Raw genomic sequence first — 72,089 nt, 5'->3', positions numbered from 1 at the left:
GTCAGCTGAAGCCACATCTCTCTCAACTTCCCCACGGCATTTGTCATATAGTGCAGGCAGCGCAGACCTGCTGAAATAATACCGAGACGGCATCGCGTAACGCTTGTCCAACGTGTTGACAAGTTGCTTAAAGCCCTGGTTGCTAACAGTGCTAACTGGGCACATATCTTTAGCGATGTGAAATGTAATGGCACCTGTAATATCTCTGTGTCTCTGCGAGCTCGTCGCGTAGGCCGTTGCTCTGTACAATGCGTCCTGAATCGATGACTGTGATGATGTGGTGGATGAAGTCGAGCGGGCATCTGCTTTTTGTTGTATTATTGCCTGGTCGTATTGCACTTTGTGGTTGTATTTCAGACGATTAAAGAGATTGGTTGTGTTAGCGTGTGGTGCCAACACAACCTGGTAACAAATCCTGCACTGTACTTTGTTTTGCTCCACGTCGGACTCCTGAAAGCCAAAGTACTTCCAAATAGTGGAAATAGTTGTACCCTTCTTTTTAACGAGTTGCTGCTCTTGTTCTGACATCTTCGCTCGCGCTGAACACTCACAACACATGTCACTCCCACGTGGCCGAGTGGGCTTTTAGGGAGGGGCGAAAGCGCACCCAGCAAAAATAATCGTATTTTGTCAATTATGCTATTTTCATAATCGTCGCAAATCGTAATCGCGATTAAAATACGATTAATTGCACAGCCCTAATTCTAATCATATATTTGTACAATATATCTGTACATTAAATTCACCTTTAAGATTTTTGAAACTTACAAGGTTTTTCAGTTCCATAAATTCACCCATTTACCAGAAATACAGTTCATTTCTACATTATTCCTGATGCTTTGTTTCTCAAATATACATTTTAATCTCAAATCATTTGGACTTTTTCTCTCATTTAAACAACTTTCGGATACTTCTAGGCATTTCTTTCTGACTTACATGATGTGTGCTGTTTTAAAATATACAAATTAACTTAATTTTAGAGCTTTTAATTGAATAAACACTAGTTTAGGTGGTTCTTAATGAGTAGTATTGTTTACAATTATAGCTCTCGTTTCAAGTATGAAACTCTGATTTGTTTTATGTGCGTTTCCCCACGCAGTGTGCGACAGTGGTGGAAAAAATGTGCAACAAACCTTAACTTAAAGGTCATCTATCATGCTATTTTTAGGCAATAGCATGGGTCTCAGATATATCAAAAATATATAAAAAACATGTCTATGAAGTGTTTTGCTCAAAATACCAAACAGATCACCCATTCTAGCTATGCCTCATATCCCTCCATTTCACTTCCCGATTCAAAAGTCCTGATTTTGGGTATAAAGCTTAAAAAATCATAAAAATGGATAACAAATAAAAAAGGAGGGGGCTGAGCTCATGCGGGACCCGGCAGCTACTGTCTAAACTAAATACTGCCGTGATGAAACGCCATATTATGGATTATCAAGGAGTATTTCTGAAACAGTCTGGAGCTCAAAGGCTTTCTCTCTTGCCGGTTATACCACAAGGTGAGTTCCTTTTTATTTCCTGCTTCTTCACACACATGCTCTCCAGTACAGGTTAGCTCTGAGTGTTAGCGATGCTAATGTAAACACCGACCATATTACGTCCAAACAGTCAGGCATTGTTTCTGATAGCAACGTTTCTGATTGGGCCGTGGGTCCACATTTCAGATATTACGTCATATCGGACGCAAATCTGGATCAGCTCCGTTATAGCCCCGTTTTTAGAGATTTGGGTACGGAGGAAAAGAGAGAGGGTTTTATTTTCTGACGCTGCGTGAGTTCCCCGACACACCGGGGACACATATTTATGTATAAAAGACATCAAAAAGTGCATTTTGCATGAGAGGTCCCCTTTAACTAGAAGCAGAAATACCAAAGACTAAAAATTGAAAAGATTCAATTTATCAACAAAGTACTCACTTAAAAGTACAAAAGTCATCAAAATATGCTTAAAACATGAAAAGTGAAAGTACTTTTTATGCATCCTCTTTTTGCACATGCAGAACATTTAAATGTGTAATACATTTCAGACACTTAACTGCATATCATACTCAATCTAATAGTAGATTAATAGTATAATACTGCATCATGTCATATACTATCATACGTTTTAAATAATGTAAAGCCTTAATCACCAAAGTAACTACTGTGAGTGTCAATATTGTAGTGGAGTACAACAATATGATTTCCCTCTGATATGCAGTGGAATAGGAGTAGCATAAATAAAAAATATTCAAGTACTTTAAATGTACTTGACTCTGGCAGAATGAAGTGAATATAAACATATGTGAATATAAACTTTAAATGTACTTGACTCTGGCAGAATGAAGTTAATATAAACAAAGTAAACAAAAATGGGATTTAAATAAAGGTAAATATTATAATCAGAATCAGGATCGAGTACGAACAACAGGACGTCCTTATTTATCAACCAAATTGGTATGTGCGTCAAGGAGCATTACGGCTGTGGACACACATTAATGTAAGTAAATTACGGCAGCATGAATATGGATGATGTGGATGATTGCTGAATTGAATTTATGCCAGCAGTTAAATCAAAGTCAATGGGGACGTCGGAGATGTTTTTAGACTTTTTGATTAGCATTTAGGAAGTCAGGCTCCCGATATTCACTGTGAACGTTGATATTTTGATGCTTTTAAATCACAAGTCACACTCGACAGCTGTGATTACACCTTCAAAGTGTGGAGGAGTAGAGGACATGTAATTTGTTACAGGCAGAATGCAATGATTGAACAGGGGAAAGCTGTGAGCCAGTGGTCTCTGTGACACACAATAAAACTAATGTGACACTCAGGACACAAAAAATATATATTCAGCAGTGATGTCTGACACGGAGGTAAGCTGAATATAACGGTGGTGGGTTTGTTGCTTTATTCTGTTCAGTTGGCTCTCTTAATAAGATTAGCTCTATGTATGTGCTTCAACCTTTTTTTCTAAAGGTTGATTTTAATAACTCTCATACTCGAAGTCCAATAGTGACGCAAAGAAGCGGAGATGCTTAAATGTGTTTCCATTTGAAGGGCTAATGGCTGAAGTGCTTGTTACCGACAGAGTGGAGTAGCATGCTGGAAGATGGCTATTAAAGAAACAGAGAAACCTGGAGCACAGATGTGTACAGGCACAAACACGGACATGTCTCTGATGTTTACCTTGCTTACCTCCAATTTAACAGGCATTTGTTTGACAGTATGCATTCCCCTTCAACGAGCCTGTACATATACCGCCAATAAATTAACTTTAATTTACTGTATTGACATATTTACGCACAGTATGTGTGAATGTAGAGAGGGCATCACAATAAAAGCTACATGTACATGATTTAATAAATAAATCCTTCCCGTGTCAAGCTTAAAATGTCAAGTTTTGTGGTCGTTTTGGCATTTTAAGCTGAATTTACCGTGTTTTAACGGATTATTTCAAGGTGTTCGTGTTATTTTGTCGACATACTCTAAAAACAAACATATGACTTTTCAGCGGTTCAGATTCTTTCTGAGTGCTCTGTCTATACAATTACCCATATTCAGTTCTCATAACATCTGCAACTAGAGGCATATCAAATCCCAACCAGTTGGAGAAAGCATTTCCTTATAAAGGAAAAGTCTGCGAGGGATAGCTTGATATAGCTGTGCCTCCCTCACTAAGTAGAAACATCAAACATGGGTTTTCGGTCTTCTTATAATGAGCTGTCTTCAGCTGTCAAGTGGTGGCGGGTGGTTGTAACCGGCTTTCCATGCAGTGAAAAACTGACTGCTGTTTTTGCCTTCAGAAAAGCGGGCCATTTGTATAATATAGAGCAACAGTAAATAGCACTCAGCCTGCAGCCAAAAAGCACATTGTATCTCTACAGAATTAGCTACTGTACTTTGATGCGATCTATTGACAGCACATAGAGAAAAAATACCCATGAAATAAAAATAATGTATTGAATGTTCTGCTGCTGAGGCAAACAGCAAGTAATTCAATAGCACACCAGAAAATACACACAGCAACAGCAAAGCGTAAAACACAACCATTCCCTCCATATCAATCAGCTGCATGACATGCTGCCTTATGAGAGTGTCAACACATCCTGTTGGGGACTTGTTGGGCTGGAGAGAAAAACACAACAGGTGAGAGCAATTCAGCAGCTGTCAACAAAGTCCAGCATATAATCAGTCTATAAACGCAGGCCAACAAGGCTTCATAAATGAGCTTTTTCTTCTTTACAAGCCAACTTCACCCTGGCTCTACATGCTGCGTGATGCAGCATGTAGAGCCAGGAAGTGTGCAGTTTGTATTAGTCATGATATATGATTGAGACATTTTAAGGCAAATACGGAAGAATTCTGAGGGTGTTTCTGAGAAGCAGTTATTGAGAAACAGAATTGCGTCAGCCTGTTTTGCAACTACAAGACATCAATCTGCAAACAAAACAAGAATTTCAAACAACCAGTAGACAAAGACAAGAAACAACTAGGGGCGGGAACTAAATATTGTTTTATAATATCGTATATTGTGTTGATTCAATTAATCTATTAGTCTAAAGCAAGTCATAAAACAATGCAAACAGAAACACTTTATATGACTTTTTATTGTCCAACAAACAGTCCAAAACTCAAAGTTATTTAATTCAAAATCAAATTAAATGGGAATTGTATAAATGAATGTATCAATTGGAGGAAATAAATCTCAGACTTTTGATATATAAATGTAAATCATGTTAAACATAATCAAAAGTGTCAATAGTTCTCTGGTTATGTGAGTATGTTATAGTTATCTGAGTCCAATGTAATATTAAACCCAATATATTTGAGTATATATTTGGACTGTTGGTTGGAAAAAAACATAATTTCAAAAGTCTTGTAATTGTATTATTGTAAGGATAAAAATGGGAGAAATTAAGCGGCATTTTTGTTGATGATTTTAAAAAAATAGACTGATTAATAGTTGTAGTCATACATTTCTGCTTAACAAATGACATGATTCATCTATTACTAAAATCGTTGGGTGTCATCTCCTGTCAAATCAATGAATCGCCTAATAATTTAAGCCCTTGACAGTATTTAATCATTCCAGCAGCAGCATTGCATGGGTCTTCTACTCACTAACATGTATTTTACTTTTCAAAAAAAGGAGACCTGCTCTTCTGTAAACGCTGCCAATCCACACTGTCCTGCCATTTCCTGTTAGGCAGCTGATAGTTAAGCAAAGCGTAGATAATATAGGTCAGAGGACGGCAAGCCCCCAGCCAAGAGGTGACACTCCACATCAGTAACATACCAAACAGCCTGCTTTCCTCTCACTGACACTTCAGACACACGTGCATTAAGAGCATGTATGCACTCTGATTCCTACACTCAACGTCTTAATGTGTTACTAGAATTTTACCTCGGGTACGTCAATAAACGCTAATCCTGTCCAACTGCTTGTTTTATGATTGAGTGAAATTGCAAGGTGACACATTAACCGCTGAATGTTACTTTCTGTCTCCGTTCCTCAATCAATAATTCATGTTATTACTGCAGCAGTGGGATATCTCTAAAAAAAACATTACCGAGTGAATTTATTGCTATGACTGCACATAATGGACTGAAAGTGGGGAAAAAACTGAGTTCTGCTGTGAAACTGTAGATAACTGTTTCAGCAACCCATGACTCCAGCGATCTCATTGAAATTAAACCCGCTAAAATCCATATCATTCGATTTATATGGACGCAGCAGTGCACTGGTGGCAAAAACAGCACAAGGGACATTCCCAATTCTATATTTGGTGATCCAATTAGAGACAATGCACCTTGAAATATTCCATATCACCCTGAACAATTCCCTGAGAGAAATCCACACCGCTGTGCTGTAAACAGTGAGGGAGACATTCCTGACTGTCAGCGTTCTGCGGCGCAGCGTCTCATCGCTCGGACAGGACTTTCAGTTTGGGAGTCAAGGGGTGCACGCTCCTAGTGGGTGGGTGTCTTTCTATACTGTGAGTACACACACATATAGTGCTCCTGTCATGCTGGGAAGGTTTCAGCCTGCTGCCTCAGAGAGGTCAGCGCTGGAATTCCTAAGGCCAAAGGAGATTAGTAATTGAGTAATGGACATGGTGACATGGACAATGAGGAGACAGAGAGGGAGAAAGAAGGAGGGAGAGAGAACGAGGGAATGAAACACAATATGAGTTCATTATCTATCTCCCCTCCCCATGACTGACCTTGGCTTCAGTGTCCCAAAACAAACTTATCTAGGAATTAAATGAGAGCTCAGGGGAGTAGGACGGGGACAATTGAATTACAATCTGTTTTTGCCTCAAGACTGGAAAGAGTTCAAGGTAGAACATTTAAAAAAAGGTGAGAGTTATTGTACATAATGTTCCCACACTTAATGCATGCAGTTTGTTCATTTGCATACAAGTTGCTCTAATATCTGCAGGGGTGCTGGACTCATCTTTAATTCACCGCTTCCATTAAGAGATTGCTCTTACATGAGAACTTAGAATTCTTGCGCAGTTATAATGACAGAGAAAGATTGCAAGATAACAGGTGTTTTCAAAAGGCTGGTGAGGCATCCATCATGTAAGGGGACACCACAGAAAAGCAGCGTCAGCTCTCTTGAATCACATCCGCTTGGTATTTTAACAAATGCACAAACAAGACAACGTTGCATTATGATTCCGTATGCTCCATCTAAGAAACCACGAATGAGAAATATTGGCTGGAGTATTAGGCAAGAGCTTCTCATCTGTGGCTGTACTCTCCTCAAAGGTTATAATAACGATCCACTGTAGCTGGGGGCACTGGAGTCATGCATCAAGGCAAATGTTTGCCTGTTCAAGTGGTTAGTCAATGACAAAGTAGAAAAACTGCAGCTAAAGAGCACCAAAACTCTCTTGTGTGTTGACATACGGATCGCTGCTGTAACATATCATTACTTAGGCTGCAAAGACACTAAACAGTGTTGCCGAGAAGCATCAGAAGACTGTGAAGAATGACAACCAATGGGAAATGTAATTTTTTTATATTGCCTTTGAAGTCTGGGGTATTCAGTTTTAAAAGGTTTTAAATTACACTATCCTATAAAGCTGGTAATAATTTACATGCTATTTCTGCAACGGTGAGGAATTCACTGGAGGGCAGTGTTCAGAGTTAATGACTTGTTCTGCAGCAGGAGGAGGCACATGCGTGCACGCTGCACATGCACACTGCACATGCACGCTTAGAGCCCCCCCCCCTTTAAATTCCTGCCATTGTTGTGTGGATGGGGAGATTTGGTATAATGCACTGACTGGCGAAGACAAGGCAGCAGTATAGATGTTCTTAAAAGATCACTGTAAAAAAATAAAAAGCCTAATATCTCATTTACACTCGAGTCATTCAGCAGAACGACCTTATCCATCAAAAAGCTGGTCACATATAAGCCACTTACACTTAACTCAACTAGCATCCCAGATGCCTGAATTACCCATTCAGGGTTTTTCCCTTAGGAAAAATCAAAGAAGCAGCAAATGAATACAATCTAATTTCCCTACAAGCTGGCTTTCCAAGCACTGAAACACATGCATGGACTTCTGCCATGCACTGAAGAAATGGCTCTGGACGCATGCCAAAGTGTTTTCCACAGCAATCAATACTGGCCTACTGCTGCAGTCTCCAGCCTGTCAGTGTGTGTGTGTGTGTGTGTGTGTGTGTGTGTGTGTGTGTGTGTGTGTGTGTGTGTGTGTGTGTGTGTGTGTGTGTGTGTGTGTGTGTGTGTGTGTGTGTGTGTGTGTGTGTGTGTGTGTGTGTGTGTGTGTGTGTGTGTGTGTGTGTGTGTGTGTGTGTGTGTGTGTGCCAAAGCCTTGTCAGCTAGAGGGACGGAATAGAGGAGAAGAGAGGTCAGATGAAATCAGAGGTGATGATAATAGCACATTAATATAACATGATCCAGAAATATTCTCCGCGGTTGTGAATTCCCATTAAGAGCGCCTTGCTGTAGTTGCACTAAAGTGGGATATATAGTATAAGATAAGCATAAGCAATTAACCGCCTGAAGCAGAGTATACAATAAGTGGGTGTTGTGTGCGGTGAGCTGTTATCTTCAATAGCTCTCTCCTGAAATGACGAGTCCAGAAACAGAAAGTACCAAAGCGGCAGGCGGTACCAGCAGGAAAGACCGGCCGTTTGGAGCGAGATGAAATAATGTGTCACTCAATGAGTTTTAAAACACATGCGACTGCTTAGTCAGTGGCAGTTTGCAGGCAGACAAATAGAGCAGAGGCCCCAATAGAGGGTTTGTCATAATGGGTGAGCAACTCGACACAAAGCCTGTTTAAAGAGCAAGCAGGGCTCAACTGGTGGGGGTAAACACTGCCTGTCAGGCTGAGATGCAATGAAAAATGGAGCTTCCTCCACATATGGACTTCATTATTAACCCAGAATAAATAGATTGATACATTTTCCTCTAGATTTGTTCATCAACTATTCAGCAAACAGTCCCTGAGAGCTAGGTTTATTCAATGAATCATTATTTCTATTTCCAGCCAAAGCTGACTGGATTTAAAGCTGGCTGCGTTTAAAAAGGAATTGACCTCCAACCCTGTGACAGAAGAGAAACAAGCACAGTAGGTCATGGGTTGGTTCCTCTTGTCACTGCACAGCAAAACACACCAACACAGCACAGGGGAGGCTGAGAGCAAACAAATACCTGAGAAATAACCAGCAAATTACATCATACCTCTGCGCTTAGAACACAAGTGAATCAGTAATCCAATTCCAGTGAGCTAGTTCAATAAAAGGCTGTTCTGATGTCTTGAGAGAAAAAAAGGTTGTTGAGGATATTGTGCTTCAGGCTTATGATAATACCGTATGAGGCGTGATCTCACAGAGAAAAGGAGAAACACAGCAGCGGTTGTTTACATGTCAAATGTCGAACGCCGCTTCTGCTTTATGTTGTGTGAAAATATTCAAGAGTGAATGTAAGAATAAATGCCATAAGCCTGAAAGACACCAAGCTGGGGCTTTTACCTCTCTGTAAGCACTCAAACCTTGTGAAAATGGCACACTTCCTGAAAGCTGTATGTTATCATGGTCATATCTTTGTGAGTCACTAAGCTAATTTGAACTCCTGATTTCCAGCCTGTCAATTATAGATTCACAAAGTAACTCCAGGGCCATTAATCTGCCTTCATTCGCTTCCAGAGTCCCGAAGTTAAAATGACTAATGTGAGGTTTATAAACTCTACTTCCCAGTGTCGCTAAAAAATGAACTCCTCTGTTGACGTTTGAAAAACAAATAATCATTTTGTGCATGCATCATTCCAGTGCAGAATTTTAACAGCCGATGAGTTTTAATAACACGGCTCTTTGCGAGGCTGGTTTACTTTTCCTGTTTGTTTTTTGGATTAAAGGTTGCATCTGTAAGCACTCCTAGCTGACTCACACAGGGCAGATTAGTGTTATGGGGCAAAGTCAGCGAGAATGTGAATGGGCTCAGTGAAGGTCATAAACTGACTTGAAGTTGTCAGGGCAATTTCCACTGTGTAATATACAGTAAGTTTGATTCCCTGAGAGCAGAGGGTTTGACAAGCCCTTTAATTGAGGTCGACTGCAGACACCTGCACTGCACTTAAACACATCATCCTTAAATGATATTATTTCTAAGTCTGACTTATTCTATAAGCACACTGCAACTTCAAAGCAAGTGCATCTGTCTCTGGTGTTTGCAGGATTGTGTGCTATGATGCAAGTTGGTGCATAATTCATTCAGGGAAATAGCTTTAATTCAGCTTCTGCTTGTACTCTGTTATCACAAACACAAACGACAGCATGCTTTCCCTCCTGAATGATTCCCTGTTTCCTTGATTCTCTGAGATTTGCATTGGCATTGCAGCCCTTCAGGTAATTCATATAATATTTTCCAGATACACCCAAAGGACAGGAGTGTAAGCACTTTGCAATGCAAATAAGTATTTGGGTAAGGGGCGGAGCTGACATGTCGTTGCGCAAGTGTGGCCTCAAGATCCGCGATGCATGCACTCAAAGTAATTACTAAATAATTGCAGCGTCTTAAAGGCTAACGCGAGAGGGCTTCAGGAGATGATACCAGTTATAGAATAATTCTGCTACAAAGATGATAGCTTGTCTAAGCGGAAGACCATAAATAGCCACCTTTTCTCATGAAAGGGAAATATGATAGCCACTCTATTACTCAAGAGGAAAGAATGTAAGTAAACCATCAGCGGAAGAGTCGAGTACACACACGGCTTTGTCCTTCCTATAAACAATATAACAGCATCAGAGAATCATTTCCATCCAGCCGCAAGTGATCAAAAGCACAGAGGAGTAATTAAAGTGCTGTTGTCGGGAAAGGAATATCAGTGATCAACAACACAGCGTTTGTTTTACTGAGAAAAACTCTCGATATCAGAGTAATGCCATTCAGTGCAGCGATGTAACCGGATCACAAGCGCCACATATGGCCACAGTCAATCATAACTATTGCTTTCCTGTGCCAACAACAGCGTAATGTAACACAGAGGCGTTTTAAGTGCTGCCTCAAATGTGAGCTGACAATATCACATTGTTGGGCGATGGAAATGTCCATATGGAAAATTATGCAAAGCGTGGAGAGTAGTTCAAACGTGTCTGTGCCGCTTTATGAGTCGATCTGCCTCTTTCAACATCAGGCTGCATTACCAAATATCTAATAACTATCGTAGCGAAATATCTAAGGCAGGTTGACCCTATGCATTCATTAGTGTTTCGCAATTTCCGCCCCTATGTCAGTATTTGACACGCTTTACTAAGAAATGAAATGATAGAGACTAGGCGCAGGATTATTGCGGATTTTCCCCTTTATAACACAATTAACCCCATAGAGCGCAGCGGCAGTCTTATTGAGCGCAGCTGGACAAGTGCACAATCAGCATTTAACACCACAATAGACAAACAAGTAAAACCAGGGAACATTTACCGCTGTAGGTCAATCATTTAACGGCACATCAATGTCAGTATTGATGAATGTGTTAATGCATGTCTGCCACCGGAGACTAAACATTCACTGCCAACTCTTAATGCAGTAAAGATGTGGGTTAATACAAAAAATGCTCGAGAATAAACACCATGAAACAGCCAATATCGTAATTATTCATAAAGCGATTAATATACCTCTCCATGGGTGGCTGTGCGTCCCTGGGGAGTATCCTCGGGTAAAAAATAAAGTTTGGAGCTTGATAAAAGTTGCTTGCTTGTTCTTTCTTCCCAGAGCAGCTGAAGCTCCGCTATGCAAATAGGATCCTCCGGTTTACATCTGACGAAGAAAAAGTCTCCGAGAGACAGAATCCTCGGTTTACGGTCCTGGTGAAATTTAAAGGCTTTATAGAATATATATGGTCCATGTAAACCGCAAGACGAGCCCACCCACTGTAGAGGAAAAACACAAATGGAGAAATTAATGCATGGCTTATCAACTCATTTGGTAAACAAATCGAAGCTAAGTGGACAAAAACATCACAAACATCCCTGCGGAATTACGCATGGTTAGCAAATATCACAACAGGATATCAGCACACAATTAGTAACATGTAACTATTTTTAGATGTTCAACATATGTGGTCATACTAAATATAATGTGTCAAACTGTTGTGCATTAAGCACCTGAGAACAGTTTAGAGTCGGTGGCGATAAGCGCAATGCGAAAATAAAATAAATAGGTTGATAACAAACGTTACCTTCAGTGAGTTCGGCTCCATCTCGACGTTATGAATTGATTAAACTCAACACGCTCTCCAAACTTGCTGGCTTGAATGGATCGTCGAAGGTCCTGCAAGGGACATATTTCTGTAGAGTTTCAAACATCGTCTATTAGTCGATAAAGACGTGTACAAAAATAGGTTTGGGGGTAGATTCACTGCGTTAACCATTGGGTAAGTATACGTATTTATTTTTTGAGAAGTTGATCTCTAGTTGTGATTTTTGGAGAAGTTGTATTAAGCGTATGCATGTTTTTAGACAAAATATTAACGTGTAATGATACAAATATGTAATTTCCTAATCATCAGTTAATAGTAATCGTATTTCAACACATCAAATATCATTTTTGGACAATTATCTGTTATTAAAAGCTACATTTGTGTTAATATTCTGTGTTTTGGGGCTTTTTAAAGATCATGTATCTTCCAGGACTTCTGTGAAAGACGTTCACTATGAAAGCACATTTCTCACAGTAATGACACTGAGGCGCTTGCTGTGGATGCCTTCAAGAAACAATGTTACATGAAAGTTAATAGGGCTATCAAATGATTCCTCAAAAGGCAATGTGGGACCCGTGAGGTGCCGGCTTAGCTTTTAGCGGAACTCGCTGTGCTTTATGGCTCAGACGCGCAGGTTTGCGTTAAAGCCGGAAAATAATGTTTTTTATATATATTTTTTAGGTGAACATGAAAAGACAAAATTGGCCGACTTAGAAAGCGGGGCGTCATGAGACAGAATTCACGAGGCGGTCCATTATACAGACATAAATCATCTTAAAGTGACCTTGTGCAGACAGCAGGATATATTACACACGAGTTAACACATTTTCACGATCAAAGCCTTTAATATAATTATGTTGATTAATATTTATTACCAGAAACATCGTGGGATTTCAAAGCTATTCGGATATCATTATAAAACATTGAATTATTAATTATAGCTATGACGTGTGCACCAAGTTAAACTAACTCCACGGTTTAGATGTACATGTGGAGGACTCATTGTCCTTTCAGTCTGAATGTGTCAGCTGTATTTTATCTGCTGTCTGGAATTATTAATGTGTTGGAAAGTACCCTCTCTGTCCACACCGCGGCGCTGTTTCCTCACTGTCTTCCAGCCTTTGGCCTGCATGTATCCAGCACTCAGATCCCAGAGCATGCAACAGCGACATAGGCCTTCTTCTGACACCAGCTATTTCAAGTACACTATTACGCAATGCGTTTTTTTTATTCCTGAAATGAAGTGTAGAGCATACAGGCGCATTGATTCCCAGCCAGTAAAGTGTTTTCCTGTCTACCAAGCAGACATGTTTTCCTTCTGCTGTTATAAATGTCTGAGATCTTAAAGGCACATAGTGGCATCCAGGCTCAGAAAATAGTGACTTCTACAATCAAATCAAAGTTTATTTATATAGCCAAATATCACAAAACACCTTTGTCTCAGTGGGCTTGACAGATTCACAAACATGAAAACAGTACTAAAAGATAAATAAAATATCAATAAAATAATAAAAAGAGAAGATAGAATATAAAATTAGGTAAAATACAACAAAAAGACAATAAAAACAATAAAATACAATAAGGTGTAGGACTCAGGAGGACACGCAGGGTCATCTTAAAACAGCTTTAAGGGAAAACATCAATATAATCACTCTATTAAAGTCCTTCTACAGAACGTTTGGGAACTAGATCATAATTGTAGTCCTCTAAATTGCACCAGCAGAGCTTTTTTTTCTCCACCCTGCCCTCAATTGAAAGAAGCAGCAGAACATAATGTATTAAGACTAAAATAGCTGAGACAATGTTCTGTGACACTCTGATATTTTAAGTAGTGCATCAGTTGGCAGTAAAAGGTGCATTACACAGAGGCTCATTGTTTTAAATGCCGTTGCAGAAGTGCTGGGATTCTGCAGGGAATCTCATATAAACTGCAGCTCTTAGTGCTATTTTTCCTGATTTCTCTCCCAGCCATTTCATTGGCCGAATCAATGAGGTTGCATTGTTAATGGCACCCACTATAATGAAGTCCCTGGTTAATCAATGGCACCACTAGAGCTCTTATCTGGCAATTGCGAGTGTTTGCTGCAACGTTTTGATGCAGATATTGATGTGAGTTAGCATTAATGGAGCTTCAAGTTGATTAATCGCCATTGAATATAACAAAAATAGGACAAACGTGATGATGTGTGAAAATATTATAAAAATCTTAAAACTGAGTGGTTGCAAGGTGCTGCATAATACACATGTTTATAATATACAAGTCTCACCTGCTTCTCCTTATCTTAGCATGTCTTGCTGATTAGATAAGATTGAACAAAGGAAATCAATAAGATACATTTGCATGGTTTAACCTCGAGGGTGAGTGAACTTGAAACATGAAACGAATGAATGGGCATGAATGAGGCTCTCAAACATGTGTCCATAGTCATCTATAGACACATAAGTAGCCTGAGGAAAACACTGTAAGCCATGTTGAACAGTTTAACATTAACTTAAGGCACACCGGTAACAACTCAAATCCTGTTAAGTAAATCTGAAAGTTGCCCTCGTTTGTGGGTCGTGAATCTCTCGCAGGGGTTTTTCAAATTAGACTCAGTTTACATTCTCTAGCAGTTTTTTCCATGTTAGCAATCACTGCTCCCAGGTTTATTTATTGGGGCGTTTTGCTGAGTGGCTGAGTGAAATAAGATCACTCACTATAGGACTATTCTTTGTTTTGTTTGCAAAGCTCAGACATAAAACTTTTCTTACCGCTGTTAATGTGTTGTGGTGAGCGAAGAAGCCTGGTTAACAAATGAAAGGCACTTAAATGGCCTTATTATAGGAAATATCCACAAAAACGGGATACACTATTTCAGGCAGAAACATGCTCCTTTGTTTCCACTGGATAAGTGGTAAAGTCTAACATTTTCTCAGCACAGGTGTTCCACATTCTACTAAATGAGGCGGCCTCAGCAGGGAGCCACAAATGAGTTTGGAAACTCAAAACACAGAGCTGGGGTTACAGTTTCAACCACAGCAGAGCAATACAAAAGCCATTAAAATAGCATATTCCTACATCATTCTAACCATATGTCGACATGTCTTTATGATAAATATGAATGTTAGTTACCGCATAACAGTAATAATGATTATTTGACCACCACAGAGCTACAGGTCAACCCACAGAGAGCTGCAGAGATAACTTAAATTCATTTATGGTCAACAGGAATGTAAAATAAAAAAACATAAAAAGTACAAATGAATTATTTTCATTAATCAGTTTTTAAAATTAAAGGTGGGGTAGGTAAGTTTGAGAAACCGGCTCGAGATACACTTTTTGTTATATTCCATGGAATGCTCTTAACATCCCGATAGCAATGAATATCTTAAGTGTTTTGACAAAAAAATCCATAAAAAAATGTCATCTGTGGAAGCCGTAGTACTGTAAAAAGTACGACCAATCATCTGAGCTGGCCCGGCTAAAATAACTGGATGGCCTACCTGCCTGTCAGCCCTCCATCTGTGCACAAACTTATCTCGTGCCCTCATTGGTCATGTGCGCGTTCGTGTGTGTTGGAGGAGGGGCTCTGTAATGAAGTGGCAGATTTTTTTCCGGCTGTGTATTTTCAAATTCTAGCGCACTCGAGCTGGTTTCTCCAAAATGACCTAGCCTCAAAGTGTATACAATTATAATAACTATTTTTAATAATCTGCATTTTTTCCCCCACATTGATCAAACAATTAACTCAACTGATCAAATAATGATCAAATATATTTATTAAGTGTAACATGTTGTTATGGAGAAGAGAAATACACCCCACAAATTATCTTAAACATGAAATATATCAAAGATTAATAAACAAAAACAAAGTAATGTCTATAATGAAACGTAATTAAATTAAATTGGTTATTAATTGATTGCTTATAAATTATTTCATATATCTACTGATTTCTTGACACAGAAACAGCACCCAGCTGAGTTTTGGCCTTAGTTTGATCATGTGACCACTAACACAACTGTAAATAAATTATCATTTTGCCCCAAATCTGCTATGAAAATGGGCGCCATATTATTAACAAGTTTCATAACCATATTAACTGAAGAATTACGATTTGAACGTTTGGCTCATGCCGGCTTGTTTTACTGCCCAGTTTGAATTAAGCCGTTTTAAATGAATGTATGTTATTATTTTCAGTTTCTACAGTGGGATTATAAGGGTTTATACTCGACTAAAAAGTACCAAACAAATCTCTCTCACTCATTAATTCCTCTCAATGTGATATAAAGAACCACATTTGTAATGGCACTGCCAGGCATTATTAAAATCTACAGATGACTAAAGCAAGGAAAGCTTCTACGAAATTAGGCCAGTGCTCTGAGACTCCTTTTCTATTCCACATACACAATCACATTACCCAGTGCATATCCATCTATCATCAATGGAAAGCCCAGAGACATTAAAAATCCATGGAGTCAATTTGTCCTGAGGACCACAGTTCAATAGTAACGTTACACCTGAGTCTTTGTGCTGCTGTAATCATGACAATGGCCCCCGTCTGCAGCGTGACTTTAGGAAAAAGGTAACAGGAGATGTGAGTGACGATGCCATGCTAATTTTAGCCTCTTTAACTCATTATGACACGGTGTTGTATTTCTCTCCATTCAATCACATGCAAGTTAACCTACAGTGGACAGCACATGCTCAGGAAACCCAATGAGTTGAGTGAAAGTACCTCTTTTAATCAGTTTGATATGTTAACCTGGAGGCTATTTCAGATGATTTCTGTGTGTAATGTGTCAGCCAGTGCACTGTTGGCTGAATATTAACTGAGTCGGCTCATAAATATCTGTGATGCAGCGATACCTTCAGAACATCAAAGAGTGACTGCATGCAGTGAACTGTGTGCATCATTACTCTTCACAGCAGAATGTACCTCTTTTTTGTTTTTATCTGATATCCCGCTTGTTTATATGAGCCACCATACTTCATCATGTTTGGTGCATAATTTATACTGTAATCCATCTCAATTCAATGATGATGTTTGCCATTGAGGTCCGTCATTACCAACCAACCAATTATTGTATCCATTCACCGCTGCAGACTTTGATCATATCTAATATCCAATATTTAAATGTGTGTGGGGCTTAGTAATTCATAAGGAAAAGTCTGAAGGACTGCCATGACAATGAACTAATTGCCTTCAAAAACACAATTTCACATTCATGGGCATCTATTACAGTTGAATTGTTTGATAATGTCAAGTGAGTCATTTTATTAAGCGCCGCGCAAATGTAATCATGTGGGCAGGGCAACGTGAATTTGAGTGTATACAAGTGTTAACATCACTATGGGTTTTAAGTTATTACCGCCGCAGCAAATGTAAATTTGCCTCATTGATGGAGGGTGCTCAGCTGAATCAAAAATGTGCAAACCACCAACAAAATAGGCTGCTTCATTCCCCTGCCATCTGCACACACACACACACACACACACACACACACACACACACACACCACACACACACACACACACACACACACACACACACACACACACACACACACACACACACACACACACACACACACACACACACACACACACACACACACACACACACACACACACACACACACACACAGTCACATTTTATATCTCCCCATCTGAAACCGGGATTAGAACCTTGAATAATGTATTTATGTAAATGTATGATGGGTATAAAATATGAGATGAGAGTGATTGAAAAGGCATTTTGTTAGATTGAGTTACCGCCTGTGGGTTAGGGATGTTTTCAGTGCAGAGAGAGGCGAACACGGCTGAATCTTAAATATATATATTCTGTATTTCTGAAGCGAAGAGGTCACGGTGTCACCTCTACATCTGAGGAATACATTAATACAGAACATGATCTCAGCATTCACGGTTTGCTCTGTGCTTTTTCAAACATCAGTCAGATTATTGTACCCGGTGGTCAAACTATCATTGACTATAAAGCCACCGAGGACAGTGACCTCAGCTTTTACCATCTGTGTAATGCATCACCAACTGTCTTTTCTGTCAAACACTGAATTGTTATAAAACGGTTATAAATGTCAGCAGACATCTCTGATCAGATTACTCACTGGTGCGTGTCACCCTCCCATCTGGGCTGAGAGCACTGCATTATATGTCAAATAACAGTGTGTGTGTGTTTGTGTGTGTAGGCAATTACAGCCATTTTACACTGGTAGTTTTCAAGATTTGTCATAATGTATTCTTCGTCATGTATGCAATGCTGTTGTAATCTGTGTAATCCCTGTGATGTATCTGTGCAATCAGGACACAGAAAACAGCCCATTCAGGAATGGAGACAGCAGATACGTTTTAAAAGATATGACTGACAACTGCTGAATTATTCCATTACAGGCACAGGAGAGGAAATACAATATTTAGTTCAGAGCGCAGAGCCTGAGCACACACATTAAAGAGGAGAAGAAAAACTCCCTGCATTAATAATGTATCTCATTTTATAAGGCAGTTTAGCAGTCACTTGAAGTTGCTATGGTGACAGGGGGGTATTTTGAGACAACTAATGACCTATGTAAAACCCACTCACTGTAAACTTCACTCAGGCTAAATGAGATGGCTGTCTGTGCTGTGTGTGATACATGGCAGAGAACTTAATCCCCACGCTATGCTTGGCCTTTTTCTGCACAGGACAAATTAAGGTTCTTAATATCAATGTAAAACATCTGTGGGCTGTTTACTGTACGGAGAATACGAGCCAAGTAGCAACCGGGGGCCAACACGCCGCTGCATAATAGTCTTTTGTTTTGATTGCTAATGCAGAATTCATAACAGTTGTCAGGCTAAGGTCAGAGAAAAATCCAGCGATTGAAAGGAAAATGAATACTCATGACATGGTTTGAATGAAACTCAATATGTTTCACACTAAATCCCCTTCAATATCTCTTTATTTTTCGGCTTACGTCAAAGATTCCACATCGGAGAAGCTTTGAAGACTCGCTCTGTTCTGAGGCGAATCATATTTGTCCAATAACGGCTTGGCCTGTTGCAGCTGTCGGGGCTGAAACAGAATGAGTCATGTGTTACCCATTTAAGTCCAATTTCTCCCATGCAAATGCCTGACATGTGTGACTCTGCAGGGCCCCGAGTTGAAACAGTATTTTTGAAACTAGGAAAGAGAATCAAGGCCAAAGCTGTGTGACCATTTAGCCACCTGCTTCACCCGTGACCTGCACTGTTTAAATAAAGTTTATATTTGGGAAACAATCCACTCGTGTTGTTTGACATGGTTTTAAGGCAGGCGCAGCTGCCATGAAATTAAAAGAATAGACAAAAGAAGGAGGTACTGGATTCTGCGGGCTTTTTCCTTAAAAGGAGCTCTCTTCTGGAAAATATGAGTTATATCCACTAAGCTGTGCAAACCGTGTGAAACCATTTTCCTCTCTAAAAATAGATTGACATAAACAACATGAAACGACTTCACATCGAGCAATACAATTGCTAACAAAGCACTTATATACTAATAAAGGACTGGCTTATCTAAAGCCAGTTGAGTAGCACTTGAAATGTTTTTGGCTCTATGAAACCTAATGTACTTATATGATTCTGTTTTCTTCAAGTTTGTATCTTCTTGGTCGAATGCACTTATTGTAAGTCGCTTTGGATAAAAGCGTCAGCTAAATGCAATGTAATGTAATAATGTAAAAGCAATGGCTGCTAATTTTAATACCGCCTCTTCATTCTGTCCATTCCTTTTCTAAATGTGTGCTGAGCCTTTTGCCCATTAGCAATAATCCCAGGTTGGCTAATAAAACTCAGAGTTGTTTTGATTTGCTCCACCTGGAAGCTGTGGTGTTGAGTGCCACCTGTTGGGAAACAAGAGTAATGGCATGGTGACAGCTGTATGACAGGATTACAGAGAATCATTTCCTGTGAACACAATAGCCACGTTATTAATTAACCAGTCTTGAGAGAGGAGTAACTGTTGGTCACAAGCTCCTGGTAAAAACTGCACTGATGTTTCCTGTGTAATAAAATGCACTTTCAAGAGTGCAGTGGTGGGAAATACCCAAGTTAAAGTTTCTACGGCTGGGGAGGAAGTATAAGAAATAGAAGAGGAAGTAAATAAATTAAGTACATGTGCAAACTGTGTGGCGTTTAAATTCAATGTTTCTGCTATTTTTATATTTGAATCCACTGCATTACAGAGAGACCTACAGTGGGTTTTACCTCACTACAACTTTATATAGATGGCAGTTCAGGTTAATAATACAACATATAATTAAGACATCAAGTGTGAAGTACTTTTATAGTTTAAGATAAGACTTTATTATCTTAAACTATACAGATAATAGTCCACCCACCAGCATATGAGGCAATAAAAATGATCTTCACCTTTAGCAACGTTAAAGAGATTTACATGCAGCCATAACTATAATACAATAATATTATAAACATTATTCTGAAGTGGGCTATAATGTGTGTGTTTACTCTTGGCACTAGAGGAAGATTTTGAATGCAGGATGTAATTGTAACAGAGTTTTTCTATAAGGGGAAGGCTCTCATTTTGAATACAATCCTAAAATGTTTGCCTTTAATGTTCTGCTGGTCCCGAGCGTGCTTGTTATATTACTATTCGCTCTGAACCTCAGTGTTTTGTACTAGAGTTTCCCTCTTATCAGCGTGAAAAAAACCTTTTAACAGCTGTTGCGGCATGCAACACTTAAACTGTCAGCTGAAAACTAAACAAATAAAATCTCTGAGGGTTAGCAGATTTGTGATGCAGGACAACTCAACAACACACCCATTAATTATTGAACAGGAAACAGAAGGCCATAGTGGACTTTTAAAAAATGAGAGCAAAGATGTGTAAACACACTATAAGAGGACAACGATCCAAAGGGACATTCTTTTGTGTACCTTAAACCCTTGAAGTAGTGGAAATAATGCAAACACTGAACATAAGACGCATATGTGCATAGTGCTGCACAAATCCCTGCATGCTTCATTATTGATGCTAGTTTTTTGTATAGATCTAAAGACAAATATGCCCCAGAGAATGTCAGTTAATGAAAGCCATACAAATTCAAACATGTTGCACAACTTTTCTCTTTTGCGCAACACTTTATTAACCAATCATTTATGACTACCTTGCCTTAATCAGGAAACTACCTGAGGCTGTTTTCATCCGATGTCAACCCAAATGAATGTTTGGGAGAGAAACTTAGGGATTTTAACCGTTACAGACCATTTAGATGCACAAAAACCTATATAACACACTTTAGGAATATGAAAACACCATCAAACATAATAGGGCCCCTTTATTCAGCTCAGACACTAAGTTGATGGAGGTAAAATAGCTGAAAATATGCTGTGATTAAAGTGCAGTCTACTGAAAAAGAGTTGTATGCCTTGGATTGATTGTGTCTCAAAGTCAAAAGTACGGTGTTCAGTATGAATGCCAACAAAATCAACCAAAACTGCAGGAAACTGGGGTCATGCATCCCTTATTTAGAGCTACATGTTTTTTATTTGTGTGTAAACAAGTTCCACTGAACCAGTTTTGAATGTTTGCCTCCATGGGTGCCTTAATTAGATGTTCAGTTCTCTTTCAGGCGATTACAACCAGCCAAATATCTCAAACAAATGATCTCACATTTGATTCAGTGCTCCGCTATGGTCTATCTTATTCTGTTCTACGTTACAAAGATAATTTTTTTGTGCTGACACAGCAAACGGCGCAGCTTTACATGAGCTTTGTAGCGGTACCGACTGAAGCAGCGGCATAGAGGGAATCACTGTTCTCTGATCAGTAACCAGAGCCCTTTGGCCATCGCTGTCATTACCATCTCCACACAGCCAAGAGTCATGAACAGCATCCTCACACAGACTCTCTCCTAACACCCGGCCTGGGGTCTGACGCTGGATGGCCTTTCTGTGTCACTCAACAGAAGATGGTTTGTTTCCTTTAATGACTGAGTGACGCTCACTTTCTGACAGAGAAAGTTGCTGTTGTCACGATGGGAGCACTCGATTAAAATGCGTTTGATATTTGATACAGAGCCACTTTTTTGTTTATTCGAGACTTCAAACACTTCGTAAGCCAGGAAACAGCATAAACACCAGGGACATGTTTTCACAAATACACTAGTGGTTTCCTAAAAAACTCCACGCTCCATGTTTTTTGACTCAGGATACAACAGAACTGCTTATTTCCCCTCTGCAGCTACACTCTCTCCCCTGCTTGTTTCACTGACATTCTCATTGTGATTTTACGCGATGCAAACCGAGATGATGATAAACATCTTTCAACAAAGGCAGGAAAAGTCTGTCTCCTTTCCAAGGTCACAGGCCTTTCTACTGCTTCCTCCCTCCTGCACTGCCTTGCCAGATTGATTTGAATAGAAATCTACTCAGCATGCAGCCAAGTAGGGCAAATGACTCAAGAGAGAGTGTGTGTGTGTGTGTGTGTGTGTGTGTGTGTGTGTGTGTGTGTGTGTGTGTGTGTGTGTGTGTGTGTGTGTGTGTGTGTGTGTGTGTGTGTGTGTGTGTGTGTGTGTGTGTGTGTGTGTGTGTGTGTGTGTGTGTGTGTGTGTGTGTGTGTGTGTGTTTTAGCCAGGCTGAGGTGTTATTTTCTGGATGGGGAGATAATTAAATATGTGATTAGACTACATGATTGTGGCTTTATGTTGGATACATCCTAATGAAAACATTGGACACACTGACTAAATGTGTCTAAAGAAACCATTTTTGGGTATTTTTTAAATGTTGTATAGTCTGAGGTTTTTGTATGTCTATGTCTTCAATGTTCTGTTACATTTTTGCGTATTTGGTTAAGTTTTACAATGCTATGTAGGCTTTATAAAAAGAAAACGAAAAAAGAAAACGTATACACAATTTTCAGGCAATCAAAAGCTAAGTATTCAAATAAATATTCTCATACTTTCAAAATAAAGTCTTTATCCTTTTTGCATTGCTGGAGTGAAACTAAGTACAATTACTGAAGTACTGAAGTCAAGTACAAATGGAAGTAGTTGTATTAACATTTTCTTGTTGTGCAGCCTACTCTACTTCACGGACAGATGATGTGATGCTGCCCTCTCCTGTTCGTTCACAGAGCTTCTGAGGATCACCTGATTAAACCCATTAATCATTAAATATTTATGAATGAGCTCACTTAAAAACAGCTAGCTTTGGAAGTCATTCCTGCCTCAGACAATAACACTAAACAACAACTCACCGACTATATTTATATGTTTCTGTCTCTTTAGTAGATTATTAGAGAGAATTCTAATTTATTCTGTACATTTTATAGTGTGTAGATATTCTTCTGAATATATTTCTACTGAGAATATCAGAATCAGAAACAGGTTTATTGCCCAGTAGGTTTACACATACGAGGAATCTGCCCTGGTGTACTGGTGCATACATAAACATAGTTAACTATGAGAGGCCGTCTAGTTCACAACTCATACAAATATATCAGAATCTCACACATACACCATTAAACTCTTTTATACATATAGCTAAACACTTGTACACGCACAATCATACTCTCTTTCACACACTTTTGTCTGGGCCATAAATCAAACTTACTTACATACCAAACTGTACTTTCTTAGAAACACTATTATTCCCACTTACATACAACATCATACTACAATATAATACTCTAGTAGTGTATGCAAGATAGAAAACTTTGTGTGTGAGAAAGAATGATAGTGTATGTGAGAGGAATTGTGGTATAGGGTATAATAGTGTGTGTGAGAGAGAATGATAATGTATGTAAAAGATAATGCTTGTGTTTTTGAGAGCTTATGTGAGAGGACATTGTACTGGTTGTGAGAGAGTATACTTTAAAAGGAAGTCAGGTTGATCCAACAGGAAGCCAGTTTAAATATTAATTCCTTGACTGGTTTACAGCCTTGAAAACAAAGCCTGAAGCTGCTCAGAGCACTGCTAGCCACATTTGAGCTGCAATAAGAACTTTTGTTAACACTTTATATTAAGGTACACAAATTCACCATCAACTAGTTGTTAATTAACATGCTTATTAGCAGTATATTGGCTCTTTATTAGTCGTTATAAAACACTTATTAATGCCTTTTTCTACATGACCATATTCTACAAGTAATAAGCCATTAGTTGAGAGTTGTTCCTCAATAACCCTCTAATTAGTGCTTATTTATTGCAAGTAAGGAAGTTGTTGTACATGAGTTTTGGTCTTAATATGCTCTGCTCAATATGGGCCTAATAAGGCAGCAGTACCACAAGAATAGTAATTCTCCCATAATAACATTTAACAAATATGATCTATCCTTATGTAACAAGAAATGAAACTATAAGTGTTAATTAAGTCTAAATAACTCAAAATTAGGTATTTCTATCAAAGAATATGTTCCCTGTTTTAAAGTAAAGTCCTGTTCAGAACCAATAAGCTAGTAGTTTGACTCTAATTGACCTGAACAGGTTCCCCATTCTAAAGTGGCCTCCTCTTCACATTTTGTAAATACATTATAGCACGCAACTACTGAAATTAACCTCAACAGCACATGAACAAAGTAGGCACATGTTAAATTATCTGTTTTATTATGGAACCACTAAAGAGAGGTTCAGACACATGTACCAAAACATGTCAAGTTTCTCCAAGGCTGAGAACACATATGCAGCCTGTACTTTTTAATATAAACTGATTTTTAACAGAGTTAATGTATTTGTGATCATACTGTGTGACCTGCTTGTATGTACTTACACGATAAGTGTACTGTTCTCTCTATGTGTTGTACTGTCTCAGTGTGAACATAGATTAAACAGCCAGCCAAACTCTTTGAGAGCCAGGGAATGAGCAGCCATGCTCCTTTATTGAATTATTTTCAGTCCACTGACATTCAAACAGAGTGAAACTATAAAAAAGAAGATACAAGGCACTTAATGATCTCATACATGCAAGTGTAACATACACAGATTAACACATAGGACCGCTAAGTGTAAACAAGGTAAATATAGCTAATGCTAGCTGTATCATATCCCTCCGAAATATGGTTGTAGACTTTACTGATGATTTAGAATTTATTGAAACTCCAGAGTCAAGGTAAGAGCTATAAAGACACAAAAATAACAAATACATTTAGGCCCAATCCGTATTAGAATCACTTTAGCATACTACCAAAAATTAACTGTAAACAGACAGTAAAGCTACAAAACAGCTTATAAATGAATTAGGACACAACCTACTACCATTTTATATTATAGTAAATACCAACCTTGTGCCTCTTCGGGGGGTGCTAACATTTAAACATACACTTTATTCTTTACTTTCTCCGTCTTTATATGTAGAAGATATTTCTTTTCGAAGTCATGTTGTTTCCACAGCAACAACAACTTCCTGTCAACAGCGTAAACTCGCCTTCAAAATAAAAGCATCTAAATAAAACAGGCTAGCGCGGATGCTAACGCTAGCGCGAATGATAACGCATTTTCTCATTGAGTTTAAACATCTCCAAATGTCATCACATAAACACAATACATGTTACTAATCCTTACAGTGTAAGTGTAAGGCTCGCACCTACAGTCATTGCTTTCTGACGGACTTGACCCTTTTATTCTTCAGGTTGCATAGGGAAAATTAGTAATATTCTACTGCCTTTCTTGGGCGGTGTCCGTCAAATGAAAAACGTAGAGCCAATCAGGAACTGAGAATTTAGTCCAACTTCCTTTTCAATCCAATCCATTTTATTTATATAGCACATTTAAAAACAACAGAGTTGAACAAAGTGCTGTACATCAACAACTGTATAAAAACATAGCAAAAATACATAAAAACAGACAGGACATGAAACAAATGTAATACGAGACAATGAAACCAGATCAGAAGCCACCGACTGAAAAAACTCTCCTATATGACGTAAAAACAATACAAAACACTAGTAAGGTAAAAAATAAATAAATAAATAAATAAAAACCACATTTTACAGCACAAGTGTCACCTGGTCTGTACAGTAAAAGCCAAGGAAAATAAGTGGGTTTTTAAGCGAGATTTAAAAACAGGCAGAGTTGGAGCAAGTCTAACCTGGAGGGGTAATTTGTTCCATAACTTTGGAGCTGCAACAGCAAAGGCTCTGTCTCCCCGCTGCTTTAGCCTCGATTTTGGGACTACCAGAAGGAGTCTGTCAGCAGACCTCAGTGACCGTGTGGGTGTGTATGGTTTTAAAAGATCTGCCAGGTACGGTGGGGCTAAACCGTTCAGGGCCTTGTATGCGAACAGCAACATTTTAAACTGTATTCTAAAATTGACTGGTAGCCAGTGTAAAGAGGCGAGTACAGGCGTAATATGTTCACGCCTGCCTGTCCTTGTAAGGAGGCGTGCAGCAGCATTCTGGACCAGCTGTAGGCGTGGCAGGGAAGCCTTGGTCACTCCAATATAAAGAGCATTGCAGTAATCCAGTTTAGTGGATATAAAACAATGTATTATCTTCTCAAAGTCATTAAAAGAAAGGAAAGGCTTGACCTTTGCTAAAAGTCTTAGCTGAAAGAAGCTGGATTTGACCACAGAGTTAATCTGTTTGTCTAGTTTAAAATCACGATCAATCCGTACTCCCAGGTTTGTGACAATGGGTTTCACATATGGTACAAGAGAATCCAGCCCAGGCGGGGCATTGGGGACTGGGTCCAAATATTATGACCTCTGTCTTTTTTTCATTGAATTTTAAAAAGTTCAAGGCCATCCAGGCTCTGATGTCCTGCAGACAGTCAGACAGGTGTTGCTGAGGGTTTAGGTCATTTATTTTCAGGGGCATGTAGATTTGCGAGTCATCTGCATAAAAATGAAATGAGACACCATATTTCTTAATGATAGCGCCCAGGGGGAGCAGGTACAGGGAAAATAAAATCGGCGAGAGAATAGTTATTTATGTATGATAGTATGATAGTAAATGAAGGAAGGAATGACAGTACGTTAAAGACGGTATGATACTGTGTGTGAAAGAGTCTGGTGGTGTACATGTGAGATTCTGATATTGTTTGTATGACCAAGTATGAGTTGTGAGCTAGGTGGTATATAGTGTGTGTGTGTGTGTGTGTGTGTGTGTGTGTGTGTGTGTGTGTGTGTGTGTGTGTGTGTGTGTGTGTGTGTGTGTGTGTGTGTGTGTGTGTGTGTGTGTGTGTTTGTGTGTGTGTGTGTGTGTGTTTGTGTGTGCCAGGTGTGATTCACATGGGGGGATTGGGCACATAAGGGGGGGAACACATATATAGTGTGTGTGTGTGTGTGTGTTTTATCTTATCCGGATGGTTACTAATTCCTTTACTTTATGGCGGTCAATTTTGACCGGGTACACCATGGGTGTTACAAAGTTGACTAAATCATCCAAAATCCAATGAAAGTGGTGATCAGCAATTTTATATGTTCAAATGTCTACTGTGAAGGATATCATAAAGCCTTAATGCAATCGAATGTAAAACAAAAAAGTTATGATTGATGAAAGTAGTAAATCGGTCAGATTTGACCCGAAGACAACAGGAGGGTTAAAGAAGATAAAAAGTAGGATAACTACCACAAAATTCAATAAACAATTGAAACTATTATACGTTAAGATATAGAAAAATGATTTACACGTAATCTGGACATACAAAAAAGAAACTATGTGCAGTATACTATTGCCAAGTACTGAGAATAATAAAATAAACTCAAATAAAACAACAGTATTGTTGTGGAAAGTGGATGAGAGGTATTGTGTACAGATGTTCAAATATTTGGAGAGTTGTGCAGAACTGGATATACTTAAAGGGAAGAGGGGTGCAATAGGTCCTTCCTTCCTGCAGCATTCCTTGGAAGATCCCCCCCAACACATAGACTGGAATATAACACTTTGTGCAATATACATTTAAGTGCAAAATAACCTCCTGCCATTTCCCATTTATTTTGTATTTATCTTTTTTTCTCAGTTTACTAACAATTGGCCTACAGTGAGCTAGCTCATGATTCAATATGGTCACTTTTCTTAAAACAAATAAACTGCTATTTTTGTTTACCATCTTGTAAATATCTGCCATCTTGTTTTTTAGTTATTGTGTTATAAACAACGTGTGCATGCTTAGTCATTTTTTGTATCTACTGTTGTAATCATGTACATTTCCCCGTTGCGGAACAAATGAAGGATATCTGAAAAAATAACAATATACTGTTATGTATCTGTAATATATGTATAAAATGTTTTCAATTAGTAATACTTCTTTATATTTTATTCTATTTTTAGGGAATGTTGTAATTCTTGTACATTGACTCAAAATGCTGCCGTGAAAATCAATTTCCCAGCTTGGGATAAATAAAGTATGCAGTATAAAGTGCATTCAACACGATCCAGCCATGGCTACTGAGTGACAAGCTGCAGGCTATGAGGGTAAACGCGTCCACCATCTCCTGGATTACCAACTACCTCACTGAGAGACCACAGTACGTCCAGCTGGGCAGTGTGCTGTCTGATGTGGTGGTACTTAGTACAGGAGCCCCTCAGGGGACTGTGCTGTCTCCTTTCCTGTTCACCTTCTACACCACTGACTTTAAATTCAACTCTGAGTCATGCCATCTGTACAGAGCGCTGGTGGGTGATTTTGTGGAGTGGACTGGAAGAAGTCATCTGCTTCTGAATGTGGCCAAGACCAGAGAGATGGTCATTGATTTCAGGAGGAAGAGAACATCTCCACAGCCCCTGAGCATTCTGGGAGAGGATGTGGCTGTTGTGGAGGATTACAAGTACCTGGGAGTGCACTTAGACAATGGACTGAACTGGAGGATCAACACTGATGCTGTGTACAATAAGAGGATGAGCAGACTTTATTTTCTCAGGAAGCTGAGATCCTTCAACGTGTGCAGCAAGTTGCTGGAGATACCAGTCTGTTGTGGCCAGTCCACTCTTCTTTGCTGCTGTCTGCTGGGTGGGCAGCATCAGAGCCGGTGACACCAGCAGGATCAATACACTGATCAGGAGAGCTGGGTCTGTCATCGACATCAAGCTGGACCCCTTTGAAGCTGTGGTGGAGAGGAGGACACAGAACAGGCTGTTGTCCATCATGGATCACCCCACCCCCCTCTCCACCTGCAGCTGGACAGTCAACGGAGCTCCTTCTCCAACAGACTGCTGCAGCTCCGCTGTCACAAGCAACCCGGTATCACGGCAAGACGTGAACATGTGACGATTTACCATGCTGGGAGACGTGAAGATGTCACGGTTTCGTCCCCTTCAAACGTGACAGCTACACGGTATTGTTAACCCATGTTAACCAGTGGAGAAATAACCGGAAATACCAAGCAAATGCTACCCCGACGTAATGATTTATTTTTTAATAGTCACACTCGATTACAGCGATTTTCTTGTTGCCCCAGCTGGTCGACACCTCTTTTAGCATAAACAAAGGCTACATTAATGTATTAAATCGATGTTAATCCATGCGTGTGGATGTGGAATTAACGGACGTGACGTTGTGCGATTGAGTTGCCAAGCAACAGCTTCGGTTCATGTTAATTTACAAACTATTCAACTACAACCGTAGTTATATTTAAAAACATGTTAGAAGGCCTCACAAAATACTTTAATGCACATTAAAATGTAAATGTGAAGGAATGTGTGTATAACAAAATACATCGGTCATTAAACGAAACCGGAAACAGACGTAGGCAAGATCATCGATATATATAAACACTAGATGACTCACCCGCGCTGCTGGCCAATGGAGACCGACGTTGCCACTTGGCCGCCATCTTGCTACAGGCAGTTCTCTCATTCATAACATTATGGTTTACTATTTAAATAACCATAGCTTGCTCAATTTTCAACCAATTTTCAAACGGTTTGGTTTTTTATAAACATCAAAGATGTAGTTATGATACTGCATACTTATAATCATGGACTTTCATATGAAAATAACATTAATCAGATAAAGCAATAGCTATACAGACACACACACACACACACACACACACAAGGTATTTATATTAAATATTTGCCGGCGTATATATTTCCATACATTTTATTATATTGTTAATATTTAAAATAAATTATAAAATTAAAATACATTTATATTTTATATATAAAAATCGGTCTCATGTTACCACTCTGTAAGCCAAGAGTTGTTAATTTAGCAATGCCTTAGCTTTAAGAACAGGGACACAACTAATGACAATAGCATATGTTGGTATATTATTTAGATATTCACACCTTTATCAGAAGAACCAAACCAACATAAAATGTGCTCACAGACAGGCCAGTTCTGTCTAATTTATCACAATTATTTTTGACATGAGATCTTCATATTACTATACTAGTTTTGTATTTAGTTTCTAGATTTGTAAACAAATCCAGAACCTTTGAAATATGTTATTGAAAAAAGACCAAGAATAATATAAATTGTACCATGTGTCCTTTTGTGTCCTTCTGTAGTCCATTTGTGGTTTGTCTTGTCTCACCCCGGCTGATATATCACAAAATTCACTGTTTAAATTGTTCCCTATATTGCCCCTATGCCCCTGTAAGGTGTCCTTGGGTCCTTGGGAAAGGCGGCCCCCCAAAATAAATGTATTATTATTATTATTATTAAGAAGAACAACTTGGTGTGGTGTGGAGGGGATGTAGGAAGCAGGAGCAGGTGGGGAGAGATGGGGCTTCAAGGTTCAAGGTTATTTGTTTTAAATGTGTCTTGGAGATAAGGACCAGCTGCACACAATAAAATACAGTATAACACAAAACCAATAAGACACACGGTGACACATGGCACACCAACAATCAATCATCGTCCAGCCTCAGCTTTGGTATTCTTTCACAACCATGTTATGGGTTTATTAGACTGAGCAAACATAAACATATGTGGGGAACATAGTGCTGCGTCTCATGGAACATGAAGATTTAATAAATACATAGTAGGTGGCGATATATGCTCCTAGTGGTAGCGATTCGCCATTAGTCTGCCCTGTCCGGTCAAATTCCTCACTCCTGAAGTGCTCACTGCAGAGCAGTGTCCTGTCACAGGAAACAAAACCGTCTCTTCTTAGGGCGAGTTCCCACTGCCTTAAACCTTAAAAACATGAGAAAGGTAGCCAGATATATAAATTATTGTCAACATTTTCCTCCCTTCTTTCCTTTAACATTAAGGGTAAGGACAAAAATACACACCGAAATTATCATATTTTTGGTATGTATGCATGTATGTATAGCCTACTTTAAGAATAAGACAACCACACTAAGAGTAATACAAAAGGTGTCCAAAAGAAACATTAAATAATTGTGTAAAGAAATGGTAGCAACATATTCTAAAGAGGCTGGGTCAACAACAATCTTGCAATACTATTATCTCACATAGCCCCACTGATCCTGTGTAGCAGGACTTGTAATGTACATACATCCACTAAGTAATTAACGATTATCCTAATTTTAGTCATAATATTGTCATATCTTACATGTGAAAGGTGATCCCACAGGTTCTTGTTTGCAGACTGCGATGATTAGAGCAGCCGTAGGCTGCACAAAAGTCCGGCATAGTCAGGTACTTCTGTAAACACAAAGCCAGCAAATTCCTGTATCATAATGCAATATGTTTTTAACAAGCCAAACCACTTGGAAGAAATCATGTGTAACTTAAGTTATGTTGAAAAGAAAGAGCAGTTCTGCCTCTCCCACTGGTGTAAAGTTGCTGGGTCAACTTTGTAATATAGGTCTCACTCACAGCCTCTTGTTATTAGCCAGCTAATAAATACAACCACATATCAAGGGCGCCGGAAGCGGGGGGGCCAGGGGGCCATTGCCCCCCCCCCACTTTCAGCCCTGCCCCACATTTTGGCAGCAGCAGATTCTTTTTAATTTTTTTTTCAGTCTTTATTTCGAACAGATTAAAAAATAACAAATGTGAAAAACAGAATACCGTATTGTTATAATACAGTATTTATCCACATTCATGGTAATATTTGTATATTCAACAAAAAAAGTCTTCATATTAATAATAATAATAATAATAAATCATATGTGTCCGAAAGGGAGTAGGAGGAAGCAAATGCTTATTAATTCCCACCCCTTACTTGATCAATGATTGTCCTTTAAATCATTATGCAAGTTATTCCTACTTAGATTTACATTTATACATACATATATACAATAATTTCTCATCTTCAATCACCTTTCTTCCTTCTCATGTTTCCAAAAAAGTGTTTCTGTACATCCTTTTAAACTGAATTATGCTTGTGCTGCTCCAAACCATTCCATAAAATCACCCCACAGATTGTTATACTCATACTTCTCAGAGTTGTTCTGACCTTGAGTTGTTTAAAATGTAGATTTCCTCTCAAATTATACCCACCCTCTCTGTCTACGAACAATGTTTTTAATTTCCTAGGAAGTAGATTATGTCTGGCTCTGTACATGATTTGTGCCGTTTTAAATTTAACCAGATCAATGAATTTCAATATGTGTGACTTCAAAAATAATACATTAGTGTGTTCAAGATATCCAACATTATTGATAACTCTTATAGCCCTTTTTTGAATGTGCATAACGGCTGTAGGTTGGTTTTGTACGTGTTTCCCCAAATCTCCACACAGTAAATCAGATATGGCAATATTAGTGTGTTATATAGCGTATACAAGTTATAGTCCAGAATGTATCTGGCTTTTCCCAATATTGCGATAGTTTTAGCCAGTTTTGCTTTTACATGAGTGATATGAGGTTTCCAGCTGATTTTGTGGTCTAAAACCACACCAAGGAACTTAATTTCATATACTCTTTCTATGTGTATGTTATCTAGTATTAATTGTATCTGTGGATTTGTTTTATGTTTTCCAAATAACATAATCTTTGTTTTGCTTATATTTAATGATAATTTGTTTGTGTCAAACCAATGTTTTACTTTAATCATTTCTGCTGTTATCACTTCCATTAGCTCTTTCAAATTGTCACCGGAACAAAAAATATTTGTGTCATCTGCAAATAAAATAAATTTCAATATATTTGATACTCTGCAAATGTCGTTGATGTATATTATGAACAGCTTTGGACCCAACACGGACCCCTGAGGTACTCCACAAGTTATGTTCATGTATTCTGATTTATGTTCACCAATTTCAACAAATTGTTGTCTGTTGCTTAAATAATCTCTCACCCAGTTTAATCCCACCCCTCTGATGCCATACCGTTCCAGTTTTATCAGTAAAATATTGTGATCTATGGTGTCAAATGCTTTTTGTAAGTCTATAAATATTCCCACTGCTTGTTTTTTTATTGTCCATGCAGTTTGCTATTTCCTCACTTAATTCCATTAGTGCCATAGATGTTGATCTATCTTTCCTGAATCCATATTGACTGTCGTCCAAAAGCTGATGTGTTTCCATGAAACTGTGCCGCGGAAAACTGTACAAATCCTGTTTCAATAATTCCCCTCTACTCTAAAGTCGCATCTAAAACGTGATCTGATCTAGCTGTGTATATTTTGTTATTTTTGATTGTTATATTCAATCTCACTAGCTACAGGCATGTTTGAAGCTTGTAAAGGGAAGATGACAGCTCTCGCCACTCTGCTGTTCCTCAGCGCCGCCCCCCTCCCTCTCGCTGAAATTATGAATGTAAGGTGTATAGTAATCATAGATAACACGGCAGGGTCCGTTACAGTTTGTTTTTATCCGATTTCAAATAAGCAAAGTCTTGGCTTTCAGAATATTAAACTTGTTTCGGCAAATTCAGATGATAAATAGGCCTACAACTTTGAAGCTTGTGACGGCATAATTACAAGCGGAGAACGGAGTAATTTAACGTCACAGCAGGCATAACAACAGCCGGTGTTTCTCGTGAGTGTTTTCCCCAGGAAACAAACACAATATACACAAACGCAAAAATACACAAACACACACGTGGCGCGGAACACTGTACAAATCCCGTTTCAATAATTCCCTTCTACTCTAAAGTCGCATCTAAAACGCGATCTGATCTAGCTGTGTATATATATATATTTTTTATTGTTTAAGCTTGTAAAGGGAAGCTCGCCTCTCACTGGCCACTCTGCTCTTCCGCAGCGCCGCTCTCCCTCCCTCCGGCTGAAATTATGAATGTAAGGTGTGAAGTAAAGATAACACGGCAGGGTCCGTTACAGTTTGTTATCATCTGATTTCAAATAAACAAAGTCTTGGCTTTCAGAATATTAAACCTGTTTCGGCAAATTCAGATGATAAATACAGCTTTGAAGCTTCGGCATAATTACAAGCGGAGAACGGAGTAGTTTAACGTCACAGCAGGCATAACAACAGCCGGTGTTTCTCGTGAGTGCAGTAATCCAAACGAAAATATCTTCCCTCCGTAGTATTTTGATCATTTGCTCCGCTAATAATCAATCATGATGATTGATGATGAGAAATGATGGATTCCAGAGAAGAGAAAACTTTAAAGGCCTTTTTCTCAAAATGATGACTCTGTAACAGTCATTATATAATGTGACATATTTTGCTTAATATTTGGAGTACAAAAACAATCCTGATATTATTAGAAAGCTAGGAATCAAAATGTGTCTTCGGGTCAATGCGACTGATTTCGATGGAGCAGGTCACTTTGCATTAGGTAAAATAAAGCAGGCAGACATAACAGGAAGAATATGTACATTTTAACCCAATCAAATAGGACATTGTCACACCATTCAAATGTATCCATGTAAATTACAACCAATAAAAAAGCTTAGATTTGTTTATTTGTTACGTTGTTTACTTTATTTGTTACGTTGTTCTGTGTGTGTCAGCCGTTAACCTAGAAATAATATATACACTTGCAAACATGTCAGAAGAACCAGCGCAGAAGAAAACTAAATACAGTCAATCTAAACTTAAATTTAACAACTGGAAGGTCACATCCCTGACATCCACATCTCTGGAGCCTGGACCTTCTTCAAACATAGAAACAGCGAAGCCAGATGAACCCAAAAGCAGCACCTCTGCGGCCGCAGAAACTGTCAAAACCGCCGCCGCCGTTGAACCGAAACAGGCTGGTTCCGACTGCATGGAGGTTTGTTGTCGGGACATTGAGGCGGGTAAAGCTGTACAGCTAACTGTCGGAAAAAAGGAGACCGCTAGTAGATTATTTGAGCAAAGAGAAAGGTAGCCTACTTTAACGCAGAATGGTACAAAAACAGAGAGTGGTTAATTATTTGCAAAACCACTAAACGATAGTGATAAATTGCGATGTTAACAACCTCATGATAACCTCATAGGCTATGTTTTTAACTTAGGATCATACCTGTGTTTAGTCTAGAAAAAGGTAAATGTGTGCATTTTATTATAAAGTTGTGTAGGCTATATTTACAGACTATTGCAAAAACTAAGAAGCTTATAAACATCAGGTTTAAAACTAAAAGAGCTTTACAAAAAAGTAACACAATTAAAGATGTTTGGAGTTTTATTTGAGTTATATATACATTTTTTGTCAAAGAGATGCTGATTTGAAACCGTTGTTAGGCCTACATACAGTTACGGCATTTCCTGTTTCTGCCGGAGAGAGGGGAGTTTGTCCCAAAGCTTGCTGCTGTATTTACTCCCTCCATCCGACAGGAGGGAGCCTCATGTGTCACTCCACGGAGTTCACTCCATCACGGAGGGGGAGTGTGTAGGTATAGGGCGTGGTTTGGGATTGGGCCATACACACGCACTTTTTTTGGCCCCCCCACTTCTAAAATGAATCCGGCGCGCCTGCCACATATACAAAGAAAAGCTGCAATTTCAACATGTCCAAGCATCCTGTATCATAGCCATGCTAATAATGTTTATAATAAACCAAACCGTTTGTAAATCAGTCAAGATTTCAGCGAGTTAAGAGTATTTTTGTGCAGATCAATCACCTTACAACAGCTACCATAGCGCAAATCAGAGTAACTGTTGACTGTAGCAAGATGGCGGCCGGTCAGCTACGCTGGAAAATCTCCCATGAGCCATCTAGTGTTTATATATATCTATGGGCAAGATCCTCAGCTCGATGATTGGATGGTTATCCGCAATGCATGCTGGGATTTGGTGTTTATGTGATGTGAAATCTGAAAACGTTTTTTAAAAATACAATAATACTTTATTCCGAGTGTGCTTGCTTTACTCTTTGAAAGTCATCACATAACGGCATTGTAATACACGGTTCGGCTGCATTAAATATGACATATCTGCCGTATTTATAGAGCCCTGCTGAGAAGACTTCTGGACAAACAGGAAGAACTGCCGCCAACACTGAAAACGTGACGTGGATCATAAATATATAAGCAATTATACAACATCTTACATTTCTTTTCACACAATGCGTCTCCTTGCAGTATCAACACTAATTCGGCTGACTTTTATATTTGATCCAATTGGTAGATAGGCTGTATTTAAACCAGGGTTGCCAACTCTCACGCATCTGGCGTGTGACACACGCTTTCACTCTCAATCTCACGCTCTCACGCTGCCCAAACTATTCTCACGCCAAAAACAAGAATACCGAAGACTAGAAACGGGTTTGAAAACTTTTGTCACGTAGTGATCGTCTTCTCAATAGAACATCTTTGATAATGTCTTCTGGCCAATCAGAATCAAGATAACGGCGTGGTGTTGTTGCAGGAAGTCCCCACGGAGAATACTTTTGCTGTAGTACATCTCTATACGTCGATACAACATTACGTGTTGATAGAAATCAACACGTAATGAAATAAGACCCCACGGTTTGATGATTGATAGGTGTGTGGGCTGTCTTTCATTTTGACACACAGAACAATGGGGGCTATCCACCCTTATCCACAATGTAAAGTAATTCACAGCCTCTTCCCTCTTGTCTCTGTGAGGAGCAGCAGGTTCAGCTTTCAGAACAAAGTAACACAAAACTAAAATGGCATTCATTTTCTTTTAAATATGTCGTATAGTAATAGATTTATTTATTTTTCTTCTCAAGAGAGTACCAGAATGTGTATTTTATGTTAGTATTTCAAAAAATCCCCCAGACCCCCCTGCAGGGGTTGGGTTTTCAGCATGTCAACTCTTTCACCTGTGGAGAAATTGCAGGATTGGCTCCAGGTTGCCCTTTATATTTACTACAAGACAAATGTGCCTTTTTATTTCATACAGTTCAATTTGGATTGAGACAGGGAAATAATCTAAACCTCACGCGTGGCGTTTCACTCTCAAGGGGGGCGTGTATGTAATTACAATGCAAATACTGACTTCTCCCCACCACTGTACGGGTTAGCCCTACCATAGATTACCCAACAAAAATACTCTCTCGCAACTGTCAACCCGTATTGCGCATGCGCATATCTAAGAACCAGTAGAAATGATAAAAAAGTAGAAGTCTGCTGCTTATTGTTCTACTAGGCCAAAATAGAGTGTGTTAATTAATATGTTTGGCAGTTTGGAGTAAGTCTGTAGATTTGTTTGTGTGTGTGTTTCATGTATAGCTCTCACGATAATTAATTTTGTTGAATACATTTTCCAGGAAATTATTGCGATAAACGATAATATTGTCGGCACCGTTGTATGACCATTTTAGACCACTGACATAATGATAATATATAATAATAATTCAAGTACATCCTTTCAAACTGCTAGTCACATCCTCATGTAAATGGCAATTTATCGAGTTCATTTTTATGTATCGTACGATAAGTCAATTAATTGCTTATCGCGACAGGCACACAATAAAACAGTGGAAACAAACATGTGTTTGACTTTCATTAGTGAATGAAACGTTGTGCCCTTTATAGTCTGTGTCCAATGTGTATTTGTATATATTGTATATATATCCTATATCCTATATATATGCTAAGGTCCCGCTGCTGACACGATAGCAGTCGTTTAGTGCGCATATGTGTAATTAAACCCATGATATCAAAATCTCACTCCAGCCAGGTACCCAAAGTTGGCAACCCTGATTTAAACCATAACCGTGCACAGCTGATAGAAAGGGACACCTGGTGGTCAAAGCACATTATTGAATTTTATTATTTTATTATTAGATATTAATAGGATCTCTGTATAAAGTATATTCATTACTCGTTATTCTCTACTAATAGTTCATTAAAGACTGTATATAATGACTAGTTTGAACATCCCTTTCAAGATTTCAAGATTTTATAAGCTAAGGTTTATTGACATATCATATTATACACAACTACTGTGTAGTTATGCAATGAATGAACAACTTGGGTTGCAGGTTCCTCAACAGTGCATTGCAAGACATCTATCAATATGTGTGTATACTCCACCATTAAACTGTCATTCTGCACATTTCTTATACTATCTACATACATCTTATAAGAGTATAATACATATGTATAATATCAGTTTAATAATAAACAAATAATAAACAAATAAGAGCTTAAACATAGTTAACATTGCAGGAAAGCAATATATTAGACGTTAAGTACTTTGTCAGGCTTAATATTTATCTGTAGATACAAATGTCACTGTGTGTGCTGTGTGCTCTGCATGTGTGACCATTAAAGAATCAGAATCAGAATACCTTTATTAGTTCCACAGAGGGGAAATGTGCAGCGTTACAGCAGGAAAGAGCCACAGACAGCTTAGTGTTGCATATCTTACATGCGTTAAAAAAGTACTAAGTTAGAATAAAATAAACAATATGCTAAAAAAGTACTAAGTTATAATATAATAAACAATATGCTAAAAAAAAGATAAAAAGTTACATAATTTTCAAAAATACAGATCAAAAACAAAACGGCATATATATTGATTTAGTGGCCAGGTATAAATTACACAGTTATTAATGGCATAATATATATATTGCACATATAGCACATATTGCACAAAGTTGGTTTGTATTTAGCAGCAAGGGGTGTTAGGGCTGCACATAACCGCATGCGCACCTCCGCACCGGGTCATTTGAAATAAAGCGCATTTGCGTACCAACATTGAGAGGGAGAGAGAAAGAGAAAATAGAGGAGAGAGGAGAGAAGAGAGAGAGAAAGATATTTGCGAGTTGCATATGAACCATGATATGAACTGAGGGCCGGCCCGTAGCGCTGGCTAGATGTTAGAGAAAGATATTTGCGAGTTGCATATGAACCATGATATGAACTCAGGGCCGGCCCGTAGCGCTGGCTAGATGTTCGCATAGGGCGCCAGATCTGGGGAGGTGCTGCGCTGGCAGTTCTGGGAGGGAACTTTTTTTTTTGACCGTTGGGGCTCATCCTAATTTTCGGCCTTGATGTAACAATATTCACAATGAAGTAAATGTAACACCCTTTTCACCCCGGTTCCACCTTTCATTTGCCTTGTACGATGGGCGCTGTAAGTGATGAAAATGGGGGATGTTGGCTTATCTGGCGCCCGCAGCTCACAGACAAAATGCGAGTAAGCGAGGGAGAGAGGGAGGGTGGTACCAGCGCTGTTGTTATTATAATCTGGTGCCGTGCTAGCTGCTCTAACGGAGATAAGAAGAAGATGTTTCTACAATAATGTGGAGGGAGAGTCCTCTCCAGTCAGACTGAGAGGCTGATAAGTTAACTACAGCTCAGTGAGGTAAAGGACTCGTAGTCTAAGTTCAAACGGTTTGGTCACAATTTATGTAAACACATATTTCCAAGGCACTCCTTTATAATTATTGGGATAAACAGGTTTTAAATCATTCCAATGTATACTATAGGACAGTAACCAAAAATATCCTTTAAAACTGGAGAGATACAAAAAAAATGCATAAATAAATAAATGTTAAGGTAAAATAAGATTTGAATGAACAACACAAATAAAATAAGTTACATTAATTTGTTATTGGCTATGGTAGGCTATTGGTTATGTTCACATACTTATTTGATTACATCCACTTGTCTAAGATGACAACAGAGACTTTCGACCCAAAACCAGCTGTTGACTTGTGGATGCAAGCAGCTAATCGCAGACTCAACCAGAGAGAAAGTAGTAGGCCTACATCATCAGCTACCATGTCTGACAGAGAGGAAGACAGTGAGGAGAACAGTCAGGAGGGTAGTGATGACAGCTTGTAGGATTACTGGTTGAGCTAATGTTGTCTTGTGTTCACCTCTGCATGTGTGTTCTGTGTTCACCTCTGCACGTGTGTTCAGTGCCGTGTGTCTGGCAAATAAAGTCAAGACCCCCTCAAAAGTTACGGTTTATTTCATTTTAAGGATGAGCACCAAGCAACATCTCCAGGTGCTCCTTTGAGAACCAGGGCAAAAAAGTTATGTGCACCCCTGGTTATAGTCTGTGTTGTGGTGTGTGTAGGAGGGTCTACAAGGGGCAGTGCTGGTTGTAAAGTCTGACCGCTGCAGGAAGGAAGGACCTGCGGTTTCAAGAGGGTTTCATCCCTCCATATTCTTCTTAAAGCTTTTTTCTTATTCAAAAGAAGACCTTAACCTAAAGTACTCTTTAATGTTTAAATTAAGCCTTATTAGTTTGTCTGTTTTGCACATCCTCCTATTAATATCTAATAATAAAATAATACAATTCAATAACGTGCTTTGACCACCAGGTGTCCCTTTCTATCAGCTGTGCACGGTTATGGTGTAAATACAGCCTATCTACCAATTGGATCAAATATAAAAGTCAGCCGAATTAGTGTTGATACTGCAAGGAGACGTATTGTGTGAAAATAAATGTAAGATGTTGTTTAATTGCCTATATATTTATGATCCACGTCACATCTTCAGTTTTGGCGGCAGTTCTCCTGTTTGTCTAGAAGTCTTCTCAGCAGGGCTCTATAAATAGAGAATTACGGCAGATATGTCATATTTAATGCAGCCGAACCGTGTATTACAATGCCGTTATGTGATGACTTTCAAAGAGAAACGCAAGCACACTCGGAATAAAGTATTATTGTATTTTTAAAAAACGTTTTCAGATTTCACATCACATAAACACCAAATCCCAGAATGCATTGCGGATAACCATCCAATCATCGAGCTGAAGATCTTGCCTACGTCTGTTTCCGGTTTCGTTTAATGACCGATGTATTTTGTTATACACACATTCCTTCACATTTACATTTTAATGTGCATTAAAGTATTTCGTGAGGCCTTCTAACATATTTTTAAATATAACTACGGTTATAGTTGAATAGTTTGTAAATTAACATGAACCGAAGCTGTTGCTTGGCAACTCAATCGCACAACGTCACGTCCGTTAATTCCACATCCACACGCATGGATTAACATCGATTTAATACATTAATGTAGCCTTTGTTTATGCTAAAAGAGGTGTCGACCAGCTGGGGCAACAAGAAAATCGCTGTAATCGAGTGTGACTATTACAAAATAAATCATTACGTCGGGGTAGCATTTGCTTGGTATTTCCGGTTATTTCTCCACTGGTTAACATGGGTTAACAATACCGTGTAGCTGTCACGTTCAGGGTCGGCTCTAGAACAAATCGAATGGGGGGGCAATCATTTACCAAGGGGGGGGGGGGGCACACACTGCCGTCAACAACCAACACACAAACACCAACGCAACTTCAATTTCAAAAAACATGCTGTAAAGTCTATTGTCTTTCACACACATTGCAGGAGTGTATGTGCTATTTCCTAGCGCACCTATGACTTGTGCATACATGCACGGTTGTGGCACAACCACCAAAACAGAAACATATGGACATAGGCCACCATATAAAAGTGTGCAAATGTATTTTGTATCCTATCCATGTGAACATGTTTTAGGTGGGGGGTGGACCTAACCTCCTCTAGGAGGGTCTGGGGGCATGCTCCCCCGGGAAGATTATTTTTAAAATATTGAAGTTAAATGCATCAATCTGGTGCACTTTGAGAGCAAAATGAAGAGATCTATGGATAGCCTACATCTCTCAGCATCCATATGAAACAGAACTGTACACAGATTTACTTTTTCTTTATGGATATTTTACTAATCACTCCCCTTTTAAACTGTATTCTTGTGTTACTGTCCTATAGTATTTCATACCCGTTTTTCATTTATTCTCTTATTTTTTTAATAACTAGGCTATAGGCTAATGATCATATACATGTTCCTCGCAAATACTTGTTTACATAAATGGTGACCAAACCGTTTGAGACCCACTGAGATAAATTACACTAAAGTGAACTATCTAAACACTGAGAGAGTCCTTACCTCACTGAGCTGACGTTATAAGATCCTCTCAGTCTGACAGGAGAGGACTCTCCTCCACCTTGGTGTAGAAACAGCTCTTTATATCCGTTAGCATAGCTAGCTAACCAGATGCTAACAACATTCCACGTTACCGCTCGCGCACTCACAAAATGCGATCGTGCCACACACACACAGAGAGCCGAGCTTGAATGAAACACAGAGACCCAGAAGTAGACTACTTGTACTGTACTGTATATCATATTATTTTCGATGGCTTTACTGTATAATCAGTGTAACAGATGAACAGATTCGCCACTGGGCTTTCATCTAAAACACACAGCCACGTAATGATAACAAAACAAAAGTCGGGGGTCATTGGTCAAGCAACACACCAATCAGAGAGCAGCAGTGAGCACACCTCAGGCTGTGTTTTATATTTGTATTCTTTATTTCTGATGTATTTCACACAAAAAACCTTTAGTGGAAACGTTTTCACTTATATGATTAAAAAAAAAAAAAAAACGGCAAAGTGGCAAGGCTTGCCCACCCTGCGTTGGGGGGGGGGCACAGTGACTCATTTGGGGGGGAATGGCCCTCGAATGACCCCCCATGATGCCGACCCTGGTCACGTTTGAAGGGGACGAAACCGTGACATCTTCACGTCTCCCAGCATGGTCAATCGTCACATGTTCACGTCTTGCCGTGATACCGGGTTGGTCACAAGGACCGATACAGGAAAACATTCCTGCCCACTGCAATAACTCTATAGCTTATCACTGGACTTAAACTCCCACTGTACATTTTACATTTATATTCAATTTAATATTGAATAATCAATTTCTTGCACAATAATATCCTGCATTATATTTGTTACTGGAAATGTGTATTTCCACTGTCTATCTATCTATCTATCTATCTATCTATCTATCTATCTATCTATCTATCTATCTATCTATCTATCTATCTATCTGTCTGTCTATCTATCTGTCTATCTGTCTATCTATCTGTCTTGGCTACCAGACGAACTCAGCGCCTCCCCCTCTCTCCTCTATGATCCCGCCGCCTCCCTCCCTGCAGGTACAACTGGATGTGCGTGTCTTTCTAGGCGTGGCTTAAAGTTTGGGGACTCTTTTCAGAAGAACTAAACTCAACATCTGATCACCCTTGCTGCTGCTGAACCGACTCTCAGGAGGAGATTCATTTCAGGATTCTCTGCGACCTGCAACCTGCAGTCATGGGGCTCTTCAAGTCTATATGTGCGATTATAACCAGAGCCTTGTTTGTCCTGGTCTCTCTGATCGGCGTGTGGAGGGTGACATCGGAGAAGAAGGACAACACGTACTGGTTCCTAACTTTCCTCTTTCTGCCGCTTGTCGTGGAAATGATAGTAACGCTGAAGAGACAAAGTGGACGTGATTACAAATGGTAAGAAGTGGTGCATGCTCTAAGTGTTAGTTAATCAGCATGCTATGCTTTAGGGTTTCATTTAATGTAATGCATGTATTTGTGTGTAAAACTAATCTCAGAAATCTTGTTTGCAGATTTACATTATGGCTGTATGCATGAGTAATTTAAGCTTTTGTCATTTATCCCGTTTTTAACCCTTCCCCCACCGCCCCAAATAGACCCCTGCATCCTGCCTGTCCCCTCCTCTCAGTCCTCTGCTATTGTGCAGCCCTCCTGGGGCAGTTCGGATGGGGTGTGAGGGTGTAACCCCAGAACTCAAGGACCATAACTAATCTGTAAACAATAGCCTGTATTTCACTGTATTTATTTATGAATTTAAGCATCCACCCAATAATTTCCTTTCTATGCTCAGTGATGTCCAGCCATTTGTTTTGTTATCCTGTTTATTTATTAAGACTTAGCTAACATAGCTTGAGCTACTTTAAAAAATCGAACTACTGGACAAACTGTTTAAGTCACAAAAGACTCAAATTATTAAAATATTTTACATAAAGTAAATCAGATTCAATTAGACGTGATGATAAAGTACCCAGGTGTAGGGCTGCAACTACAGTCTTTATCAAACAAGCTGCACATTATAAAATAAAATGATGAATCATGGAAAGAGCCAATGAAGACATCTTCAAACAATTTGACAAACAAGAACAACAAATAATAATATTTCAAATGCTGGGCACAGACATGGGATGATATGAGCAAGCTTAAATAATTGCGAATCACAACGTTATCCTGATAATCCTCAAATATTAAAACAACATCTACATATCGTAGAATTCCCTCCCCTTAGACATTTTAACAGTACAACAGAAAGACATTTTTTTGTGGGAAATAAATCTTAAAGAGGGTAATCATAAATAAGGGACATTTTAATTAACTTGAATCATGCTTCAAGTCACTTGTTTACTGATATTCAGGATCCTTATAATGGAAATTCAGCTAAATCAACTTTCTTGTGTTTTTTATTTAGAATTTTCACAATTGATTAATTTACTCGCAGTGTTTCTCAAAGTGTGGTCCACGGACCACTGGTGGTCCATGAGTATATTGGTACAATTTCACATTTGAAATAAATGTATTTATTAAAGTTTTCCGCACTCTCGCGGGAATATCTCCGCAATGGAGTGAGTTTAACTTTCGATTTCCTTTGATTGCATGATATAGCCCAGGGCAACACCTTCGGCACACATGTTGCCACTTGTTTGTACCATTTTCAGGCGATTTGTTATCTGTTCTAGAAAAACTATGTGTTTTTATTTTAGATTTCAAGAAGCGTATAAAACAAACAATGGATGTCTTTTATGAACATTTATCCAGGCTGGAAGTAGATTTAGATGTTTTAGGAGTTAGATATAGATTATATATCTAATATATGCATCCAATGAAGCATTACATGACGTCTGTTGATGAATCAGAGGCTGTTGTTGGGGCTGCAAAAACGTTTTTTTATTTTTCTGCAGGCCAGGCCGATGGCCACCAAGGTTCATGTTTTAATAGCTTTTTTACAAAAAAAGCCCAGGCGAGCCTAACGTGAAGAAATGGCTTGGACCTCAGAGAGTTAAACTAGGGCCTGCAATCATAGCTTTACTGTATTTTATTTTGAGGTTTGTGTCGTGCTACATGCAGTTTGTTTTGCATTTCTCTCAGTAGCCAACGATCTGTGAGTCTGTTGGCTCAGACATAAACTCCGTAATAAATGTAGTCTACATTTCATAAGAGGTGTAAAACCTGAGGGCATTTTAAATGGCATTTTAACGAAATGCTTATATAATCTGTAGTTGTATTTGTATTGTTGATTCAATGTGTGAACGAGGCGATATAGAGAAGGTTAAGCTGTCATTATTAGGCTGTCATTTGTTATAAACTGTTGGAGTGGTAAGCAGGCCTTTTTGTTTTTGGATATTTGGGGCGTTAGGTGGTCCGTGAGTGTTTTTTTGTTTTTTGGTTAAGTGGTCCTTGGTATGAAAAAGTTTGAGAAACACTGCTTTACTGCAACCTAATTATCTGTCAATTGACCTATTTTCATATAATCAACTAATCATTTCAGCTCAACATCATTCTTATATTTATTAACAATTTTTTGCTTGTCTTTTTGGAATTATGGTATCACATCTTTCTTCACTATGTGCCCACTTTCTGATGTTATGTTGCTAAAGCTCTGCTGGATCTCTTGCAGGTTTTCCCCGCCTATCTTACTGTTTCTTATCAGCATCATTCCCACCATTTGGATCCTGGAGCTCCCAGACCAGACGGAAAATGTCAGCGACCAGCCGGTAGCAAAAAGCAAATACTAAGACAGAGTTTTAAACCTCAGTTCCCAAGCTTCCCAAACATGTTATCTATTCACAAATGTTGATGGGTGGGAGGGTTGCAAAACTCTAGATCAGGGGTGTCAAAATAAATGTCATCGTGGGCCTCATCAGCATTATGATTGCACTCAAAGGGCCGGTTGTAACTTTAAGACTATATAAAAATACATATATGTAATATATATAAAATAATGTATTATATTACATGATTGCCTCTGCATTGGATTATTATCGGATAGGCTAATAACTTCATAATTAACTAAGTCTGAAAGCAGAAGTCAAGTCTCTTCAGTGAGTGTCACACATTTTTTTTAAAAGAAACGCCACATTCTGGAAAAACAAAAAAAAGAAGTGACATTTTGAAAAAAAAATTACATTTAAAAAAAACTAACATTTTGAAGAAAAGAAAATATAATTCTGAGAAAAAGTCAAATTCTAAGATAAAAGTCAAATTTCAGATGCATTGTGGGACATGTAGTTTATGGGCAACGTGCTTCTGTAAATCCCCATGTAACCGTATAATAAACATTATATTCTTTGCAAGGTATTGCGGGGCCACATAAAATGAGGTTGCGGGCCGGATTTGGCCCCCGGGCCTTGAGTTTGACACCCCTGCTCTAGATGTTAGCACACATCGCTGCAGTCATTCAATTATGCATTGACTCCATTGAATTCTTCTTTAGCATTTTAGCTTTTATGTTTATATCGAAAAGTACAATTAAGTGTGTTCAAATCTTCTTCTCATGGTTTTCAGTGCAAAAAGCTTGACTCCTGGGAGAATATGCGTAAGCTGTTGACCCCGAACAGGACCGTGGGAAATGAAACAAACCCCGACGCCTTGATGGTAAGAATGATAGACTAAAAGATGTGTTTTACTTTATTTGCCTCCTATTCTAAATCATATTTTTGATGTGCCCGACAAAAACAGAAATGAACAAGCATTAAAAAAGGTGTTCCAGGATTTTCTTGGATGTCATTTATATTGCAGATGCAACATATTTGTGGAAATTAAACTAACCACAAGCTCCTAAAATGAAACCGAACATAAAAGTGCAGATTTCTCTAGAATTTCTCTGTGAGATTTCCAGGAAAATAGACTCCAGTTTTTACTTCCAAGGGCTGATATGATGCATATGTTCCTATAGCTCCAGGTTTGCTGTTTATCCCCAGTTTCTGTTTGTATGCCAAGCCGAGCTAACTGCTTGCTGGCGATCTTCATATTGAACACACAGATATTAAAATGATGATACATGATTCAATCAAATCTAGTTTTCTACTACTACTTTTCTGTGTTTTTTTGAAAGATTTTTACAATGAAAGATAAGTGGTAAAACTATTGAACGGATTCTCTCATGCAGACAAATCATGCAATTTGCCTGCAATTTACTGCAGAAAAACCAAACTGTCAACACTGCCATTAAAGTAAAATGTGTCTTTCTTAGTGCTAAGTTACTCGCACTTCTCTTTACTTTATGCAACACCATACTGTTGATCTTCAGTATCAAACAGACTGTGGATGTGTAGATCTTATAGCTGATTGGAAGCCAGTTCTGGGGAATATCAGATCCCTGAGGAGAGTTACTCAGAGCTACTTGGAGTGAATGCAGATGAGAATAACATGAACATCAAGAGACACAGCATCTTCCAACAAATACAGGCCCGGATGCCGAGAAGAAGAAACCCCCCTACCCTTGTTGTTATCTCTGGTGGACATTTTTAGTCAAGGTCCACACAACTTAAACAGTCAGTCAACTGTGCTTGTAACATGATCAGGGATGATTGTTTTGTATAGAACATATGTCTAAGAAATATACAACTTTCTTTAGTTTCATTAGACATGGGATGTCCTAGTCCTTGTTATTTAAATATCCTTAATAATTATAAATGCAGGCATCCTCATTAAGATCAGACACTAAGGATGCATCCCTTTTGCAATTAGATGGAGCATTGCTTTGAATTTAAGGGGAATCTGTGGGGATGTAACTTCAAAATGTTCTAAAACTGGGAAAAAGGAAGTGAAAAAACAGGGGTGAAGGAATGCAATTATGTATGTATTTGTAAGTATCAATACTGTAGCATGTGGATAAGAATAAAATAGGCCCAATTATTGGTCCTTGAGGAACTCCACAGGTCGGAGAAACGCAACATTACAACCAGAAATACACTGTGCCAGTTCTCAGACAAACAAGGCAATTATTATGAACAGCATCAACGGCAGAATTAAAAATGAAGAAGTACGCAAATGTGTCTGTGACTGACCCAATGTCAATGAGTGCCGTCTTTGTGTTTAGCTTCCTGTGAAAAGAGACAGAACTGAGAGCAAACCGTAGAATGCAAAAACAAAACATAATTTACAAAGAGATACAAATGAGAGGGCAGTGACTTTTTGCCAATTGTAACAAAGAGCCTGACAAACCCATGTAACCAATAACAGTAAGAGGGAACCTTTTAAAATGGCTTAACATAAACACCAGCTAGACCACCACCACACCCTTTAAGCTCAGGGGATCAGAAAGCTAATATTTGTTGGGGCACAACTCCAAAAACGGTCTGCATTAGGGCTGCACGATATTGGAAAAAACTGACATTGCGATATTTTCTTCCCCTGCGATATGAAAAAATACAGGAATTGAAGAAAAGACCGTTTTTTGGTCCGCAAACCACCCTTTCTTGAACTTTAATGCTATACAATTGGTATTTTTTTAACGATATTTAACCGGATAAAGGATTTTAGTCACGGACTTCTGGATTTAAAGTTATCAGAGCAACAAGCTGAGCTAGCTCGGTTATCCTGCTGTGATCTGATCAAGAATGATTGTGATTGGTGGTTTGCTGTGCATGCAGAGCCGGCATGTCACTCACTCAAGTTTTCCTTTTGTAGCAAGCAGCAACATAATTGTAACATGACGTGTTTGAGTTAATTTGCCTACTTAATATCGCACAATATATTTTGCAGCCCTAGTCTGCATGCCTCAGCTCGTTATTGTGTTTCAGTTACAAAAACAAAGTCCACATTCTGCAACAAACTGGAGTTTCATACAGATAACTCTTGTGATACACTACAATGTTCTTTTTGGACAAAAATCCTATTTATACAATTTATTTTCCTCTGCCATTAACCTATACTGTAGTCCAAAAGCTATTGAAGACAGTTCCGGTTTGCTCGTGTTTGACTACAGTGCAAAGCTGTTTGCATTATTGAGCCTTTTTTAAAAAGATGCCAGAAAGTATTGAGAGACAGACCCCAACTCAGTTTATATCATTTGGTTTGATTTGTGTATTAACGATTTCTTTTTTTCAATCTTAATATAATGTGTCTCTTTTGTTTTGGCTACAAGAAATAGGTCTTGATGAGGAGGAAAAATGTCTATTCCCACCTCCACTTTAATTGATATTACCTCTAAATAGCTACAATCATATCAGAAACTGTTAGCATTGCACGGGCTGAGAGCTAACTGCACATTAGGGGATGAATGTAGTGTAAGAGGGTTAGTGTAAGTTATTGACAAAACTCAATCTATGTTCCTTTTACAGTTCTTTAACCAGATGTTAACGACTGTCTGCTCCAACGATTGGATCTTGGGTCTTCATCAGACCATGCTCCTCCTCCTCATCGTGGGGAAGTGGGTCCTCCCACTGGGGGGCGGAGTCACACGTGACGAGCTCTCGCAGCTTCTCCTAATTTTCGTTGGCACTGCGGCAGACATCCTTGAATTCACTTGTGAGACACTGTCTGATGTCAAGTGAGTGGCGAATATTTTTGCTGTACTTTAGGATAAGTAGCATATTTATATTTTAGTTTGAATATTGTTCTTTTCACTACATTAAATGTATTTAACACTCATAGATACTAGCTACTTTTTACATAAAAAACATAAAAAATTGTTATATGATATGACTACTGTACTGCTTTAATACCAGGAAGATACAAATATGCATAATTGCCACAAAATTGACAAACTACAACTCTAAAATGATCATACATTTATTTTCCGGCCATAAAACTAACTTTATATTATTGAATAATATTAAAATCCAATGAAAGAGCAATTGCTCAAACACACTCCAGGAAAGGGAAAACCCTAAAAAGTATAATAGGGCCTCTTTAACACTTATTTATGAACACTAGATGCAAAGATGTAGAACTCAAATACTTTGAAGGGGAAGTTTCCTTAACTGTGTGCCCAGCTCAGGACATCAATGCATTAACTGCAATTAGCATCTTCCTATTGACATTTATTTGAACTCACAGGACTGACCTTGACTATGTTTTCTGTTTTCTTTTCCAGAGCGAGCCATCCTAAACTGGTCTACATAATTTTAGCTGTATGGACTTGGAGCATGTTGCAGTTCCCGCTACATCTGGCTGGTACGTGTGTGTCTTAAACTAATTACTTTGGTGATTATAAAGCAGATACAGCTGTGTATTTGTCCTAGTGTGACACAATCCAACAATGTGTTTAGTCAGCAGCTTCCAGGCCCGCTGTAAGAAACAGTAAAAAGTAGTCTGAAAACGCCACTATCTCTAGCTTTGTCAAATTTTAACCCGTAAGTCTGTGTTCATCTCCCAAGCCACAGTTAAGTCCCTATTACAGACACATTGTTCTAAAAACGAATCACAACTAACATAAATTACTAACAGGAAGGATGTACTTGAGGACTTTGTACAAATGATGACAGTCTACAGGATGAAATCCAGTCCCATATATTCATGATATGAATAGATTCAATGTCACCAGTGCTCAACTCGGCTGATAAGAGAAAGCCGTTATCAGGCAAGACCCAACTTGCAGCTGTCGTTCTGCAACCTTTTATAATAAGCACACAAAATACCCGCCCACACATTTTGACGGAACAATTGTAACATTGTAACGCGATTAGAAACAGCACAACTCTGTTCTCGGAAAAGACAAGGCCCCTTTATTATAAATGATTCATAACCCAACATTCAATAATGTAAAAATGGATGATGAGACTTTTAACAGTGAAACTTTTATCTGTAGCTTTACCGTCTGAATCTCCCTAGTGGGATGATAATGGTATATCTTATCTTATAGTGCATTCAGAGCACTTAGAGATGTAATACTCCGAGCTCTGTTGTGTTTACAGATGAAGCTGCTTTTTCTTCAGTTTGTGTTTGTGTTTACTCATGTGGGCGTGTCTTTTTGTTAGTCAGTCGTGTCCACTTTGTTTGAATGCCACGTAAACATAGCAAGTGTGGACGTACAGGTGCAATATGTTCAGGAGCCTGATAGAGCCATAGACTGTTAACACTATATATACAACTCTGTGGAGAGCATGCTATGAACCCAGAGAAAGTTGAAAAGGTTGAGGCCTACACAATCTTGCCTTAGTGGTCTATACAGTAAAGAAGAATGTCCAAACACAAGACAAATTGTAGACAGCTTTTCCCCACAGGCAAGAAGGGTTGGAGAATGCAACAAACCAAGAATGCAGGTTTATTCTACTGATTTTTACGATAATTAGGATCCAAAATAAACTGCATTAAATGTCAATGTATGCATTCAAATCAGCTACATGAACCCTAATGGCCAAACCAACAATGATTTGCCTTGTTGTACAACCAATCATCAATTATAAATAGGCATAGGCCTATAGTTTAAAACCGCTAATTTCCCCTTCATTAGAATGAACCAGAAAAAGAGAAAAATAACTAAAAACCATTAAAAAAAAAGCTTATGAAACAATCTATGACCCCAGACCACTATTTAAGCCACGAAAAACATGTTTATACAGTGTGTAAACACACCGTTATGTTGCAAGGCAGAGTGGTTCTTGACGTTTTAATGAGTTCAGTAAGTGTGTGGTGTGTTGTCATAGACATAGATTTAGAGTAGAACACATTTTCTTTCTTTTTTAAAACAGCAGGGTGCAGGGTCGGCGTCATTCGCGGGCCATGCCCCCCCAAATGAGTCACTGTGACCCCCCAACGCAGGGCGGGCAAGCCTTGCCACTTTGCCGTTTTTTTTAATCATATAAGTGAAAACGTCTCCATGAAAAGTTTTTTGTTTGAAATAAATCAGAAATAAACAATACAAATACAAGTGGTTACCTGTTACAAATACCTGCGTATCTGGCTTGATGACTGTCTCACTTTTAAACTTCATGTCAATAACCTGCTTAAAAAGCTGAGGGTTAGGCTAGGTTTCTTTTACAGAAATAAGTCCTGTTTCTCGCTTGAGGCCAGGAAAAGGCTAGTCACTGTGACCTTTTTACCTGTGCTGGACTATGGTGATTTGTTATATATGAATGCACCTGCCAATTACCTGAGCAAGTTAGATGCTGCGTATCACAGTGCACTGAGATTTTTGACAAATTGTAAAGCACTTACGCATCACTGTACCCTGTATACCAAGGCGGTTATGCCATCACTTACTGTACGGAGGCTCAGTCACTGGTACTTTTTCATTTACAAAGCCATGTTGGATAAACTACCATCTTATATCTGCTCCCTGATCTCTCGGCGAATCGAAAGTACTTATTGCCTGAGATCGCATGCTGTGGTTTTATTAAATGTGCCAAGTGCTAGGACTGTCTTAGGGAAGAAAGCTTTTAGATGTGCAGCTCCACTAACATGGAACAGTCTGCAAAAAGAATGGAAAATTACCAAGCTAGTACCACTACATGTTTTTAAAGCTCGGTTGGATGCTACAAAATCAGTTGCTGTTGGTACCTGTACTTGTGGTTAAATATGTAAATTGTAATCCCTGTACATTTTGCTGTATGATGTCCTTTTGTTGTTCTGTTGTTTATGTCTTCTTGTGGAACCTACTGCTGCAGGTCTCCCTTGAAAAAGAGATCATTGATCTCAATGGGATTTTACCTGGATAAATAAAGGTTTTGAATTGAATTGAATTGAAAACACAGCCTGAGGTGTGCTCACTGCTGCTCTCTGATTGGTGTGCTTGACCAATGACCCCCGACCTTTGTTTTGTTATCATTACGTGGCTGTGTGTTTAGATGAAAGCGAGTGGCGATCTGTTAATCTGTTATACTGATTATACAGTAAAGCCATCGACAATAATATGATGTACAGTACAGTATACTGTACAAGTACTTCTGGGTCTCTGTGTTTCATTGAAGCTCGGCTCTGTGTGCGCATTTTGTGAGTGCGCGAGCGGTAACGTTGTTGTTAGCATCTGGTTAGCTAGCTATGCTAACGGATATAAAGATCTGTTTCTACACCAAGGTGGAGGAGAGTCCTCTCCTGTCAGACTGAGAGGATCTTATAACGTCAGCTCAGTGAGGTAAAGGACTCTCTCAGTGTTTAGATAGTTAACTTTAGTGTAAGTTATCTCAGTGGGTCTCAAACGGTTTGGTCACCATTTATGTAAACAATTATTTGCGAGGAACACCTTTATATGATCATTATAGTTATTAAAAAATAAGAGAATAAATGAAAAACGGGTATGAAATACTATATGACAGTAACACAAGAATACAGTTTAAAAGGGGAGTGATTAGTAAAATATCCATAAAGAAAAAGTACATCTGTTTACAGTTCTGTTTCATATGGATGCTGAGAGAGGTAGACTATCCATAGATCTCTTCATTTTGCTCTCAAAGTGCACCAGATTGATGCATTTAACTTCAATATTTAAAAAAAAATCTTCCCGGGGGAGCATGCCCCCAGACCCCCCCTAGAGGAGGTTAGGTCCACCCCCCACCTAAAACATGTTCACATGAATAGGATACTAAATACATTTGCACACTTTTATATGGTGGCCTATGTCCATATGTTTCTGTGTTGGTGGTCGTGCCAGTCATAGGTGTGCTATAAAATAGCACTACACCCCTGCAATGTGTGTGAAAGACAATAGACTTTACAGCATGTTTTTTGAAGTTGCGTTGGTGTTTGTGTGTTGGTTGTTGACGGCAGTGTGTGCCCCCCGTGGTAAATGATTTCCCCCCCATTCGATTTGTTCTAGAGCCGACCCTGGCAGGGTGGTCAGAGTGGAGGCCATGTTTCTCTGATGTAACTTGACTGTAATGTTTGTATGTGCATATACAGTTATGATCACCGTTTTCTTTTTAACTAACGTTGTTTTAATCACCACACGGTGAACGGTAAGTTATCCCTTCTACTCTCCTTCTATTCCTATGTTTGTTGCACTCACCAGGGTGAACGGCCTCCGGGGGGTTCTCTGCGCTGTCTCTGTTTAACTTGGTTTATTCCCAAACTTCTGATAGTTCAGATTGACCAGTCCACATCTAAACAAGCTCAAACTGAATGAAACCCTAAAGTTCCTCAGTTACCGTAGAAGTCACCTAAGGAGCCACATTAGCATGCTAGCAATATCATCCACCATGCACCTATAGGTGTGTTTGAGTTTCCGATTCTCTGGCTGGAGCATTTAACCATTGATTCATTGCTAGTCTTTATACTATGCCGAGGCACATTTAGCTTCCTTCTAACCATATCGCATAGGGTTACACATTTGTTGTACCGACTCCGCACTCTGTTTCCTGAGTGTGAGCTGAGGTCAGTGTTAAATCTGCGGGTCGCTGTCATGGATGTATAATAAGGTCGCTGCCCTCGTGCGGACGTTCAGCGCTGCTGACACAGCAGCCGCCTCTTCTCTGCTGCGTATTGCTTTTGTTAAACTTTCTCATGTTTAATAACTTTTGTTTATACTCTACAAATGCGACATTAAAAGCGACAACGAAGGCCTACAATATTTGACATAAATATTCAAAAACGACTGGTAGGCTACACTTAGAAAAAGTGTTGGGGACACTTTTTTCACATTTAAAGAAACACTATGGGCTTTGCCCCCCACAAATAATGCGGACAATACTTTTTTGAAAACAAGTGCAGTAACTATGTGACGCAGCTGCAAAGAGTAATCTGTTAAGATTTTGGAATAAAAAGCAAAGTTAGGTTTATTTAGGTAGCTTTTCTGAAACAATTTATATTAAATGATTTCCATCTGCTTGAAATGTCTTGTCTTTTTTGCTTAACACTTTATAGACTTTTGAGCCAAGCTTGCCTAAAATCTTAGGTTGAAAGATTATAATTGACCATGCAGACACCAAAAACTACATTAACTATAGTTCACTATTACTTTAGCTTACGGTCTGTCACAAAAATGCAGCAAACAATTCAAACTATCTGCATGGCTTAATATTGAAACCAAAAGCTTTTATCATAAATTGTGGGATTCACAGGAATCTCAAGGACACCTTGATACAATGTGAAACAGTGAAAGCACAGGCATGCTCACATATAAGGAAAATAAGTGCAAACAGATTTAATAATAAGCTTTTTTCAACCTATGTCCATGTTCAGGCTTTTTATTTTTAACAAAAACACTGGAGACCCTTTACTGTTGCTTCCTTTCTGACCATCTGTTTTTTGTCTCTTTTCTCAACATAGTGGTGAACACAAAGCCAAGGAATGATTGTGAGGAGGGGTCTCAGGAAGTGACCATGTTAAGCAAACATAGCACAGACTTGTGGACTATCGCACAGGCTTTGTTTATCCAAGACGGGCCTTTCCTGGTGGTCAGGCTCACTGTCATGATCTACTTCCACGTCTTCCACCAGATGCTGGGCTTCTTCGCCATCAAGAACTTCCTGGTGGTCATACTGAACTTGTACAGGTTGGTTGTCTTATGTCAGGACTCCAGGGCTGCAGTCAAATAGTCCAAAAATCAGCTCCTAAGTTCTAACTCTATCGTCTATTCCTTGACCTCTGAGTGAAACGTCATGGGGTTAAGGGATAGTGGATAGGAGAATTCAAAAGGATTTAGGAGAAGAGACTGCGGTACTTTAGAGAATCCAACTGCACTTTCACTATCCGACGTGTTTATGATGCGCCAGCAGACGTCATAAATGTGCGTCTGCTGCTGTGGGGAAACTATGGAAACTAGTTTTCTATAGCGGACTACAACATGGATGTATAATAAGAACGAGGGACTACTGTAAACTCATCTAGAGACTCTGCACCGTGCTCTGATGCTGTTGCTTTATGCTTTATGAACGTGGACAACAGAGAAACATATTCTTCATGACCAAAGTTGGAATTGAAATAAAAAAGGAAAGTGAAACTTATGCTCGTCACCCTCTCCCTCCGGTCCACATCAATACAAAAGATCCCAATACGTATGATTGTATGAAAAGATCTTAAAATCAATACAAATGTATTTATTATAAACATTAGTCCTTAACATCTATCACTGTGTATATCACCATTCAAACATCTTTTAAAAGTTGAACAAACTCCACACAGCTCAGTGAAGACTGTGAAATGTCGACTTTATTTGATCATTTCAGTAAAAACTAACGTTCATATTTCTCTTTTTGATTATAATACTGATGATCGTTCAAAACAAAGCACTTGGGCAACTTACCACATACGTTTTAAAATGCTTAATAAGCACCGTAACTTTCATGATATAATTTCTCGGTCATAATCGGTTGTGTCCGTGAACGGCCGACTGTTGTGTGACGGCAAATGCTGCGGCCGCAAAGCATTGTGGGGCAGCATTTTCTCCTCTCCTTTCGGTGAGGGAGGTCCAGTGGTTCCTAAGCTAAAGGAGGTTATAAAGGAAGTTTGAAACCTCCTTTCCTTTCATTTAGAGAATTGGAACGGCACTTAACATGGCTGCCACTGAGGGACTTCCGGGTCATTTCACTCGGTTAGGAAGGTTCCTAAGCTAAATGGACTATTCGACTGCAGCCTAGGAGAATAGGGGACAATCCCAGCGACGTCCCGTATATTTGACGAGTCATCTCACAGGGGAATGGGGGAAATGGAGAGATGTTACACCCAAAGTTTTACAGTTACATTGGATGGATAAAAACTGCAATTGCAGCTGTGAAACAATTTGAAACGCATGTATGAACAATTTGCACCAAAACAAACAAAAAATCAAACTGCCACTGAAGCAGCAGATAGTGAATTTAATGCGGGATAGAGTCCATCGTCCAGGTAGGGATTTGGTATGCAGTTTATTTTTTTAGATTTCCTCAATCGAAAAATACAAAGAAAAAGGTTCCAGGTCCTATTTTTCCCTGGTAAAATACCCAAATATCCACTTATCTCCAATACCCAAATCACAGTGCCTGAAGCTGCCTTTCAGAACAAAAGCATAAACAACTCCTGAATTGAACTAAACATTACGATAAATAATGATCGAATACTTTATATACAAAACAGCAAGAAAAATGTTTCAACTATTTTTATATTACAAAACAACCAATAAGTCCAACAATCCACATACGCAGTTCTCACAAGCTTTATGACATTATCCTATTATGTGTTTTTATTTGTGATTTGATATTGAGGTAGGAACAGTTTGTACACTCATGAGCACACTTACGCACAATATAATGTGTTATTGTGTTTTTCTTTAATTATGCAGTTGTATAATGTATGAATTACAATACTATACTATTTTTTGTATCGTTTTGTACTGTTTTTTATGTTCTTATGGTCTTTTAAAATCAATAACCACTAACCTTTGCCGAGTATTTTCACAGTGTATTATCAGTTCCCTAACCTATGTAAAGGGTCTGAATACTTCCTGAATAATGTTCAAGGCATTTCTAAGTCTGTCAGCACAATAAAATGAACAAATGCTGTCCCAACACATCACATATGCAGGAACAGATACTGAATTCAGGCTTCAGTTTAGATAAGTACTCGGCAGCTTTCTAATGTGTCTAAGTGAGCACAGGGAAAACAGGATGACAGAGAGATAAAGATGGCATAAAGTGTTGACTGAAGCTGAGATCCAGGGAGAGAAATTCCTCTGTCCTAACCCAGACAGGAAGTTAACACTGATTGTTTAAACATCCTATGGTAGTTTCAGTCAGATATGAGCAACATTGGAGAAGGAAGACCAGGAATTCTGATATTTTTTACATTTGAATGGGAACATTTATTTAATTTACGCTTTAAAAACAGGAGAGAAATGCTACCCACAGGTCTTAAAGTCATTCAAGTTCAGGTTCAATGCTTTTATTGGTCATACATACATGACGATGAAAATCTTATGTCACAGGCTCCTCCAACAGTGCAACACAATAAAACAGAAAAATATAGTGCAAGTAAATACTAAATACAAAAAGAAAAATAGTAAGAAATAGTGAAATAAGAGTCTATACAAGTGATTGGAATATGATATATTAGATAATATATAGTAGAATGTTATGGATGTTGTTTCAAAGTTCAGGTGTTTAATAGTCTTATGGCCTGTGGGATGAAACTGTCCCCGAGTCTGGTGGTTTTAGTCCTGATGCTGGATTTGCATTGGATTTATAATCTCAAAATTATTCTAACCTTACTGTTACTGTTTGCCACATGTGACTGATGTTTTAACTCTGTGTTATGTTTCAAACTGGAATACCTTGAAAAATATAGAGAATGGAGGCAAGTAAAATTAAATCAATTCATTTTTAGTATGCTTTATAACTCCCTGGTTTATGTGAAGAAATGCAACCTCAGAAAATGCTTTTTAACTTTTTCTATCATTTGTTTTTTCATTTTATATGTTGTAGTTGTTTACCATCAAAATATCATCCATTATCCAGGTCTATCCAAATGTTATCTTTACAGTCTTTCTATCTGTATCTTGGCCTGACACAGAACAAATAAAAGAATTCATACGGCTGTTTGTGTCCTCATTTCTCTTTCTTAATATTTAAAAAATTTCCTTGGAAAATGACTTTTACATAAGCAGTATTTTTGATATGGGGATCAATACTTTCTATTAGGCGTTATTTGGAATTTCCCGTACTATTTTACAATAGCATTTATTTAATCGACCTATATTGTTGCTTATATGCGTAAATGAAAACACAAATGCATACTTTTCATCTAATATTTTCCAAAAATAAAGATTATAAGCAGGTTTGCACTCCTCACCTGACACCTTAAAAAGTACTATAATCTCAATGTTAAATACAATCCACCATAAAAACAAGTTTGCATTGGAGAGCAAATGTTAAATCTACAAACACAGTATTGCCTTCCTGTAAGGGAAACTTCTGTAGCAATGGAGAGTCAGGACTCAGAGAGACACGGGACGAGCAGGAGTTCTGATGTCAAACACTGACAAAATTAATCCCTAACAGCCCACTCTTTTTAATCATTTATGATAACCTGAAAACATTAGTCTAATAATAATTTGGTCAATAGGTGTCTTCAGATTTGAATGTGGTCTCACCATACATCAATTTACATCACAAAGTAGAATAAGACTGAAACATTCAACCACAATGATTGATACAGACAATCATCTTTCATCAATGTTTGGATCATCTGTTGTCACAAGCACAATAATGAACACACATAAAACACAGATGCATAATAGCAAAAACATCTTCTTTAAAATAATATGTTTTAACATGTAATCATTAATTGATCTCACTTATCAAACTATAAAATCAAAACCAGCTTGCAGTTTAAAGGTTTACTTTAAGGCAATCACTAGTCAAATGCATTTAAAACATAGGATCATAAGAGATCCAGGTGAGGTATAGAATCAGGATCATAACAGATCCAGCTGAGGTATAAAATCACAGTTAAGGTATAAAATTAACAGTGGTGATTTGATCAATTTGTATAATCTGCAAAGTTACAGTGTCCTCAATTTTAGGATTTCTTTACGTTTACTTCATTACATATTAAATCAAAAGACTATGGCATGATAACATAATTACATTACTTCAACTATCAATCATGTCATTTCAAAATCTGAAGGGAAAATTAAACAATTCTCAAAATGTTTAACAATCTGAAAAGGAAAAGTTAGCCAAATATTCAAAGACTTTTGTAAAAACCTGGAAAGGAAAGTTTAAACATTTAAAACATCATTGTAGGTCTTTCTGTGCATGGATAATACATTGAAGAGTAGTGTTGTTAAGCCTGATTGCTGGACAATTAAGGATATTAACATTATCTGTTATAATATTAGAAATATCTTATTGTTCAATACCTTATAATCTGAAAATATCAATTAATTAATTTTGTTTAGTGTGAAAGTGTAATCTGATCTGACAAAATATATTTATCACCACTATTTAACACATATCTGTTCATCGGAAATATAAAAAACAATCATGAATTGTACATCTGTAAACATCTGGTCCTTCAATTCAAATGTTATCTTTGTACAAGAGCTGGAAGAACATGTCCTCCTGACTCGTCCTCCTCCTCTCTTTATGACACAGAGTGTCTGGTGTGTAAAGGCATCCTGATACTGTAGAATTAGCACTGAGGTGCTGATTGGCTCAAAACACTTCTTCATCAGAGCGCCATATTTCAACCCCCCAATTGCTCTGCTTTTGTGGCTCATTCAGTGAGCACTTTATGATCCCCCAGTGAAATGGAGGCTCATCTGCCCGCATTCCTTCTTCTATCTGCTTGAGAGCAGAGCCCTCGCTCGTCCTGCAGAGTTGTCTGCTTGAGCCCACCGAGCAGAAAGATGAAGAAGCATCCCATCTCCTCAGAAAGTTGAAGATTAGAATCCTCTCATCTCGAACGACCTCGTGCCTCCTTGCACGTGGCTGGGGGTGCCCTCTGCAGCCGGAGAGTGTGATCCTCTCTCTCTGACCCTTTGCCTTCAGGGCTGTCCTAGTTATTGGGTTAACACTTGATAGGGATGTTTTCCTGAGTGAAGACAACTCTTGGTAATGGATTAGCACATTATCATTCAATTACAAAAATAGGATAGGCCCCTCAGAATTATTTGGGAGCCTTCCTGACACATGCATAAATGTAAGGTTTGTGTTAGTCATTTAACATGCAAGTATCATATACTCATCAGTCCAAAGCAGAGAAATGTTATTTTAAGTTAAATGTCAGGGTGTCCGCGGGGTCTTAAAAAGTATTAAACGGCATTTTCCAAGGTATTAAGAAGGTCCACAGCAACGACAACATGAAACACCCTTTAATTTACTGAAACAACATGTCGGGAAACCCCCTCAAGGTGGCCCCATGCATAGCGTGCCATAAAATGCTGCTTCTTATTTTAAGTTTCGTTGCCTTGCTCCGCTCTGTGGGGGGGGGGTTATCTGCTGGTGGACTACCTGAGAGATATACAGCAGGAGAACACGCCGTCCACCGCGGAGAATAAACAGAAGGGCAACCATGACAACCATGCTCCGGGGTCTTCTTCACTGCTTTTGGTGTATTTTGTGGCGGCAGCAGCGCCACTTACAGGCCTGGCATATGTACTACAGCATTTCCAGCATTTCCAGTGGTCTAGTGTGAACGGACACGTTAATGAATCGAATGCGTGTGAACAGAATACTTTTTTGCGTTTGCGTTTTACTGTATGCGTCCTCGTGGGGCCGGGGTCTAAGCCAAACTATATCCGGTCACAGAGATCTGCTATTTTAAAGTAAGGTATATATATATATACATATCGACCCTAAATATAGTCTATATTAAGAACGAGAAAAGTCCTATATCGTTTTTTGTAAACATATGACAAATGTGTGAGGGTGATGACGTCAGAGCATCGTCCTATGTGCCGGGCTTAGCCCCGGACAGCCCCAGCCCAATTTAACCCCTGGGTATTTGTGGAGCTCCTATATGGCATTACCCCGCTGAAGCTCACCAAAGTTTAATATATTTCATAGTTCAAAGTGTTGTCAATTGTTTTGTTTATTGGTCAAATACTGGTTTCTAATGGTTTCTAATGGTTTTACTGGAATGAAAGAGCACAGAGTACAGAAGCAACAAAGCAGCATTTTGCATTAAACCTGACCTTCACAGAGAGGTTGAAGTTCATGTGGAGAGGAGGCTTCAGTAGTCTGTCTGCACTCTGTTTAGTTGTGCTATCTTACAATCAATATAGTAAATGTGAGGTAAAGTGTGTCACCAATGTAACCGGTTAGAACTCGAAGTTGCGATGAGGTCTTAAAATGTATGGAAAGGGTCTTAAAAAAGGTATTACATTTGACTTCAGGATTCCTGCATATACCCTGAATGTGAGCTAGTCCCTGTGGATATCACCCCTTCTCAATGATTCTAAATGTTTTAATATAACATTTACCGTTTGATAAAAGATTAGTTTATCAGAAGTACATTTCCGTTTGATAAAAGATTAGTTTATCAGAAGTACATTTCCGTTTGATAAAAGATTAGTTTATCAGAAGTACATTTCCGTTTGATAAAAGATTAGTTTATCAGAAGTACATTTCCGTTTGATAAAAGATTAGTTTGAGAAATAAATGTTACAATATGAAATCAATTACTCAATATAATTGACTCTCCCCTCCCTTTTCTTACATATGTCACATATGTAATAACAACACAGGAGTCTATTTAAACATGGTATTGTCTATAAGCTATTAATCGAGAAGACTCAGTATCAGTATGCAACTCGCAAATATCTCTTCTCTCTTTCCTATCCCTCTCTTCCCTCTTCTCTCTCTTCCTCATCTCTCTCTCTCATCCTCACTTCCCCATCTCTTTCTATTTTCACTTACCCATCTCTTTCTCTCTTACTTATGTTTTTCTTCTCTTACATCTGTTAGATATGAAATAAAACATACGAGTCCATGTAAGCATGGTAGAGGTCATAATCCATTACTCGAGAAGACTCAGTATCACCTGTGCGCAGCTAACAAAAACAATTGTGAGAAACATATATTATGCAGGAAATGCATACATTACATTGCATTTAGCTGACGCTTTTATCCAAAGCGACTTACAATAAGTACATTCGACCAGGAAGACACAACCTTGAAGAAAACAGAATCATATAAGTACATCAGGTTTCATAGAGCCAAACATTTCAAGTGCTACTCAACTGGCTTTAGGTAAGCCAGTCCTTTATTAGTATAAAAGTGCTTCGTTAATAGTTCTAACGCTCGAAGTGGAGTCGAAAGAGATGAGTTTTCAGTTTGCGCCGGAAGATGTGCAAGCTATCTGCCGTCCTGATGTCAATGGGGAGCTCATTCCACCATCTTGGAGCCAGGACAGCAAACCCACGTGTTTTTGCTGATGGGAACTTGGGTCCCCCTCGCAGCGAGGGCGCAACGAGTCGTTTAGCTGATGCAGAGCGTAGTGCACGCGCTGGGGTATACAGTTTAACCATGTCCTGGATGTAGGAAGGGCCAGATCCATTCGCAGCATGGTAAGCAAGTACCAGTGTCTTGAAGTGGATTCTAGCAGTTACCGGAAGCCAGTGAAGGGAGCGGAGGAGCGGAGTGGTGTGGGAGAATTTAGGAAGGTTGAAGACCAGACGAGCTGCTGCATTCTGGATGAGCTGCAGAGGATGGATGGCACATGCAGGTAGACCAGCCAGGAGGGAGTTGCAGTAGTCTAGGCGTGAGATGACGAGAGCCTGGACCAGAACCTGAGTCGCTTTCTGAGTCAGCTGGGGACGTATCTTCCTGATGTTGTAAAGCGTGTATCTGCAGCAGCAGGTTGTAGCAGCGATGTTTGCAGTGAAGGACAGGTTGTTATCTAGGTTCACACCCAGATTCCTTGCAGTCTGAGTCGGGGAAACAACTGAGGTGCCGATGTTGATTGTTAGGTCAAAAGTGGGACAATCTTTTCCCGGGAGGAAGAGCAGCTCAGTCTTGTCAAGGTTGAGCTTGAGGTGGTGAGCAGACATCCACTGAGAGATGTCAGCTAGACAAGCAGAGATGCGTGCGACGACCTGGGTCTCTGAGCGGGGAAAGGACAGAATTAATTGGGTGTCATCAGCGTAGCAGTGGTAAGAAAAACCATGCGGGCTAATGACTGATCCGAGCGAGTTTGTGTACAGGGAGAAGAGGAGGGGACCAAGAACAGAGCCCTGAGGGACCCCCGTAGTTAATTGACAAGGGTCGGACTCAGACCCTCTCCAAGTCACCCTGTAGGTACGGTCTTTCAGGTATGAGGTGAGGAGGGAAAGTGCAGAGCCTGAAACTCCATGTTTTTGGAGAGTGCGAAGGAGGATCTGATGATTCACCGTGTCGAATGCAGCAGACAGGTCCAATAGGATGATGACAGAGGAGAGGGATGCAGTTTTGGCAGTGTGCAGTTCCTCCGTGACAGCAATGAGAGCAGTTTCTGTGGAGTGACCTGCCTTGAAACCAGACTGGTGCGGATCCAGAAGGTTGTTCTGATTGAGATAACAGGAGAGTTGTTTAAAGACAGCGCGTTCAAGTGATTTAGACAGGAACGGGAGGAGAGAGACAGGCCTGTAGTTTATAACATCAGACGGGTTGAGAGTGGGTTTCTTTAGGAGAGGGTTTACTCTTGCCTCCTTGAGACTGTTTGGAAAGTGACCAGAAGTTAGAGAAGTGTTGATGAAATGGGTGAGAAACGGTAGAATATCAGGAGCGATAGTCTGAAGGAGGTTTGAAGGGATAGGGTCCAGAGGACAGGTGGTAGGGCGGGCAGAGGTAATGAGGGTAAGAACCTCACTTGGAGAGAGAGGGGAAAAGGAGGTAAGTGTGTTGGTGGAAGGAGGGTCTGGTGACCCAGCGGTGAGTAAAGGTGAGTCAGAAAAAGAAGAGCGAATATCATCAACCTTTTTTTTTTTTTTTCAAAGTGGGTAACAAAGTCGCTTGACAGAAGTGAGGAGGGGGGAGGAGCTTTTGGAGGGTCCAAGAGGGTGGAGAAGATGGAAAATAGTTTTTTAGGATTGGAATAGGAAGATTGGATCTTATCTTGAAAGAAAGTGCTTTTTGCCTGAGAGATCGAAGCAGAGAAAGAGGAGAGGAGAGCCTGATAGGTTAGGAGGTCGTCACGGTGTTTGGATTTCCACCATTTCCGCTCTGCTGCTCTAAGGACGGTTCTATTAGCACGCAGTGCATCATTTAGCCAGGGAGCCGGAGGGGACTGACGAGCCTGCCGAGATGTGAGAGGACAGAGAGAGTCCAGAGTGGATGAGAGAGTAGAGAGGAGAGTTTCTGCAGCAGAGTTTGGAGGCAGGAAATGGAACGAATCAGAGGAAGGGAGGGCTGAGAGCACCGACGAGGCAAAGCTAGAGGGGGAGAGGGAGCGAAGGTTACGGCGGACAAGTGCAGCATGAGAAGAGATTAGTTTGTTATGTTTGGAAAGGGATAGAGAGAATGAAATGAAGAAGTGATCAGATGTGTGGAGCGGGTTTACAGAGAGGTTAGAAGTAGCGCAGTTCCTTGAGAATATGAGATCAAGGACATTGCCAGCTTTATGAGTCGGTGGGGACGGAGACAGTGAGAAAGCAAAGGCGGTTAACAGAGATGTTAGTTCGTCTATCTTCCCCGTCTGGAGGTTGAAGTCTCCGAGAAGTACAGCGGGAGGGCCAGTTTCAGGGATGAGTGAGAGGAGATTATCTAATTCCTCCAAGAAGTCCCCCAAGGCGCCTGGTGGACGGTAGAGAACAACAATGGTTAACTGTATAGGATGGGTTACTGTGACGGCATGGAATTCAAAGGTGGAAGGAGTGAAGTTAGGTAGCTTGAAGAGGGAAAAGCTCCATTTGGGAGAGAGCAGGAGACCAGTGCCACCTCCTCTGCCAGTGGGTCTGGGTGTATGGGAGAAGGAATATGCAGTGGAGAGAGCTGCTGGGGTGGAGGTGTTGGATGGAGTAATCCAGGTCTCAGTGAGAGCAAGGAAATCCAGAGACTGCAGGGAGGCGTAGCCAGAGATGAAGTCAGCCTTAGGAACAGCTGACTGGCAATTCCACAGGCCACCAGAAACTAGATGTTGGATCTCAGTGGAGCACGTGGGATAGACGAGAGCAGGCCGGTTATATCGATTAGGAGATACACGGGGCCAGTGATAATTGCGAGAAGACACATGAACAGGAATAGAGAAAATACACATGATTATAGCATGAGGGGCTAGGAAACTAAAGAAAAGAGAAATAAGACACCAGCTCGATCAGAGTAGGATTTGCCTCCTCTTTGCCTCCCTCGTGACTCCCGCAGGACTCCAATGTCTTTGTCAGTCTTACTCCCGCAGGACTCCAATGTCTTTGTCAGTCTTCGGCTGTCTGACGCTGAAGCTCCAGGAAAGAGCTACCCGAAATGGACGCCTGATTGCTCAGTTCTCACAGCTGTAGGGCCACGGCCCTCTAATTAGTTAACTATCTACAGCTGATGGGCGACAATAGACTGGCCGTGCCTATATTAATGCAGGCTTGAGTGCTGAGACCTGTAAAGCAGGTTTCGCCTGAGCAGATCTGAGATTTAAAATCTCTCAAACGCGATTTAGCCGTTTACGCTACAATAACAATTTATACAGAGTCGAATAAATGAAACAGCGAAGTCTAATTAAACAAGAATATAACTTATAACAGTGGTTGCTGCGTCAATAGGTAATGTCGTCACCGGGTCCACTGGGTCCAGATGCACACTGCATACCTTTGTTAAAAACAAAACAAAGCATAGCCGATTTGGGAGGAAAAGCTTCAACCCCCTTAACATCTGAGTTACCACTGAAGGCATAGCATGAATGATAGTGGGCGTCTTAAGGTGTTATTACTGAGAAATGTCAAACAAATTCAAAACCTTACATTTGAAAACAATCGTTGAGCTAGCTAACTAGCATACATTGTCACTATCTGCTAACGTTAGTTTTAGTACTCAGATCTTGTACTTGAGTAAAAGTAGAAGTACCAGAGTTTAGGAATACTATGTTACATTAAAAGTACTGCATTCAAAATGTTACTCAAAAGTATAAAAGTATTCTCATCAGAATATAGTGGAAATAGCGACAGTAAAAGTAGTCGTTGTGCAGATTGGTTTATTTCAGAATAATATATATGATGTTTTATAATGATTGATCATGAAAGTGTTCTCAAAGCTGGTAAAGGTGCAGCTAGTTTGAATGACTTTGTATGCTGCAGGGTAGCTGGTGGATTTACTCCAGGTGGAACTAAAGTCTGATTTAACACTTGATTATATTTCACATCATTCATCCACATCTGTAAAGTAACTAAAGGTATTAAATACATGTAGTGGAGTAGAAGTAGGCTACACCATGTACCTCTGAACTGTAGTGGAATAGAAGAACAAAGTAGCAAAACATTTAAATACATAAATAAAGTACAAGTATCTCAAAATTGTGCACAGCAAATTCTGTGGTGTTAAATAGTGTAGATTTTTCAGTGTAAATTATTTCGAGTTGATAAGTGTTGATTTGGGTGTTCTTTTAACACTTGCAGTGCTGAACAAGCTCTAAGGCCGGTGTTCTTTAAAGGTGAGGTAGGTAAGTTTCAGAAACCGGCTCGAGTGCACTAAAATTTGAAAGTACACAGCCGAAAAGAATCCGCCCCTTCCTTCAGACTTCCTTACAGAGCACCTCCTCCAACACACATGAACGCGAACATGACTTAGGTTGGCTATATAGTTCAGGGGAATTGTAAACCATACAAAACAGATAATTACCTGTCCAAGAGAAAAAGAGCGACCACGGCGTCAGATTTCAACTCGGTGTGTATGGGGGTTATTCGCTATCTTTATTCAAGAGCGTGGTATTTAAAATTTGAGAGCATATTTTATTGATTTCCTTCACTCAAACCCTGTCATCGCACCAAAGACAAACCAAAGAGTAACCGCCCTTACGGGACGCTGTAATAAGTAAAGCGAACGCACCCGCAAGGACACCTGGCCTCCTATTGGTTGAGGGATTTTGACAGGATTGTTGCACAAAAGTTTCGAGCGCGCTGAGAGCAGAACAAAATCTGTAAGCAGCAATATATCTGAGTGCAAAGGTACAGTTTGAGCAGAAGCAGAGCAAATCTAAGTGCAAGCAGGCACTATTTGAGTGCGAGGACAGGGTTTGAGGGAAATAAATACATAAAGTATGCTCTCAAATTTAAATACCACGCTCTTGAATAAAGATAGGGAATAACCCCCATAGGTGTGTTCCATCAGTAGTCGCCATCGTTGAAAAGCAACTCCGATATTGACTGGTTTGAATTCTCCTAGTTTCCACTTTGTTTTTGTTCCTAATTTGCTCCGTTACATTATTTATTTTGCCACCAGTAGACGATGTTGAACCCAGAGCCATATGTGGCTATGGGTTCAACCAGAGCCGTATAATAGAAGAGTTACGACAACGGAAGTCCAAAAACGGTTATCGTCACGTGGTTCATGTAGACGAGGATCGTTCCCCGGAAGTTCATGGCGGGCAATGTGAATGCACTGATAACAGGAGATAGAACTACGATTTTTGGTAATTATTAGTGAATAAAGGTTTTGATTTGCAATATTTATACAACAAATCGATATGTGTATGTATTTACATCAATATGTTTTAAAAAATAAAATAGAATTTGCTAATATTAAGTGATAATATTAGGATTAGTGTGAACAACTAGTTTACATGGTAGGCTAACAGTGCCTTGGTTAAAGAGCCTGTTGCTGTTTATTTATAGCTTTGAATTCTTTAAAACCAATATTATCTTCTTAAACTTGTATGGTAGTCAGGAGCATCACTTTCTAATGTTTGATATATTTAGAGGGAGGGGATCTAAAGTAATGCTTTAAAATTCAGATTAGATTAATGTCTACCATTTTCTTAAATTCATGGTAGTTTCAGTAATCCCATGGTAATTGAGGACACAAGTTATCTAAATGACTAATGTCATCTTTATGGCTTTCAGAAAGGACAGGAGACCGACATCATGATGATGATGATGTTAAATGTGTTGTTTTAGGAACATCCATTGCAAATACATGGAATTCAATAAACATTGAATAGCATATCATGCAGTTTGTCTGTGCCTTTTCCTCCGTGTTGTCCTGGTTTGCTGTGCTGCCTCCCAGTCGCCACCATGGTTTGCTGTGCTGCCTGGGGATGCTCAAATCGCTCCGAGAAAGGAGTACGAATGTACGGCTTCCCCACTGACACAGAGCGGAGGAAAAAATGGCTGGCTCAAGTCAGCAGGAGCAATTTCACGACCAACAGCAACAAAATATGTGAGGTAATTATATACAAACACTGCATTTGCACTTTTTCACAAAACGAAAACCACACCATTGGGAAAGCTTAATGTTTTGTTTAATAAAAAAAAACAGGGAAAGGCTTGAAAAACACAGAGTTGAGACTCAGGGTGCAGGGTGAGGGTCTCAGTGCAGGTATTCAGGCTCCATTGAATCCCCCTCTGGTTCTTGTGCTGAAAGAGGGATAAACAGACAGGAGAAAGGGTTATACACACCTATATAGCACACCTATTGGATGGGAAATTGCCTTGGGGAGATAAGGTGTGGTCTTTGTTCCCAACTGAAGTTATGGAACTTTATTATTTGTGAATTTAATAAAGTATGACAAATGGCATCAGTAACAGATGTGATATGAATTTCTATAAAGTTGTCTCACATTCTTGGTCATATTTTATATACAGTATGTAATGAGTATAACATGTCCAGTAAGTATAAAGTGTTTCCTAATACTGTGTATTCAACCACTATGGAATATGTATGTGGGCAGACAAGATTCAGACACAGTTGTTCTGTGTGTGAAGTAACCTCAAGTCACTCCGCAGGCACATTTTGATGCAGACCAGTTTGTCAAGACAAAAAAGGGCAAGACTAGGCTGAGAGCAGAGGCTATACCCACCATCTTCGTGCATCGCCCTGTGGTCAAAAAGAGAAGGGCCCCTGCACCACGATTCACCCCGGGACCTGTATCTACAAAGCCCATAGCTCATGATCACAGCTATAGTGTGAAAGGTGACACAGGTATAATAAGTATGAACTCTTAGTAACAAAAGTAATATTTCTTATTTTTAAGTGGTATAATATTTTAAATGTTCGAACATTTACAGTGCCATGTCTTCTACTTACATTAGTCTCAAAGATTGAGGGAAGAAGGGATGAGGAGACTGAGAGAAAGGAAAGTGAGGGTGAAGAAAGAGAGGACATGGCTAGTGAGGAGAGACAGGGAGGGCGGACACCACCCACTCAGCCAGCAGCCAGTCAGCATACGAGGGAACCAGCAGCCAGTCAGCATACGAGGGAACCAGCAGCCATTCAAACAGATCTATTACAACAATTAAAGAGAAAATTAAAGAGCCAAGAAGGAATCACCAAAAAAGCAAAGGCTGCACTAAGAAAAATCAGGAAGGAAAATGCAGCTCTCAAGAAAACAATCAAAATTAGGGACAAGAAATATAAGAAAACGTTTTCAAAAGACCAACTGAAGGCATTAGGCAGACTCACCACAAAAGGGGATGAAATGGAGCAATGAGACAATTAAGAAGGCTTTAAAAATTCGCTTTGCGAGCGGACCAACGGGTTACAAAACTCTGCAGGAATTGAAGATTCCCCTTCCAGGAATAAGGACACTGCAAAGAAGGATGCAATGTGTTAAGTTTGAGCCTGGTGTGTTGACAGAGGTCTTTGATTTCCTAAAATTGAAGGCAGATAAATTGACAGACCTTGAAAGGGAGTGTGTGTTGACCTTGGATGAAATGGCAATCACACCAAGTGTGGAGTTAGACATGATTACAGGCAAACTGTACGGTGATGTGACTTTACCAGGTCACACAGGGGTGGCAACACATGCTTGTGTGTTTATGTTGGCTGGAAACACAACACGGTGGAAGCAAGTAGTGGCATATCATTACACTGGCAATTCTACCAATGGAGCAGAGTACAGGCCAATCATTATTGAGATAATACAGAGGGCAGCATCCATAGGGCTACATGTGCTTGATGTCACCACCGACATGGGTAGCCCTAACCGAGCCATGTGGAAATCCTTTGGGGTGGACCAAAATAAAACATCGGTGCCACATCCAGCAAAACCAGACAGGCAGCTCTATTTCATGCCTGATGTCCCACATCTGGTAAAAAATCTAAAAAGTGCACTTGTCCGTGGGCAGGTCTTCATAATTTCTGAGGATGTTGTTAACAGAGAGAACCTCCCCTCTAACGAGGTTTCTGTGGTCCCCATTAAGGACTTATTGACCTTTCAGGAAGGGATGGCCTTAAAAATAGCTCCACATCTTTCAGCTGCAGCCATCGAGCCAAGTCACTTTGATAAGATGAAGGTTGGTCTTGCTCTAAATGTGTTCAGTAAGGCTACAAGTGCTGGGCTGAAATACATGGTGCAGTAAGAAAACCGCCCTCTGTCATACCTGACGACAGCGTGGTTCCTGGAGCAGGTTGATCGTTGGTTTGATCTGATGTCATCTCGCCATCCAATTACAGCCCTGAGCAGGCTCAAGATGGAGGAGTACCAAAAGGCCATCACCTTCCTCCAGAACATCGTCCATCTGTTTCGTGGAATAAAGATAGGTCAAAAGGGAGGTTGGAAGCCTGTTCAAACAGGGGTGATAATGGCAACAACATCAATTTTGGCCATACAAGAGGAGATGCTTACACAAGGACACAGGTTTGTGTTAACATCAAGGTTCACACAAGACTGCCTTGAAAATACATTCAGCTGTGTGAGGTCTAAAAATCCTGTCCCAACTCCAGTGGAATTCCATCATGCACTGAGAATCATATCTGTGGGGCAGTTCCTCACCACCATCAGCTCTGGGAGCTACCAGGAACACCACAGTAGCTTTTTGGCAGACTTCCTGGACACAGGGGAGCCAAAAATCACTCCATCAGTCAGAGTGGAACAGCTGATGGCGGTGAACAGAGCAGCAGCACCTGACCTCACAAAAACTGAGAAATGTATTCTCTTCCATCTTGCAGGCTACATCGTCCACAAAATCATCAAGTTTGCCAGCATCTGTGAAAAATGCAAAATTGCAACAGAGCACCATGATGAGAGTCCTTCTGGTGACAACAGCTTGTTAGTGGACTTGAAAGACTTCAAGGCAGGTGCTCTTTGTCGTCCCTCCCAAGAAGCCTTTGACTTCATTCACCAAATTGAGGAACTATTTAGGACCAAGACTGGTTCCTCCCTCATGCAGCTCCCCAACGCAGTGGGTGTCTTGGAGAAAGAAGCTCAGGCCCTCTCCAGCAGGCTTCCGTCATGCTGTGGAGTACAACAAAAACTCGTAAAAAGATTTATACGGCTGAGGCTGAGAATTGAGGCAAAACAAATCAGAAATGACAGAAAAAAAATTAAATTAAAAGATGGCCATTTTGGAAGCAAGAGCCAATCCAAAAAGGTGAAAAGGAACAACAGCAGCCAAGCTACCACATCCAGCAACCCCCAAACAGATCCACAGCTGCAATCATTTCCATTAGCCGTTGCAATGGAAATATTTGGACTAAACATTGCTCTTCCACCTGCCAGCACCCAGCTAACATCACTGCCCCTCCACCCGTAACATCACTGCCCCTCCACCTGCCAACATCACTGCCCTCCACCTGCCAGCACCCAGCCAGAGGAGAGCAAACAACAAAAACAAGCAAGGTGTCCCGTCATGTACCTGGAAGTTTGGGTTGGCAAAATGGAGTAAGAGAGGGACTTGAAAAACCTTGGTGGCTCTCTACTCCTGTTGTTACAGTTGTCTTGGTTACAGCTCTCACGTGTTTTTTTGTTGCCATTTCCACATCTTTAGAAAATATGAAATAAAAAATTGAAGTGAAATCAACCTCTTCTCTGGAGAACAAACTTTGATTTCTCTGTCTTGTGAGTTTGCAGTCTTGCTCCTCCACCTGTAACATCACTGC

The 72,089-nt window shown here is 39.4% G+C and overlaps 2 protein-coding genes and 1 long non-coding RNA gene across 3 annotated transcripts in view; 1 reads left to right on the top strand and 2 right to left on the bottom strand.

The window, feature by feature from the left end:
• The window catches only part of arid5b (AT-rich interaction domain 5B), a 58,841-nt gene extending 47,105 nt beyond the window's left edge, over positions 1–11,736 (bottom strand). The window contains exons 1-2 of the mRNA XM_034237755.1: positions 11,705–11,736; positions 11,142–11,396 (exon numbers count right to left, since the gene is read on the bottom strand). Of these exons, the coding sequence (XP_034093646.1) occupies positions 11,142–11,396; positions 11,705–11,725 (276 nt within the window). The 5' untranslated portion in view covers positions 11,726–11,736. The remainder of the gene's footprint in view (positions 1–11,141; positions 11,397–11,704) is intronic.
• Positions 11,737–30,510: 18,774 nt separating this feature from the next.
• On the bottom strand, positions 30,511–31,219 carry LOC117560962. The gene is made up of 2 exons (XR_004571269.1): positions 31,160–31,219; positions 30,511–30,777 (listed from the first exon to the last, which is right to left on the bottom strand). It is a non-coding gene; the product is annotated as an uncharacterized LOC117560962 (long non-coding RNA).
• An 11,688-nt stretch (positions 31,220–42,907) lies between these two features.
• On the top strand, positions 42,908–55,216 carry LOC117560960 (transmembrane protein 26-like). Its single transcript, XM_034238121.1, has 6 exons — positions 42,908–43,200; positions 45,416–45,512; positions 46,303–46,392; positions 49,083–49,291; positions 49,838–49,917; positions 54,946–55,216. Exons 1-6 carry the CDS (start codon positions 43,010–43,012, stop codon positions 55,212–55,214), a joined length of 936 nt encoding a protein of 311 aa, XP_034094012.1. The 5' UTR covers positions 42,908–43,009; the 3' UTR covers positions 55,215–55,216.
• Positions 55,217–72,089: the final 16,873 nt, after the last annotated feature.

Source organism: Gymnodraco acuticeps, unplaced genomic scaffold (genome assembly GCF_902827175.1).
Source record: "Gymnodraco acuticeps unplaced genomic scaffold, fGymAcu1.1, whole genome shotgun sequence".
NCBI lineage: Eukaryota > Metazoa > Chordata > Actinopteri > Perciformes > Bathydraconidae > Gymnodraco > Gymnodraco acuticeps.
The sequence above is the reverse complement of the archived record's forward strand: the minus strand, read 5'-3'. Positions and strand labels throughout refer to the sequence as shown.

What these genes read in the sequence shown, in the direction of transcription:
- LOC117560960 (XM_034238121.1), top strand. Translation starts at nt 43,010, where the DNA reads ATGGGGCTCTTCAAGTCTATATGTGCGATTATAACCAGAGCCTTGTTT. An exon ending in AAAATGTCAGCGACCAGCCG is followed by an intron (nt 45,513 to 46,302) that starts GTAGCAAAAAGC and finishes CATGGTTTTCAG; the next exon opens with TGCAAAAAGCTTGACTCCTG. An exon ending in CAAACCCCGACGCCTTGATG is followed by an intron (nt 46,393 to 49,082) that starts GTAAGAATGATA and finishes TTCCTTTTACAG; the next exon opens with TTCTTTAACCAGATGTTAAC.